The sequence below is a fragment of the Lepus europaeus genome, chromosome 8 (assembly GCF_033115175.1).
Source record: "Lepus europaeus isolate LE1 chromosome 8, mLepTim1.pri, whole genome shotgun sequence".
Lineage (NCBI taxonomy): Eukaryota > Metazoa > Chordata > Mammalia > Lagomorpha > Leporidae > Lepus > Lepus europaeus.
This window is the reverse complement of record NC_084834.1, coordinates 95,466,780-95,538,868: the sequence shown is the minus strand read 5'-3', so window position 1 is coordinate 95,538,868 and position 72,089 is coordinate 95,466,780. Positions and strand designations below refer to the sequence as shown.

Below are 72,089 nucleotides of genomic sequence, written 5' to 3'. Positions count from 1 at the left end.
AAGATGCAGAGTAAATCCAGGAGTACCTTCTAAATTGATCCAAGTCCTGATATCTGTTCCACTTCTCTTCCCTTTGGTTCCTCCTCATCTGGGAAGAGAAGTTCCTTTGGTTCCTCCTCATCTACTGCCTGCATTTTACCCATGGAGAACAGCACATCTCAAACCTCATACAGGAGATGTACAGTTTGGCACATCCTCATTCAGACTTGCCCCAAATGGTAGAGTCAGAAACATGCCTGGGGAATCCAATTCAATCCCATCAAGGTGGCATGTACCAATGACATCACACTAGTCAAAGTGATAAGTTTCAGTTCACAATTGATCATAATGATAGGATTAAGAGTCAAAGGGATCACATAAACAAGATTAGTGTCTGCTAATACTAACTGATAGAATTAAAAATGAGAGAACGATCCAACATTGGAAGTGGGATACACAGCAGACCCATAGAATGGCAGATGTCCTAAACAGCACTCTGGCCTCAGAATCAGCCCTTAAGGCATTCGGATACAGCTAAAAAGCCCATGAGAGTATTTTAGGCATGGAAAGCCAAGACACTCTGGAAAAAAAAAAAAGACCTAAATGAAAGATCTCTGTGAGTGAGATCCCAGCGGAAAGAACGGGCCATCAAAGAAGGAGGTACCTTTCTCTGAAGTGAGGAGAGAACTTCCACTTTGACTAGGGCCTTGTCTAAATAAGATCAGAATCAGCGAACTCAAAAGGCTTCCGTAGCCTTGGCAACTCATGACAAGAGCCTAGGGGGATTATTTACGCCATAAACAAGAGTGTCAATTGTTAAATCAACAACAGGAGTCACTGTGCACTTACTCCCCATGTAGGATCTCTGTCCTTAATGTGTTGTACTATGTGAATCAATGGTATAACTAGTAATCAAAGAGTACTTTATACTTTGTGTTTCTGTGTGAGTCAAACTGTTGAAATCTTTAATATATACTAAATTGATCTTCTATATATAAAGATAATTGAAAATGAATCCTGATGTGAATGGGATGAGAGAGGGAGCAAGAGATGGGAGGGTTGTGGGTGGGAGGGAAGTTATGGGTGGGGGGGGGGCCACTGTAATCCAAAAGTTGTACTTTGGAAATTTATATTTGTTAAATAAAAGTTAAAAAAAAAAAACCTCATACAAATCACCTGGGGAAATTCAATCCCATCAAGGTGGCATGTACCAATGCCATCTTACTTGTTAAAGTGATCAGTTTAAGTTCATAGTTGATCAAAAAAATAGGATTAACTGTCAAAGGGATTCCATAAATAAGACCAGTGTCTGCAAATAATAATTTACAGAATTAAAAAAGAAAGAATGATCCTACATGGGAAGCAGGATACACAGCACTCATAGAATGATAAATGCCATAAACAGCACTCTGGCCTCAGAATCAGCCCTTAAGGCATTAGATCCAGCTAAAAAGCCCATGAGAGTTTTGCAGGCATGGAAAGCCAAGATGCTGTGGCAAAAAAAGACATAAATGAAAGATCTCTGTGAGATCCCAGTGGAAAGAACGGGCCACCAAAGAAGGAAGTACTTTTCTCTGAAGGGAGGAGAGAACTTCCACTTTTGACTATGGCCTTGTCTAAATAAGATCAGAGTTGGTGAATTCAAGAGGCTTCCATAGCCTTGACAACTCATGACAAGAGCCTCGGGTGATTACTGACATCATAAATAAGAGTGTCAATTGTTAAACAACGAGAGTCACTGTGTACCTGCTCCCCATGTAGGATCTCTGTCCTTAATGTGTTGTACCATGCAATAAAGGTAAAAACTACTACTCAAACAGTTGAAATCTTTACTTAGTATATACTAAGTTGATATTCTGTATATAAAAATAATTGAAAATGAATCTTGATGAAGAACAGGATGGGAGAGGGAGTGGGAGATGGGATGGTTGTGGTGGGAGGGAGGTTATAGGGGGAAAAGCCACTATAATTCAAAAGTTGTACTTTGGAAATTTATATTTATTAAATAAAAGTTGGAAAAAAAAACAAATCACCTGGGTGTCATCCTTGGTACACTCTGGTCTGAGACTGCAGGTCTGGGGTGAGGGCCAAGGCTGTACATTCCTTTAACAAGCTCTCAAGGGATGCCTGTGTTGCTGAGTAGCCAACCGCACTGGAGCAGGAATGACTTAGACACCATTGTAAGAGAAACTTTATTTATATAAGGATTTTTCTAAATTATAAAGGGAAAATACAGATTAAACAGATTACCCAAATTAAGATGATCTCTATTTAAAAATTAAGATTTACTTATTTATTTGAAAGGAGAGAGAGAAATCTTCCATCTCCCAGTTCACTCCCCAAATGCTTCCAATAGCCAGGGCCGGGCCAAAGCGAGGAGCCCGGAACTCCATCCTGGTCTTCCACATGGGTGGTACAGACCCAAGTACCTGGGCCGTCTTCTGCTGTTTTCCCAGGCCCATTAGCAGGGAACTGGATGGGAAATGGAGCAGCTGGGATTTGAACCAGGGCTCACATGAGATGCTGGTGTCACAGGCGGCAGCTGAACCTGCTGTGCCACAACGCCAGTCCCTAAAATCCTTATTTCTGAGAGCTGAACTCTGACCAGTAGCTTCATCTGGTGTGTATGAAATGGAACTATCACTCTTCCTTAATAAGAACAACAAAATCATATAAACATCCCTATTCCACACCATTTAATCCTTCATCCTTAAGTAAGTAAGTAATGATGCTACTTAGGATGATGCCTATTTCAAATGCAGGCTGGGAAGTCCTGAGATCCTGTATCTCTTTGCCTTGGCTCATTACTCTTCACATTGCTTTCTAGAAACACTTGTACCACCAAGTGGATGACACAAAAATTAATTTCTAAGAAGTGCTCAGCTTTGTCAAATTTCACTCTTCAACTTTACAGGTTAGTGAGGGGCTATTCATTCCAGGCTACTTAATAGAACCACAGCAGGACTCTCTACTTGAAGACAGACCACCTTCAAAAGCACAGCCAAATTAAGGGACTGTTTTTCAGCACCATTGAAACTACAGCATCTGAACCAAAGTGATCCTACAGCACATGGAATGTGTGACAGCAGTTCAGCATTTTCTCCATGGACACCAACCACTAGAACACACAGCTCTCCAGCAATTGTCTGATGACATGGCGCCCCCATGCCAGGCCTTAATCCACAACCACAAAACTGAATAATAAAGTCAACATGGTTTTCACTGCTTTTCTCTTGGGTTTGTCTGGTTCTCTGCCTACTTCACAAACAGAGAAACAGAAAGGAGCATCACTACAGATACGCACAACAGTGCGAGCACCAGTGCCCTTGCACCATGAAGTACTGGCCCCACTTCTTGACTCGGGCTCCATCGTGCCATTTATTTTGCTCAGTGTTGGCAGACATGATACCCGCAGAAGCTCAGAAAGAGCTCGCTTGCTTGAGACTGCTCTTGCACCTCTGCTATCAGACAGAACGTGCCCTGCACAGCCTTCCAGAAGATGAGAGGCATGTGAAGCAATAGCTCAGCTGCCCCAGCCAACACCAACAGAACCCAAACATGTCGGCGAGCTCAGAGAAGATTAACTGAACAGCTTAACTCACCCTCCACTGAACAGAGGTACTTGAACAACAAACTCGTTTCTTATGCTTGTAAGGCTTTCTGATTGTTTTCACGCAGCAGCATCATGACAACAGACAGCTGAGAGGTTAGATAGAATCTTTCATTGGTGAAGCGAAGGGTATCCATGATGTGTGGTCACCTTAACAACCGTGTAGTCCCTTCTACCCTCCCACAAAAGGAATACAGAAGCAGGCAAGATTAGCAGCCTAACAAATTCAGAGCTGATGCTAGAAATAGAGATGCATTTGATCTTGTGATCTCTCTACCTACATCAAAACGAAAGATCTGACTGCCTCCTCCAATTAGAAGGCTAACTGATCCTGCCTTCATAGTATCGTGGCACTGGCCTTGGAGTGACTCTTTCATGAAACAGCTTGTTCAGACACCTGGAAGGACAGAGGATGAGGACGTCACTGAGTCCTGGTTCACTCCCCAGATGGCCACAATGGTCGAAGCTGCACCGATCCGAAGCCAGGAGCCAGGAGCTTCTTCCAGCTCTCTCACATGGGTGCAGGGGCCCAAGGACTTGAGCCATCTTCTATTGCTTTCCCAGGCCATAGCAGAGAACTGGATTGGAAGTAGAGCAGCCCGAACATGAACCAGCGCCCTTATGGGATGCCGGCACTGCAGGTGGCAGCTTTACCTGCTATGCTACTGCTGGTCCCTCTAATTGCTTTTTGTATTCAGTGGACAATAAATTACCTGAGGTAGAATTTGATCTTAACTTTGCTTTCATTGTAAAATATTTCCATGGTCCAAGGTTGTGGTAAAAGAGAGAGAGCCCACAGCACTGTGGTGTAGCCGGTAAAGCTACCGCCTGCAGTGCCAGCATCCTGTATGGATGTGGGTTTGAGACCCTGCTGCTCCACTTCTGATCCAGCTCTCTGCTATGGCCTGGGAAAGCAGCAGAAGATGGCCCAAGTTTTTGGGCCCCTACACCCACATGGGAAGACCCAGAGGAAGCTCCTGGCTTTGGATCTGCACAGCTCCGGCCGTTGCAGCCAATTGGGGAGTGAACCAGCAGATAGAAGACTTCTTGCTATCTCTCTCTCTGCCTCTCCTCTCTCATTGTAACTCTTTCAAATAAATAAATAAATGTTTAAAAAAAAAAAAAAGCCGGCGCCGCGGCTCACTAGGCTAATCCTCCACCTTGCGGCGCCGGCACACCAGGTTCTAGTCCCAGTCGGGGTGCCGGATTCTGTCCTGGTTGCCTCTCTTCCAGGCCAGCTCTCTGCTGTGGCCAGGGAGTGCAGTGGAGGATGGTCCAAGTGCTTGGGCCCTGCACCCCATGGGAGGCCAGGAGAAGCACCTGGCTCCTGCCATCGGATCAGCGCGGTGCGCCGGCCGCAGCGCGCCTACCGCGGCGGCCATTGGAGGGTGAACCAACGGCAAAAGGAAGACCTTTCTCTCTGTCTCTCTCTCTCTCACTGTCCACTCTGCCTGTCCAAAAAAAAAAAAAAAAAGAGAAAGAGATAGAGCCCGCACCCACCTCTAATTATCATAGTACCAATATTTACTAAAAGAATATGTCCACTGGAAATACCCAAATTAGGTCAATGTCCAACACAGAATAATTCAATCTTGTGCAATAAAAATATATTTTATTAATTCAAAGACTTTGTATATGGTATGTTTGTTGAAATACATTTTACTGAATCATGTCAATTCTTTCAACTACAAAGATAAAGAACTGAAACCTAGGAAAGTTAGGAAAATCCCTAAACCAACATCTCAAATTTAGTTGCAGATTTGAGCATCAAATCCATTTTCACCAATACATAAATAATTATTTGCTGTCTTGTCAGTTGACTTCTCACTCAATTTTGTTGGTCTTTTCAAAGAACCAATATCTAGTCTTGTTGATTCTCTCTGCTGTTTTCCTGTTGTTTTAATTATTTTCATCCTAATCATTATTTTTCTTTCGGCTTATATTAGGTTTTAGCTTGTTAGATGGGAGACTATAGATTTTAGTTCTTTTTTTTTTTTTTTTTTTTTGACAGGCAGAGTGGACAGTGAGAGAGTGAGACAGAGAGAAAGGTCTTCCTTTTGACGTTGGTTCACCCCCCAATGGCTGCCGCGGCTGGCATACCTTGCTGATCCGAAGCCAGGAGCCAGATGCTTCTCCTGGTCTCCCATGCGGGTGCAGGGCCCAAGGACTTGGGCCATTCTCCACTGCACTCCTGGGCCACAGCAGAGAGCTGGCCTGGAAGAGGGGCAATCAGGACAGAATCCAGTGCACCAACCGGGACTAGAACCCGGTGTGCCGGCACCGCAGGCGGAGGATTAGCCTATTGAGCCACGGTGCCGGCCAGATCTTCTTTTTTAAAAAAGCTTTATTGAAATGCAATTCACATACCATACAATTCACCCATTTAAAGTACATGGTGTTTCAGTGATGTTTACTACATTTACAAATATGGTCAACATATGTCAATCACCGCAGTCAATTCTAGAACATTTTTACCACCTAAAAAGGAATCCTGTATCCTCTAGTCACAACTCTCCTATTCTCCTGGTCCTACTGCAGCCCTAAGCAACCACTTTTCTGCTTTCTGGATCCATATATTTCTCTATCCTTGAATTTCACACGAATAGAGTCATATAATGTACAGACCTGATCAAGGTTCACCCAACATGTAGCATGATTCAATACTTCATTCCTTTTTAATGACTGAATAATATTCCATTGTCTGTGTATAGAACATTTTGCTTATCCACATGTCTGTTTATAGACATCTGTTTCCAAATGTTGGCTATTGTGAATGGCGCAATAACAATTCACACACAGGATGGGCAGTTCTCTAGCAGTTAAGATGCCACTTGGGATGCTCACATCCCATATAGGAGTCCCAGCCCTACCCCCAATTCTAGATTCCAGATAAGCACACCCTAGGAGACAGCAGGTGATGGCTGCTGAGATAGTGGGGTCCTTGCACCCATATGGAAAAACTAGATTAAGTTCCCAGCTCCAGTTTTGGCCCGGCCCAGACCTGGCTCAGGCATTTGTGTAGTGAACCAGTGAATGGAAGATCTTCTTTCTCTCTCTCTCTCCCTCTCTTCCTTTTTTTCTCAATCTCCCTCTCTTCTCCCCTTCTCCATTTCAAATAAATTGGAAAAAAATAAAAAATTTTAAATAAAAATTTGTGTACACTTTTTTTTAAGATTTTATTTATTTATTTGAGAGGTAGAGTTACAGACAGAGAGAGAGACAGAGAGAAAGGTCTTTCTTCCGTTGGTTCACCCCCCAAATGGCTGCATGGCCAGAGCTGTGCCAATCCGAAGCCGGAAGCCAGGTGCTTCTTCCTGGTCTCCCAAGTAGGTGCAAGGGGCCAAGCACTTGGGCCATCTTCTACTGCTTTCCCAGGCCATAGCAGAGAGCTGGACTGGAAGAGGAGCAACCGGGACTAGAACCAGCACCCATACAGGATGCTGGCACCGCAGGCAGAAGATTAACCAAGTGCACCATGGCACCGGCCCCCTGCATACAAGTTTTTATGTGGTCATATTTCTCTTGAGTGTGCACAAAGAAGTGGAACTGCCAGATTATATGGTAACTATGTTTAATCATTTGAGAAACTAGAAAACTGTTTTCTAAAGCAACTGAACCATATTACATTCCTATCATCAGTGTGTAAGAGTTCTGATTTTGGGACTGACGCTGTGGTGTAGCAGATAAAGCCACCACCTCCAGTGCCAGCATCCCATATAGGCGCTGGTTAGAGTTTCGACTGGTCTCCTTTCTATCCAGCTCCCTGCTAATGTGTCTGGGAAAACAGTAAAAGTTGGTGAAGTGCTTGGGCCCCTGCACCTGCATAGGAGACCTGGAAGAAGCTCCTGGCTCCTGCCTTCGAATTGGCCCAGCTCCAGCCTTTGCAGCCATTTGGGGAGTGAACCAGTGGATATAAGACCTCTCTTTGCCTCTGCCTCTGCCTCTCTGTAACTGTGCCTTTCAAACAAATAAATAAATCCTTTTTTAAAAAGGAGAGGGGGGAGATTCTAGGGGCTGGCGCTGTGGCATAGCGGGTAAAGCCACCGCCTGCAGTGCCAGAATCCCATATGGGCATTGGTTTGAGTCCCGGCTGCTCCACTTCCAATCCAGCTCTCCGCTATGGCCCAGGAAGGCAGTAGAAGATGGCCCAAGTCTTTGGGCCCCTGCACCCACGTGGAAAACCCGGAAGAAGCTCCTAGCAGCAGATTGGCACAGCTCCAGCCATTGTGGCCATCTGGGGAGTGAACCAGTGGATGAAAGACCTCTCTCTCTCCCTCTCTCTCTCTCTGCCTCTGCCTCTCTGCAACTCTGCCTTTCAAATAAATAAAGTCGCTTTTAAAAAAATGGATCCTGATTTCTCCCTCATCAACACTTGTCATTTTCTAACTTTATGATTCAACCACACTAGTGAAGTGGTATCTCACTGTGGTTTTGATTTGCATTGATCTGATGACGAATAATGTCAAGCAACTTATATGTTCATTTGCACTAAGGTGCTCCAAAAATTTTGTGAGAAAATGGAATCTAAAGATAAGTTTATTTGGGTGCAAAAAATTTTTTGAGATCCATGCATTGTTTTCATAATATGTATTTTACATGAACTTTTTCAAGACCCCTCATATATCTTCTTGGAGCAATGCCTATTCAGATATTTTGCCTAAGTTTTAATTGGGTAATTTGTCTTTTTATTGCTGAGTTGTAAGAGTGCTGCTATTTTTGGGTGGAGTGTTCTAGTTGTCTACTAGTCTTCATTGTTTTCTAAGTATTAATTGGCACTTTGTTTTTCCAGATGATAGTTTTTCTTCTGCTCTTAAAGACTTAGTTCCATGGGATTGTCCTGTAGGATCTAGGGAATTTGACGGCCTTCTATCATTTTGTCCTGCTTTCTCTGATCCCTTTAGTTCAAACAGGCCATGTGTCTGTAGGAGTAATCCCACCTCTATTCCTGGCCTCCACTGAGACGGCTTATTAAGTCCACGTTCACATACACATCTTCACAACTCTCCTACCAAAAGATCTGCCACACCCTTAGCACCCTCTTCTGAACACATTTTCTCATTTTTTTACAATGTGGACAGGCTGAGAATTCCCCAAATCCTTAACTTCTGGTTCCTTTTCACTTAACAATTCTGTCTTCAATTCACTTTTTTTGCCTCACATTTACCATAAGCAGGCAAGAAGAACCAGGCCACTACTCCAACATTTTTCCTAGAAATATTCAATCTCGTTGCTCAGTGTTCATTTTGCATAAGCAATATAACCAATGCCATTGCTTTTGAGTTCTACCCTCCACAAAACACAAGAACACAAACACAATTTAGCCAAGGTCTTTGCCACACTGTAGCAAGGACCACTTTTTCTCCGTGGTCCAATAACATGCTCCTTGTTCCCCCAGGAGACCTGAACAGAGTGACGTTTACCATCCACACTTCTACCAACATTCCATACATTATTTCCACATTCTCAAACAAGAGGCAGACTCTCTACAGCGCTCCTCTTTTATTTCTGCACCCTCACTAGAATTGCTTTTCAAAGACTCCTCGTGGCAATATTGTTCATTTTCTGCACACATGTCAAAAAACTCTTCCAGCCTCTGCCCATTACCCAGTATCAAAGCAGCCACTGCATTTTCAGGTATTTGTCAGGCTAGCACCCCATATCTCAGTGCCAATTGCTGCCTTAGTCATTTCTGCTATAACAGAAAACCACAGACAGGTGGTTTTAAAAACAAGCATTTCTCTCTCACAGTTCTGGCTGCTGGGAAGTCCAAGATTGAGGTGGCAGCATGGTTGAGCCCTCCCCATGGGTGGGTGAGAGCCCCCTTCCTGGTCTGAAGACCATGGTGTACTCATTGTGCCCTCACTTGGCAGGGAGGGAGAGAATGGAAGTGCTCTCTTGTGTCTAAGTATCTCCCAAAGGCCACTTCTCTAAATGCCGCCATATTGGAGATGAGAATGTCAACATAAGAGTTCTACTGGGTCACCTCACAAGTCCCTTCGATATTGCTTCTAGAGAAGATCCACCAGCCATGAACTCTCCGTCCTTGTTTATCTGGAAATGTGTTAATATCCCTCCCTTTCAAAGAATCACTTTCCCAGATATAGAATTCTTGGTTGACATTTTATTTTTCTTTCAGCACTTCCTGGCCACCATACCACCATAGCTTAGTTTTGGTTTGGTTAGGCGGGGTGTGTGTGTGTGTGTGTGTGTGTAATTTTTAAAATTTATTTCTTTGAGAGACAGACATAGAGAGAGCTCCCATCCACCAGTTCACTCCCCCAATACCTACAACAACTGGGTGGGGCTGCACCAACACCAATGCCTGCAGCCCAGGAATCAATCCCAGTTTCCCAGATGGGTGTATGAACCCAACCACTTGAGTCATCACCACTCCAGCTGGCATTAGGAACCAGAACTGGGCATGAGACCCAAGCACTCCAATATGAGATGCAGACATCCTAACCACAGGCTAAATGTTCATGCCTGGCCACCAGGGCTTTTGGTGAGAAATCAGCCATTGTGTTATTGAGGGGTCCCCATTTGTCATGAGTCGGTTTTGTCTTGCTATCTTCATAATTTGCTCTCTCTCTTTTGACAGTTCATGCTATGTCTAGGTATGGATCTCTTTGAGTTTATCCTACATGGAGGTTTTTAAACGTCTTGGATATATACTGTTTTTCATCAAATTTGTGACGTTTTCAACCATTATTTCTGCCCTATTCTCTCTCCTCTTCTCTAGGACTCCAATTACACTTAGGCTGAGACCTATTCTGGTGTCCACTGGACTCAGAGGTTCCTTTCATTGTCCTTCATTTTCTTCCTGTTCCCGAGTAAGTAATATAAATACACCATCTTCAAGTCCCTCGATTCTTTCTCTGCATGCTTCTCCAGTGATTTTTTAATTTGTTTTTATGCTGTAAACTACAGAACTTTTGTTTGTTTTTCATAATTTCTATTTCTTTATGATAATCTATTTGGTGAAACGTTATCTATCCTATGTTAGTTCTTTAGGCATGGTTTACTTTTGCTCTATGACATATCTTAAATAGCTGTTTTAAAGCCTTCGTCTAAGGGCCAGCACCACAATGCAGCAGGTTAAGCCTCCACCTGCGATGGTGACCTCCCATGTGAGTGCTGTTTTGAGTCCCAGATGCTCCATTTCTGATCTGGCTCCCTGATAATGCACTTGGGAAAGCAGCAGCAGATGGCCAAGTGCTTGGGCCCCTGCAACCCACATGGGAGACCTGGATGGAATTGCAGGCTCCTGGCTTTGGCCTGGCCCAGCCTTGGCCACTGAGGCCATTTTGGGTAGTGAATCAGTGGATGGAAGATCTCTATCTGTCTCTCCCTCTAACTCTGCTTTTCAAACAAACAAATAAACCCTTTTTTAAGAAAAGTTTTTTTTTTAAAGCCTTCATTTATAGGGCCAATGCTTGGGGTTTTGTATAAACAGTTTCTACTGATTTTTTTCTGTCCTTGAATGGCTCACATTTCCTATGTATGCCTCATATTGTTGGTTGAAAACTGGACATTTAAACCGCGTAACATGTCTTGCAATCAGATCCCTACCCTCACGAGCAGGGCTGGTGTGTTTGCTGACTTTGCTGAAGCAGTCCTGGAAAGTCTGTATTCTTTGTCACGTTCACATGTCTTCCTGGTTAGCCTACTGGCTAGAAGGTGCCTGGACAGATTTCCTTAAATGCCTAGAACTCATAAACCTCCCGGACTGTGATGAGTGGCTCTGGGTGGGTGTCCATGCATCCCTCAAACTCGGATCATCTGTGAGGCCAGGGCAGCCTTCACTTCCTGGGGGCACAGAATCTCAGGATAACCCAGAGGTGAGAGTTTAGGGCCTGCTCAGTTCCTTCCTGAGTTCGCTCGCGGCTCTTCTGTGTGCCCAGCCTCCTAGGTTATCAGGAATGTGCCGGAGCTTCTCAAAGCCTCTAGGGACACCTCATTCTTTAAAGCTTTCTGTTAATTCTGTAGTTTTCCCGAACTGTTAACCATCACCTCAGTCATCTACAAAGTTAAGTTAAAACACTTGCCTTTAATTGTTTTTGACAATGCCTCCCTGGAGAAGAGAAGACTGTGGCCTTGCCTGAGCTCTAACAGAACCTTGTGAGATCTGCAGGGAACCTCCACACACAACAGGTAAGGACAATTGTTTGAGAATGAAGTTTTCAAAGAGTTAGAGATGCATTCTGCTCCCTCTGATGCTACTGTGTTTTAAAACCATTGCATAGCCGGCAAGTGGGAAATGGGACTAGAGCAAGTCAAAATTCTACGCAGCTCACTGTTCATGTTGAGATTCACCCATTTTTCTTGAATAAACAATCCCTGGATTACTGCAGGCCTTTGGTTAGTTGGTTAGTTACTAGAGTTCTGCAGTACACAGAAAATATTTGTCAGGCTTTTTTTTTTTTATTCATTGCTCTTATGGAGGACAAAATTTAAAGCCAAAAATAATCTAAGTCAGAGTTACCTATAAAAACACTCGCAGCTAGACACCAGCATCTTGGAAATGGGGAGCTGGGAGCTATGACTTAGGAGGACATCACAAAGAGTCCCTGCCTTCTGGAAACCGCCCCTAAGACCCATTCTGAGTATACAATAGTTTCCAACACCTCTTCATCCTCTTTAATCAAACCTGCTCTTCCTTAAACACCAGCACCAGGATAAATGAGAATAAGCCAGTTCAGTCCTATTGATTCCCTGTTGTGTTTAATCACAAGAGCTACTGATTTGTTTAATTACTAGAGATTGTTTTCTACTATTTTGATTGCAAATGTATCTTGACTCAGCTACAATATTTCTGTGGAGAAATGTGTTCTACATTCTAAACAATCAACTTATAAACTTTGAAACCCAACAAATTTGCTAACAAAAACTTGACTGAATGCAATTTATGGCTGAACCCAACAATGTAAAAAAGTAGGTGGTACAGGTTGAATTACTGGAGACTTCTAAAGACTTAAGCTGGAAACTAAAGGACAAAAGAGGAATTAAAACATGGGAAACATTGTGTAACCAAAAGTTTCTGACCTGGAACTGGCATAATATGATCTCAGGTGAGTTAGAAGACTCAGTTGGTGATGGTGGTGGTTAACATGGAGAAGAGAGCTACAGTCAGGAGGCTGCTGGAGTTGGAGAAGACGGTGGAAAACCTGAAACAGGCAGAGAATGTTAGATTCAACTTGTAGGACTGTGGTTTATGACGGTTTTCTCTCCTCCAGTACACCTGAGTGATGCCATTATTCCCAAGTAACAGCAGTTGTTCACTATGTAGGAGATCCCCAAATAGTGGACAGAGGTAGTAAGAATGGCTTCAACATCGCCACGGAGGGAGGCAGGCAGTGAGAGACAGGAGATTTCAACAGCCTCACTGCAGATTCTCAGATGCCTGCCTTCAGCACCCACACTTCCCCCCACATCCCCCTCAGTTGGAAGCTACGGAAAGCGCTAAGAAACACAGCATTTTTGAAAGTGCTCCTGAATTATAGTTCATGGATTAAGGACCTAATTTCCTAAACATTGAACAAACCTATTTCACCACTTTCAGAAACATCATTCACAGAATATTTGACCTAGAAGCTGCCATCTATTAAAAAGGTGCAGTACACAAAACTGTAGGAAACCCTACATCCTATATCCCCTTCTATCAGATCCATAAATCACATTAATTCACCTGTTAGGGGATCTAAGAATTCTCACAGTTGAGAAACCTGCTCAATTTTTTTAAATTTTCCACACACTTATATGATCACACAGTTTTTTTAAAGATTTATTTATTTATTTGAGTGGTAGAGTTACAGTGAGAGGGAGAGACAGAGAGAGAGAGGTCTTCCATCTGCTGGTTCACTCCCCAGTCAGTCTCAATGGCTGGAGCTGAGCAGATCCAAAGCCAGGAACCAGGAGCTTCTTCCAGCTCTCCCACACGGGTGCAGGGGCCCAAGGACTTGGGACATCTTCTACTGCTTTCCCAGGCCATAGCAGAGAGCTGGATCAGAAGTGAAGCAGCCAGGATGTGAACCGGCGCCCATATGGGATGTCGGCGCCTCAGGCAGAGGATTAACCTACTGTGCCACAACACCAGCCCCCACATTTTTTATTTATTATTTTGAAAAAGACAAAGACAGAAACAAAACAGAAGCAGATCTCTCATCCACTGGTTCACTCCCCAGATGCCCCCAGGGCTCAGAAAAGCCAAAGCCAGGAACCTAGAACTCGATCTGGGTCTCCCAGATGAGTGCCAATGACCCAAACACCTGAGCCAGCACCTGCTGTCCCTCCCTGGATTCATAATAGCAGGAAACTGGAATCAGAAATGGAGCTGGGGCCAGAACCCAGGCACTCCGATACAGAATCCAGGCAGCCCAGGCGCCTTCTTAACTGCTGTGCCAAACACCACTCCCTTGATCGCAAGTCTTACTCTCACATAATGCTGATCTACATGCTAGAATTCCAAGAAAATGTTGGGAAACTCTGGCCTACACTGGCTTGTGTGTTTGGGGGCCTGTTGCCTGTGGTTCTGTGCCTGTTACAGATCTGCCTTGCAAGACAATGAAGCAGGAAATGGCACCCCCTCTCCTGTCTAGAAACGCTGCCCCGATAACGTAGCTGCCTCTTTAGTTCCTCCTGTAGAGAAGAACCAAACTCAGCTCCACACACACACCCCATCAGGCCCCCCAGCTGGCCTTATTCAGTGGAGATGGACTCCCCGGTAGTTCTCTGGGCTCCTTGCACTTGTGGATCTTGTTGTGTAATCAACCAACGGAGAGCTAAGGGCTTGGAAAGCTGCAGAGCCAGGGACAAAGGAAAAGAGAAGCCCGGATGGGTTACAGAAATGAGCAAGGCAGCAGAGAATGAAGAGGCCGAGCGGCCTTCGGCCCAGATGGTACTTCCATCCTCTGGGACAGCCCTGAGAGCCTACTGCCGGCTTCCCCAGCCCAGCCACGGCCGCCTTTCCCCTTCAAAGCTGTGCTGTGTGCGCCCTCTGCTGGCTCTGGCGCACAATCGGGTTTAAAACTATGCTACCACTCCTGCATCTGGGTGGCTTTGGCAATGTTTGCCACAATTAAACTAAAAATGAACCATAATGAAGAAGGATATGGGAGAGAGAGTAAGAGGTGGGATGGGAGTTGGGATGGGAGGGTGAGTATGGGGGAAAGAACTACTATATTCCTAAAGTTGTACCTATGAAAAATGCAAAAATAAAATAAAATAACAAAAGTTTAAAAAAATGTGGCTACACTTCCTAGCAAATATGAAAATACGAGAATTTACGCAGAGCAGTAGGAAGGGGTGATCAAATTATTCCATTTCATACTATGAGATGCAGTGACCGAAGCTGTGACGTGCTGGGAACAAGAAGATTGGAAAGACTTGATCTCTGTGCTCAGGAAAGTTGTAAGCTAGAGAGGAGAGACTGACAGAGAACACAGTTCTCAAAGGAGAAATTTTAGAAAATTTCTTTAACATGCTCCTTATACAATGACACAATTAAATTCAATGAATACACAGGCCAGGCCATGCTTTCATAAATGTGCACCTTATTGGGTAGATTTGGTTACAGGACAATATGAAACCATAATGATCATAACAGTCATCCACTATGGCACGCCTGTGTGGAGCTGACCACAAGACGTTTTATACACTTCAGCTCGTTTTATGAATTACGTTCAAGAATGAGCCTAAGGGAAACAGTGAAGAACAAGATATGCGAAAGCTGCAGAACTAGAAAGTGGCCAAGTCAGGACCCAAGTCCAGATCTGCCTGACCCCGAAGTCCCTGGAGTCAGCCCACTATGCTAGCCAGAGTCCCCATCTACTTCCCACATCACTGCTGCTCCCAGTTCCCCACCACGATTGCCGAGAGTGGTGGAGAAGCCTAACAACACTATCCCGGAGCAGCTGTTTCACCTGGCGGTCCAGCTCCTGGTTAGGACACTCCCATCCCACACCAGAGTGCCTGGATCGAGTTCTGGCTCTGCTCCCAATTCCGAGAGGCAGCAGGTGATGGCTCAGGCAGTTGGGTCCCGCCACTCATACGGGAGACCTAGATTGAGTTCCAAATCCCTGGTTTCATCCAACCCAGTCCCAGCTGTCGCAGGCATTTGGAGGAATGAACCAATGGGTAACAGCTCATTCGTTTTCTTTCTTCCTCTTTTCTCTGTTTCTGCCTTTCAAATAAATTAATTAAATTTAAAAAAAAAAAAAACTCACAATACCAGTACCCTAGGTCATGTTCACACACAGCAAAGCTCCATGGGCTGCTCTCCGGGAAGCCTGAGGGAAGGACACTCAACCGGAGCAGGGCTATTCCCACGATCCAATGTGCCAATCAGTTTCCTCCACGCCACAACTAGCCAGTCTGAAACATAACGGAGAGCAAACTGCATGGGCAAGAACAGCTGAACATCCCCCGGAATAAACCTAAGAAATGTTTGTCGAGCCTTCTTGAAAACATTTATAGAGCTTTCGAGGAAGACCATATAAAGAATAAAGAGGAAAACAACTCATGTTCTGAGGTGGGATGGCTCTCACTATTGTAAATATACTCATTCTCTCCAATTCACTACATTTAAAGCAATTTGAGCTACAAGTATTGCATTATTATGATGTTAGCCTAGAAATGGGCATATAAGTCAACTCTAAAGTCCAATTAACAATGAGGGAAATTAGACTATGGTAACAGTGGCATTTTAAATTACTGTAAAAGAACTAGACTATTTAATGAGTAGTATGAGATACCTGGCTGTCCATTTGGAAGACACAAATTCCGGGGCCGGCACTGTGGTGCAGCGGGGAAACACCCTAACCTGAAGCGCCAGCATCCCATATGAGAGCCGGTTTGAGTCCCAGCTGCTCCTCTTCTGATCCAGCTCTCTGCTATGGCCTGGGAAAGCAGTAGAAGATGGCCCAATTCCTTGGGCCCCTGCACCCACGTGGGGGACCCTGAAGAAGCTCCTGGCTCCTGGCTTCAAATCAGCGCAGCTCTGGCCATTGCGGGCGGTTGGGGAGTGAACCAGCAGATGGAAGATTCTCTCTCTCTCTCTGTCTCTCTCTCTCTCTCTCTCTCTCTCTGCCTCTCCTTTTTCTGTGTAACTCTGACTTTCAAATAAATGAATAAACCTTTAAAAAAAAAAAAAAGACACAAATTCCTACCTCACAAGAGACCCAAAAACAAATGTCTAAGTGGATTAAAGACTCAGGTGTTAAAATAAGCAAATAAAAGTTACAGAAGAAAAATAAAGCATGCATTTTTTAATTTTTACTTATTTATTTTATTGATTTGATAGGGAGAGGCAGGCAGAGAGGTTTCCTATCCGATGGTTCACTTGCAAAGCCCACACAAGCCAGAGCTGGCCAGGAGCTCGAAACTCAGTCCAGGGCTCTCCCATGGTGGGAGGGACCCGATATCTGAGCCATCTCCTGCTGCCTCCCAGGGTTCACACTAGCAGGAAGTTGGATCGGAAGCAGTGTAGCCACGACTTAAGCCAGCACTCTGAAATGAGATGCAAATTATCACAAGAGTGTTTTAAGCACATGCCAAATGCCCACGGCAAGGGAAGAATGTTTATGCAGGGATAGGGAACGAAGCCTTCCCCAATGTGACACTAAGGTCCAACATCATAAGGAAAAACACTGACATGTTTGACGGTCAGAAGCAAAATCGTCTGCAAAAGAGTAAACACCTGAAAGAAAAAGGGAACTCAAATGATAAATAAACTTCGGAGGAAATTACTTGAAATAAATATGACAGTCAAAGAAAACAGTACATTAACAATTTAAAAAAATTAAAGCAGACAAGAAAAATACGGATATATCCATTAATGTCAAATGTCATTAAATCCTGGGCTGGGGCTGTGGTAAAGAGGGTAAAGCTGCTGCCTGCAACACTGGCTCCCATATGGGCACCAGTTCGAGTCCTGGCTGCTCCACCTCTGATCCAGCTCCCTGCTAATGCACCTGGGAAAATAGCAGAACATGATCCAAGTGCTTAGGCCCCTGCACTGACATGGGAGACCCAGGCGAATCTCCTGGCTCCTGGCTCCTGGCTCTGGCCTGACCCAGCCCTGGCCATTGTAGCCATCTAGGGAGTGAGCAGGCAGATGGAAGACCTTTCTATCTCTCCCTCTCTCTGGAATTCTGCCTTTCAAGCAAAATAAAATAAATCTTTTTAAAAAAAAATGTAATTAAATCCATAAAAAAGAAAGAACAAATATAAATTAGGTTACTACAATGGTTATGTTTATGGAATGGTAAAAACAGGCTTTTGTCATTGCATTGTTTGAATTTAGACAGTGCTCACACACTATAAGGAAAAATCTATAAGAATATTTTCATTTTGAATAACTCCAATAAGTATAAAAGCAAGCATTTAGAGGAGAACTTCAACATTTAATAAGCAGCATGCTGGGGGCAGGAGTTGGGCTTAGCTGTTGAAAACACTTGTGTCGGGGCCAGTGCTGTGGCACAGTAAGTTAAACCTCTGCCTGTGGCGCCAGCATCCCATATGGCCGCCGGTTCTAGTCCCAGCTGCTCCACTTCCGATCCACCAGCTCTCTGCTAACGCAACTGGGAAAGCACTGCACCCGTGTGGGAGACCTGGAAGAAGCTCCTGGCTCCTGGCTTCAGATCAGCCCAGCTCCGGCCATTTGGGGAGTGAACCAGCAGATGAAAGACCTCCCCCCCCCCATCTGTAACTCTACCTCTCAAATAAATAAATTATTTAAATAAAAAACAAACACACATGTCCCCAGGAACAGTTGATGGCTCAAGTACTTGGGCTCCGGCCACCCAGGAGTTCCCAGCTCCTGGCCAGGCCTTGCCTGTTAAGGGCATTTGAAGAGTGAACCAGCAGATGGAATAGTGATCTCTGCATCTCTCTCTCTAAATAAGAATGAAAATAAATTTGTGATTTTTTTAAAGGCTTGGCAATGACTGCAGTGCCAATAGTTGAGCAGGGAAAAGAAAAAGGGCTCAGAAGAAAGCCAGACTCCTGGTAGAAGCTCTTGCACTGCTGTAGCCTGAAGATGTGGATTGTGCCAAGTGAACCCAACACACCTGCTGCCCAGACTCATTTACTATGGCGTGCCCCAGACAGGGAAGTCTCACACACACCTCTCCACGTAGTGGACGCTTGCGGTCATTGCTGCAGCCCACGCGCCCTTCACCTAGGCACCGCAATGTGGCCACGTTGGTTTGGCTTGCTTTTACTGTAAGCAAGGATACACCAAGCCTCACCTCCAAATTCCATACTATATTTTCCAACGTAGAAGTAAGGTGACCAGTGCTTTGTCTTCTGTCACCGTGCCTGTGACAAACACTAGCTCAGAACAGGTTAAGGCACACTGATTGGGGCTGGGGCTGGCGCGTAAAGCCAAAACCTGCAGTGCTGGCATCCCATATGGGCGCCGGTTCAAGTCCTGGCTGCTGCACTTCCTATCCAGCTCCCTGCTATGGCCTGGGAAAGCAGTGGAGGATGGCCCAAGTCCTTGGGCCCCTGCACCCACGTGGGAGACCCGGAAGAAGCTCCTGGCTCCTGGCTTTGAATGGGCCCAGCTCCAGCCATTGTGGCCACTTGGGGAGTGAACCAGCAGATGGAAGACCTCTCTCTCTCTGCCTCTGCCTCTCAAATAAATAAGTAAATCTTAAAAAATAAAAATAAAAAAAAAAAGACGCACTGATTCAAAAGCTCCTTTAGGAGGGACAACAAGGCCTTTCTCCCAGGAGATAGCCCAGCCCAGTCACGCTGCTGACTGGTGAAAGTAAACGGAACTGACCACCTGCCTGCACCTGCTGCTAGGCATCCGGGGACCTCAGTGAGCTGTCCTTTAAGGTCATCCCACTGGGAGAAAGAAAGACATACTCATGAACAACACTTCTCACAACAGAACTGCAGTTACACATCCACTCTGTACGCATCAATCAAACCCGACAATGACGAGCAAACGGAGCCTCGGAAAGTTTCAGTCACAGTGAAGGCCCAGTGTAAAAGGCGACGCCTACCCTTCCAGGTTTCTCCAGAGACCCCGCCCCGGCCCGCCCCCGGCGTCAATCAGCCAGAGACGGCCCCGCCTCCCCCCTTGCCAATCAACCGCGTCCCGCGCCTGCGCAGACACCGCCTCCCCGGAGCCCCGCCCCGAGGCCTGGGCGGGCGGTTAGGTCCGGTACGCTTCTCCCCTCCACTGGCCGTCCGCTATGACGATCACCTACAGCTGCATTGCTAATGGCCGAACGGTGCTAGCGGAGCTGGCCCTGACTGGCGGCTCCTATCAGGTACCTCCAGGCCGCGCCTCCGCCCCCGCAGGCTCCGCCCCTCGAGCCCGGCGCCCTCCGGGCCCAGTCCCCGAGACAGGGTGCTGTGAGGTGGCCCAGAACCGGAGGTGGGGACGCGAGGCCCCGCCCCGCGACAGGCCCCGCCCCCGCGACAGGCCGTGAGTCCCCGGCTGAAGCCGCACGAGCGCCACCCAGTGGTTAGGGTTGGTGCCGCACGTGTGCTGTTTGGGTGTGAATTATAAGCAGGTCCAACGTTTGAAGATTTTCCGCCTCCGCGCAGACGTGGCCTGTAGCTCAGTACACACCTGTTAAACATGTCTTAGTTGCAAAATCCCAGAGCATAGAATGTGAGGGATGCGGCAGTGAAGACGAGCCTGATGTTGTCTTTTTTGTCCTACAGTTGTCCTAGGGTGTAAAAGTATTTCAGTGGCGGAAGACTGGTAAGGAGCCTGGCTATAAATTTTATAAGAATTATTCCTCGCCTGGCCCGGGAAAGGAGAAATAGAACTTCTTACAAAGGCAACAGGATGGTGTGCTTGGAGATTCTTCAACAGGATGGTGTGCTTGGAGATTCCCTCAGGGAGGCCAGAGCACAGAGGAGGCCAAAAAAAGTGGGCAGGGAATAGTTGAAGCATCCACTGTACTGTTGTTTAACAGAGAAGCTAGGGACCGTTACAGATTCGTAAGTATGCAGAGGCTCGAGCTGAAGAAACGTCTGGAAAATTAGGCCCAGTTACAAAATGGAAGGTGGACTCGAATGAAGACAGAGATGGGGTGGCCGGTATAGTTTGTAGTAAAATCTCTAAGGGCCAGGCCTAAGGCAATGATGGTGCAGAAGCAAAGGAATGGGTCAGAGCCTGAAGAGTCTTTGTAAGAGGAGCCCTTAGGAGTTGGTCTCTGGCTGAAAATGTAGAATACTGGGCAAGGTCACGGGTAGGATGAGTCTCAAGATTTTCTGTAGGCAGCGTGAAGCAACACATAGGATACAGAAGGAGCAGGATTGGGGCAGGTTCTCGCGGTGCCGGTGAGAAGAGCAGTTTGGGACATTCTGAATTTCATTGCATGTTGGAAATGGCCAATCGATTTGTGTGTTTATTTCCTACCTTATTTCCAAAAGGTTTTAAATCAGAAGGACATGCGATAGGTAAGAAATATGTTGGTCTAACTTCACTTAGCGAGGTTCAGGATCATCTCTTCATAAGATCTGGAGGCATAAGGGTAGTGTCTGAGGCAGGGTTTAATTGGATATTTATAGGGGGCAGCGTCTGGGATGAGGTTGGAGTGCTGCCCATTTCCTAGTCCTGTTTTAGAAATCTCAGATATTCATGGCATCAGGTGCATGATGGGAGTTGGAGTGTCAGCCAGGGTAATTTTATTATAATGACATTATGCTGAGCTAACGGTCATTGCCAGGAAGCAGCGAGCAGCCATGTTGTTTCATTTTTGGCTGGGCTCAGGTCTAAGCAGTGTTTTGGGAAAGCTGCAGTTTTCCGCTGCACATAGAGTACTAACTACCTCCTTGCCTGTGCTGGAGTCAGAACTGATAATTGAGAATAGCAGAAAGGGGCTGGCGCTGTGGTACAGCAGGTTAACACCCTGGCCTGAAGCGCAGGCATCCCATATGGGCGCCGGTTCCGGTCCTGGCTGCTCCACTTCCGATCCAGCTCTATGCTATAGCCTGGGATAGCAGTAGAGGATGGCCCAAGTCCTTAGGCCCCTGCACTTCTGTAGAAGACCCAGAGGAAGCTCCTGGCTCCTGGCTTCGGATTGGCGCAGCTCCGGCTGTTGCGGCCATCTGGGGAGTGAACCAGCAGATGGAAGACCTCTGTCTCTCTGCCTCTGCCTCTGCCTCTCTGTAACTCTGCCTTTCAAATAAATAAATAGATCTTTAAAAAGAGAGAGAGAATAGCAGAAATGGGTAAGAGCACCTAGGAAACAGAGGGTGAAAAGCAGGACCAAAAGGCAGAGAGAGAGGTGGCTCACCACATGGGAGCAGTGGTGTCTTAAAAGCAGAGAGAAAAAGTTCCAAGAAGGTCTCAGGTCCCCGAGTAAGTTGGGCAAGAGCTGAAGAGTGTTCACCGGACTCAGCAATGGGAAAAAGATGGAGGTGGGAACGTGAGCAGTCTGGGAGAAGTGACAGAGGCAGAAGCCAGATGGCTTTCAGCCAGGGGAGTGGGAGATGAGGAAGTCTGGCAAGTGGGATGAGACAGTTCTTTCAAAATGTAGTAAGGGGCTGAGATAGGGGTGAAGCCAGAGGAACACGGTCCATTTTTTCACTGTAGGAAAATCATTCCCAGGTATGTTAGGCTAACGGGAAGAAGTTGGAGATGCAGGAGAGCAAGGGGCTATTAGTGGATCAAGACCTGAGGGAGCACCAAGGGCTGAGACGCAGTGAGGCAGCAGGGCGTGAGCCTGCCTGAAGAACGCCCACTCTCTCTCTGAGACAGGAGGCAGTGTGGCTGTGGAGGTAGCAGACTCGGGCTCCTGCGGGGGCCCCCTCCTTCCTTAGCCCCTCACACGCTGCCCTCCATGGAAGACCCAGACCAAGCTCTGAGCTCCTGGCTTCTGCCTGGCCCAGCCCTGACTATTGCAGGTGTCTGGGGAATGTACTGGCCGATGAAATCTGTCTTGCTGTCTCTTTGTCTCTCTCCCTGTCTGCCTTTCAAGTGAAAGATGAAAATAAATTTTAAAAATTTAAATTAAAAAAAATCAATAATGAAAAGTTTTTAAAGCATCATTTTGTGAGGAAGGAAAACTGAATTAGAAGTGGGGCTATTCAGGGCTTCTTAGAGAACTTTCAGATTCCTTTCATGCTTCTAGAGTAAATTAACAGGATTCCATACAGTTGACCATGCTTCAGGTAACTGTGGTGTCTTCCAAATTTTCCCCAAAGAATGAGCCGGATAAGAAACAGTAATGGGGCCAGTACTGTGACATAGCAGATGAAACCACCGCCTACAGTTTCAGCATCCCATATGGGCGCTGGTTCAAGTCCCAGCTGCTCCACTTCTGATCCAGCTGTCTGCTAATGCACCTGAGAAAGCAGCGGAAGATCACCCAAGTGCTTAGGCCTCTGCACCCACATGGGAGACTCAGGAAAAGACATCAGTGAACAATAGAGTATACAACATTTTCTCTTAAAGACGATTGCTCAGGGCATTTGGAGACTAAGAGCTGAGTATCTTTAATGCCTTAACTTTTTATTTATAGTTTCAGTGCTAATAGTCACTGAAAAGATGCTAGATTGGACAGCCTTGAAACCATTTAAAGGTGCCACTCTAAAAATGAGATTGTCCAGCAGAGCTTACATTTTTATACTCTGTTTATATATATAGTCTCTGTATGTTTATGTGGCCTTAATATTTTCTTCAGGGTCAGAGGAGTATTTCAGGATCACTTGCCTCTTACGATGTATGAGTCTCCCCCCATTTTTATCTCCGAGTAGTTTCTCCCTGATGAATTCATCAGAACGTTGGTAAACTCGGGAGGGGAACGGGAAGACACAACAACCTCCTACGAAGTAAACGCTGACCGTTTATTTTCAGGAAGCCACCGCAAAAGTGCTCAGGCTGGTGCTGCTTAGAGCTGAGCCAAGGACCATCATGCGGATGGGAAGGTAAGGTGTGTCCTGGCGCGAGCCTGTCTGAACAGCTATGGCTAGTGATTCCAGCGAGAGCGGGAGGGGGAGCGTCCTCGTTGTACCTATTCTTGATTGAGCCCTCAGAAAGGAGAACTTCCTTATGAAAAAGTAGAACATCATGAATAGCACTATGATTAACACTAAACAGAGCGAAACAAAGGAAGAACATGTCAGGAACATTAACTGTAACCTTTTAACTGGGTACTGGCTCTGAAAATGGTCTCTTATTCTCCATACTTTTTTGATATACACAAAACATTTCATGAATAAAAGGGGAAAAGGGAACCTCCTGCTTTAAAAGATGGCTGAACTAGTAGCCATCGCTCTTTAGCTTTCCTTGGAACATTACGTGCTCTGGACCAAACCACTCTGTAAAACTTCTGCTCATCAAGGAACAGATGGAGGAAGAGACAGCATCTGCTATTTTTAGGTTCTTCATTGTTTTAAGGAATCTGTTTTAATCTACAAGTAACCGCAGTTACAAAAAAAAAAACCCACACATCAAATGGGTGTCCAGCTTTGTCAAGTATTATCAGGAACATCCCCCAGCAGCAACCACCGTCTAGGCCAAAAACTGCCACCTGCCGGCCACTTCAGACCTTCCCCGCCATGTGCTCTGTGCCACTCACTGCCTCCTTCACCCTCCCCACGACAGGCACCATGTCAGCTTCCATAGCAGTCACTTCCCCGTTTCTTCGTTGGCTCAGCACCCAAAAAATGACGGCCCAGTCATGCTAAGTCTCTCTCTATATTTTCTCCTTCTATCCCTTCCCTTAGAATCTATTATGAAGAATCTGTAAGGTTTCCCACAGTCTACCTTTGTTGACTCACACTCAAAATGCAGTTTGCAGTATTGGATCCAGAGGCCCATTCCCTCTGGGAAAGTTATGGGGCATTTTCCATCAGCTGGTACATGTTATTACATCTCTTTTGGAGGTGGAATTACAAAATAGTGACTGTCAAGTTTTGTTTCCACTGAAACGATTTCACAAATAGACACTTTCTTCATTTGCTATTTGCTCACCCTAACTGTACGTTCCAGTGCGAGTCTCTGAAGATCTCTTGCCTGAAATGCTGACTCATAACTACCCAGTCCACATCTCTGCTCGGATGACTAATAAGTACCTCAAACTTATCTCCAAAGTCACCTACTTCCTACAGTCGCCCACACATCACCTGTCCAGTTCCTCAGGCCTAAAAACCTTTGTTTTGTGTCTGTTACATCCAAGTTCATTCCATCAGCAAATCTCACTGCCTTTCCCTTCCAAAAGCAACCAAGCCACCATCATCTTTTGCCTTGGTTTCTCATTACAAAGTCATTCTCCTCATTTTGTTTTTGATTGTTTTAACAGTTATTTGAAAAACAGAGTTTATAGAAAGAGACAGGGAGAGACAGAGACAGAGCTCTTCCATCCACCGGTTCACTCCCCAAATGGCCACAATGGCCAGAGCTGGGCAGATCCAAAGCTAGGAGCCACAAGCTTCATCTGGGTCTCCCACATGGGTGCAGGGTCCCAAAGACTTGGGCTATCCTCCACTGCCTTCCCAGGCACATTAGCAGAGATCTGGATCAGAAGTGGAGCAGCCAGGACTCGAACCAGAGCCCACATGGGATGCCAGTGCCACTAGAGGCAGCTTTACCTGCTAAGCCACAGCACTAGCTCCTGTTTTCTCTTTTTAAAAGCTTGACTTAATAACATTTTGCAATCATGCAAAAACATTTATATGGTTCCAAAGTCAAATCTACAAAATAAAAACCTTGAAAAGTCTAATTTAGATTCCTTTTCTCTCTACAATGCTCTATTTCTTCCCTTACAAGATAACTATTTTGAAAAAGGCTTTGATTTACAATTTTTTCCTTTTCTTAAGAAACACATTCTAGGGATGGGCATTTGGCACAGTAGTTAAGATGCCACTTGGAGATATTTTCTTTTTCTGAACCCAGGCGCTTCAGCAACTGCAGGTTACAATGCAGACATGGCCAAACCCAAGAACCACATCACACACAACCAGTCCCGAAAATGACACAGAAATTGCATTAAGAAACCCCAATCACAAAAATATGAATCTCTTAAAGGGCTGCACCCCAGTTTCCTGAGGAACGTGTTTTTCCAAGAAGCACAACAAAAAGAACCTGAAGAAGATACAGGCTAGTAACACCAGGGCTCTGGGTGCACCTGCTGAAGCCATCAAGGCCCTTGTCAAGCCTAAGGAAGTTAAGCCCAGAATCCCTAAGAGTGTCAGCAACAAATATAATCAACTCACCTACATCACCCATCCCAAGCATTGAAAGTGTGCTTGTACCCACATTGCCAAGGGTCTTAGACTGTCCTGGCCAAAAACCAAGGCAAAGGCCAAGAACAACCCTCAAATCAAGGGCAAGGCCAAGGCTCAAATAAAGGCCCAGGACCAGGGTCAAACTAAGCCCAAGGCCCAGGCCCAAACCAAGCCCCAGGCCAAGGCTCAGGCCTAAAGCTGCACCTGCACCTGCACCTGCAGCCACAGTTCCAGCTCAGGCTCCTCCCAATGGTACCCAGCCTCCCATGAAGGCTCCATAGTAACAGCATTCGCCTTCCAATACAAGGACAGGAGGACTGGTGTGACCCCTGGGCTGCTGTCTGCACGGGGCTAGAGTCCTCCAGTGCTGGGTGCTGTTTGGACAAATAAATCTGAGACAGGGTCTCTCAAAAAAAAAAAAAATGCCACATGGGACACGTCTCAGAGTGCATAGGTTTGAGTCCCAACTCCACTTCCAATTTCACCTTCCTGTTAATGCTCACCTGGGAGGCAGCAGGTGATAGTGCAAGTACTGGGCCACCACCCACATGGTAGACCCAGATGTGAGTTTCAGGTTCCTAGCTTTTGCCTGGTCCAGCCCTGGGTGCTTTGGACATTTGGGAAGTGAACCACCAGATGGAAGATAGCTATCTTCTTCTTTCTCTCCCCGACATGACTTTTAAATGAATTTTAAAATAAATAAATAAATTTACATTGCATTTCAAACACTTAAAAAAGAGAAACCAAGGCTGGCGCCGCAGCTCACTTGGCTAATCCTCCGCCTGAGGCGCCGGCACTCCAGGTTCTAGTCCTGGTTGGGGCGCCGGATTCTGTGCCAGTTGCTCCTCTTCCAGTCCAGCTCTCTGCTGTGGCCTGGAAGGGCAGTGGAGGATGGCCCAAGTACTTGGGTCCCTGCACCCACATGGGAGACCAGGAAAAAACACTTGGCTCCTGGCTTCGGATCAGCACAGTGCCAGCTGTAGCAGCCATTAGGGGAGTGAACCAACGGAAGGAAGACCTTTCTCTCTGTCTCTCTCTCTCTCTCTCTCACTGTCTTACTCTGCCTGTCCAAAAAAAAAAAAAGAGAGAGAGAGAGAGAGAAACCCACTATAGAAGAATACATACTAGAGTAGATCTATACATTCATACTTCCTTTTTGGTAGCATATGAGAATGACGACTAACTGATAGTATCTCATGGTTTTCTCTGCCTTGCTTTTGTCAGTTAACCATATACCTGGACACCAGGTATTCACACTTTTTTCAACATTAAGGGTGGTTTCTGAATGTTACTCTTATAAACATAAATTTAAAATCTCTCCTTTTCACATCCAGATTCAAGTTACTTCAAAGCATAATGTAACTTTCAGATGGATGGTAGAATTAGCAAGCTTTTTTTCAGTGAAGACTCCTCCAAATTTAGAAATAGAAATATTTGCCAGGTGGAGATTATGTGCATTAATCATTAAAAATATTTGTAGTGTAGTATATTCATATGATATGAAAGATTTATGTTAAATGTTCTGCCTCTGGGCTTATGTTTTTGTCAGTTGAGCATTTGACCAAATCTTTGCCTGGTAACCATTCGGAAACAGTGTGTTCATAAAGGCCAAAGTCTAGGCACCAAGTAACTATGTTTATTGCCCTGTTCTGACATTCTCTGGATTGTTGGACATCAAATGAGAGACACTTTCCAATGGTCTCCCAGCCTCCTAATGTGAGACTCTAAGAGGACAGAAGAGATCTAGACGTTAGAGTGGTCAGGATAACGTGCACTCGAGCTTAATCCCCGTCTCCCCAAGTCATCCTGTTCTCCAGAACATTTGGTATTGGCAGGTTACAACTTTTTAGTTCTAGTTTATCATAATAGAAAACCAAGAAGTGCCAAAATTAAATATGATGGTACTTTCAAGAGTTCATGAAAAAGATTAAAAGTTTATTTTGGTGCAAAACATTTTGAAATTCAGACATAGTTTTTTCATAGGCATTTTCCACAGTCTCTTTGAAGACCCCTTGTGTATCTATTCAAAAATATAAGGGTTAGGGGCCAGCACGTGGCTCAGTTGGTTAATCCTCCACCTGCGGCACCGGCATCCCGTATGGGAGCCGGGTTCTAGTCCCGGTTGCTCCTCTTCCAGTCCAGCTCTCTGCTGTGGCCGGGGAAGGCAGTGGAGGATGGCCCAAGTGCTTGGGCCCCTGCACTCACATGGGAGACCAGGAGGAAGCACCTGGCTCCTGGCTTCAGATCAGCACAGCACTGGCCGTAGAGGCCATTTGGGGAGTGAGCCAGTGGAAGAAAGACCTTTCTCTCTCTCTCTCTCACTGTCTGTAACTCTACCTGTCAAATAAAAATATATATATATATATATATATATATATATGTGTGTGTGTGTGTGTAAGAAAAATCAGTGAATGCAGTATGTTATATTTGCTCATACTCTCAGCTCAATCTTGGAATGTGACTTTTGTCAAAGTCACCTCAAAAATTGTACATGTGTATACATATTATTTTTATTGATGCTTTTTTTTTGACAGGCAGAGTGGACAGTGAGAGAGAGAGACAGAGAGAAAGGTCTTCCTTTTGCCGTTGGTTCACCCTCCAATGGCCGCCGCAGCTGGCGCGCTGCGGCCGGCGCACTGCGCTGATCCGAAGCCAGGAGCCAGGTGCTTCTCCTGGTCTCCCATGGGGTGCAGGGCCCAAGCACTTGGGCCATCCTCCACTGCACTCCCAGGCCACAGGAGAGAGCTGGCCTGGAAGAGGGGCAACCAGGACAGAATCCGGCGCCCCAACCGGGACTAGAACCCGGTGTGCCGGCGCCGCAAGGCAGAGGATTAGCCTGTTGAGCCACGGCGCCGGCCATGATGCAGTTTTAAATACACAAATTTTATAGACTTACTTTTTCAAATGTATTAAAGTTCTTCCAATTATTCTGATTACAAAAAATTATCTATATAGTTTTTTAATACGACTAATGACAGCTTGAAAACTGAAATTAAATTCTCTATGTGGGTATTTAATTTTTTCAATGTTATCATGTAAATAAATGTATTCTTTTCAAAGCTATATCTACCATACTCTCTTTATTGATGGAATCACTTACTTATGTGCTACAGATAATGCATTGGATACTGTGGCACCATCTGCATTTCTTAAAAATGTAAGTAATTGTTTACACTGTTGTAAAGACTTTTTCAGTTACTGAAATTATGAGCTCTCTGCTTTTTAATTTATTAGTAATAGTGTCACCAACCAAAAGCACATCACTCATCCCCTGTTTATAAAGCAGAGCCATTAATGCCCTTCAGAGATGTCTGACCCTCTTCCCTTATCTGTTTCCTGTTTCCATATTGCCTCCATTTCAAGGTCTGAAAAGACTCTGTATTTTGTTTTTAAAAGTAAGACAAAAATGAAGCTATACTAAAATTTAATATAATCTTTCAATAGCACATATATTTACTTTACAAATAATTACATACATGGGGAAGTAAGTGATTAAAAGTTTTGCAAGCCTAGCATTGTGGAGCAGTGGGTTGAGCCACCACCTGCAACACCACCATCCCAGATAGAAGCACCGGTTCAAGTCCCAGCTGCACCACTTCCTATCCAGCTTCCTGCTAATGCACCTGGGAAAGCAGTAGAGGATGGCCCAGGTTCTTAAGACTCCTTCCACCCACATGGGAGACCTGGATGGAGTTCCTAGTTCCTGGCTTTGGCCTGACCCAGCCCTGACTATTTCATCCATCTGGGCAGTGAATCAGCAGATGGAAAATTTTTCTCTGTCTCTACCTTTCTCTCTGATGCTTTGTTTTTCAAATAAATATATTTTTAAATAATTTGCAGCCACTATCCTAAAGGCATTTCCATTAGAGTTAAATAAAAAATATATTTTAAAAAAATCAAGTCATACTATCCCTGGGTTAACTTTGACCTAAGAATTGCCAGCAAATATAAGCCATGGTAAAGAGAGTGTGTCTGGTGTGCATGTGTATGTACTAAGGTAGCTACATGAGATTGTATACATTCTTTTTTTTTTTTTTTCCTTCCAGGCAGAGTGGATAGTGAGAGAGAGAGAGACAGAGAGAAAGGTCTTCCTTTTTGCCGTTGGTTCACCCTCCAATGGCCACTGCGGCCGGCACATCGTGCTGATCCGAAGCCAGGAGCCAGGTGCTTCTCCTGGTCTCCCATGCGGGTACAGGGCCCAAGGACTTGGCCATCCTCCACTGTACTCCCAGGCCATAGCAGAGAGCTGGCCTGGAAGAGGGGCAACCCCGGGATAGAATCCGGCGCCCCAACCGGGACTAGAACCCAGTGTGCCGGCGACACAGGCGGAGGATTAGCCTGTTAAGCCACGGCGCCGGCCAAAAAGGTAATTAACTTCAGTACCTACCTCATGTTGCTCAAATCACTGCAAGTTTGATCTCTGACTACAAGGAGACTTCCTGAAGAGAGTCTTAGAAGTAGACTAGGGCTAAACCATTGTTCTGGTAATTTTGTAATCCAGATAGTATGTTTGCTTCTTTAAAAAGAAAACAAGGCCGGCGCCGTGGCTCACTAGGCTAATCCTCCGCCTTGCGGCGCCAGCACACCAGGTTCTAGTCCCGGTCGGGGCACCGATCCTGTCCCGGTTGCCCCTCTTCCAGGCCAGCTCTCTGCTGTGGCCAGGGAGTGCAGTGGAGGATGGCCCAAGTGCTTGGGCCCTGCACCCCATGGGAGACCAGGAGAAGCCCCTGGCTCCTGCCATCGGAACAGCGCGGTGCGCCGGACGCAGCGCGCTACCGCGGCGGCCATTGGAGGGTGAACCAACGGCAAAAGGAAGACCTTTCTCTCTGTCTCTCTCTCACTGTCCACTCTGCCTGTCAAAAATAAAAAAAAAAAAAAAAGAAAGAAAGAAAGAAAAAAAAGAAAACAAGAAGTGACCATTTGGCCTGGTCTCACATGGGAAGACCTGAGTTCAGTTCCCCCCTCTGCTTCCTGACTCCAGCTTCCTGCTAATGCAGACCCTGAGAGGCCGCGGCCATGGCTACAGTCCTGGACTCCTGCTGCCCTCAACTGAGTTCCCTGGCTCCAGGCTTTAGACGGTCCCCCACAGTTACAAGCATTTAGGGAATGAACCAGCAGATGGAGCACAGCCTCCCTCCCTGCCTCTCAAAGAAAGTAAATGATATGGATCTTCAATTTTATTTACAGATATGTAATTAAAGTATTTTTAATAAAATATATTAATAGAAAAGTCAGTCAGCAATACTATCATCACTAATAGCTATTCTCTAGTCATGGTAGCAGGTGATGGCTCAGACACTTGGGCCCCTGCCACTCACTTGAGAGACCTGGATTACATTTCAGGCTGCTGGCTTCAGCCTGGCCCGCTCCTGGCTGTTGCAGGGAAGTGACCCAGCAGATGGAAGATCTCTCCCTCTCTTTCAGATAAAATGAAAATAAACAGTCAGCTTTAACACAGCTCAAACTGAACGCACATATAGAGATTATAAAACCCAAATATAATTTATTGTACAGTTATTCCTAGAACATTGCTCCAGTCCAGAGGCTAAACACTGTTAACTATTTAACTAAAAACACCTTCATGGCAAAACATCTCGAATTTACCACCTCCCCAAAACCAGGTGACCCCACATTTTTGGACACTTCATGTCACCACTGTTTTTGAGAACTAGAACATGAAATATAAACAGGTTTCAAAATGTCCTGCAACCTGGGTTTGGCATTTAGTTAGCATCATTTCGTTATTGGATTTTGAAAGTAGGGGCCAGAGGGGGAAATGAAAGTGCTGTTTAGAAAATATTACGGATTCTTATCTTTCCTTGCCTTCCAGACATAAACATCCACCCTTCCCCTCACATCCTCAGATGTAGTAAAGAACCAGGGTAGCCCTTGCAATTGGATGAGGCTCTAACTGGTTCAGCAGCAGTGGATAAAACTGGGGCAACTGTACTTTGCATCAATACTGCATCTAAAATAGCAAGAATGACCAGTTGCCAAAAACCCAACATGTTACGATTTCTTTTTATCTTCAGGTTTCTGCCAGACTTGCTTCAAATGAATATTTGCTCTGTCGTTCTCCAGTTGAAATAATCCATATAGGCTAAATATTTCCATTAATTTCCCCAGGTTAGTGACACTTTAACAAGAAATCCTTTGATGTCACAAGAACAGTTTTCTCCTTCAACTGCAATTACTGCAGATTTTCAACAAGTTTTAGGAAAGTATATGGTACGTACCTCAAATTGTCCTCTGAACTGTTAACGGTATTACAGCTGACAAATCAGTTAGGAATTATGAATGGAGAGCTGTGAATTCAGATAAATGAGAATTACCTATAGATAATGATAAGGAATGATATCCACAGTATGTTGATAAGTTAATAAAGTATTTGTGGTATGCTATTATTTGCCATTCTTATAAGCCACCATTTAAGAAAAAGGGAATAAGTACAAATATGTGTATTTGTTTATAGCTTTAAAAACAGGGGGACACAAAGGGACAAATACCATATGTTCTCCCTGATCAGTGACAACTGAGCACCTAAAAGGAAACCTGTTGAAGTGAAATGGATACTATGAGAAACAATGAGTTGATCAGCCCTTGTCCTGACTGTCCAGGAACAACTTACTACTTTATTCCTTTTAGTATTTTTTTGTTCTACTTAATACCATTAGTTGAATTCTTTAATTTACACACAATTATTCTTAGGTGTTTAAACTTAACTGAAAAGTGATCCCTGTTAAATATAAGAGTGGGAATAAGAGAGGGAGGAGATGTACAGTTTGGCACAGGCTCACTAGGACTTACCCCAAATGGTAGAGCTAGAAATGTGCCAGGGGATTCCAATTCAATCCCATCAAGGTGGCATGTACCAATGCCATCTCACTAGTCCAAGTGATCAGTTTCAGTTCATAATTGATCACACTGATAGGTCTAAGAGTCAAAGTGACCACATAAATAAGACTAGTGTCTGCTAATACTAATTGATAGAATTAAGAAAGAGAGAACGATCCAACATGGGAAGCGGGATACACAGCAGACTCATAGAATGGCAGAGGTCCTAAACAGCACTCTGGCCTCAGAATCAGCCCTTAAGGCATTTGGATCTGACTAAAAAGCCCATAAGAGTATTTCAGGCATGGAAAGCCAAGACACTGTGGCCAAAAAAAAAACAAAAAACTAAATGAAAGATCTCTGTGAGTGAGATCCCAGATCCCAGTGGAAAGAATGGGCCATAAAAGAAGGAGGTACCTTTCTCTGAAAGGAGGAGAGAACTTCCACTTTGACTATGACCTTGTCTAAATCAGATCAGAGTTGGTGAACTCAAGAGGCTTCCATAGCTTTGACAGCTCATGACAAGAGCCTCGGGTGATCACTGACGTCATAAATAAATAAGAGTGTCAATTGTTAAATCAACAACAGGAGTCACTGTGCACTTACTCCCCATGTGGGATCTCTGTCCTTAATGTGTTGTACTATGAATTAATGGTATAACTAGTACTCAAACAGTACTTTATACTTTGTGTTTCTATGTGGGTGCAAACTGTTGAAAGCTTTACTTAATATATGCTAAATTGATCTTCTGTATATAAGGATAATTGAAAATGAATCTTGATGTAAATGGGATGGGAGAGGGAGTGGGAGATGGGATGGATGTGGGTGGGAGGGAGGTTATGGGGGGAAAAGCCACTATAATTCAAAAGTTGAAAAAAAAAAAAAACAGGAGAACAGGGAAGGATCAACTAAAAATATGTAAATGGTTACCTCTGTGGGGTTAGGCGGAGAAGGAAAGGTTGAGGTGATGGGAATAGAAACCAGGCCTCCATGCATGAAACTTGTTTGGAAAATTTGACTTTGGAACCATGCAAATGTCTTGCGTAATTACACAATATTATTAAATCCAAAATTCAAGAAGTCCCTACTAAGTGAAATTCAGCAGTCACAAAAGCACAAATACTGTATGGTTCCACTTCTGTGAGGGCCATAATGTGGTCAAATTCATGGACAGCAAATAGAAGGTGAGAGCCCAGTGGGCAGGGGCTGGGGGGTTGTAGTCAATGTTTAAAGGACACAGAGTTTCTGTTTGGGACAATGGAAAACATTGTTGACATGGGTAGTGCTGACTCTTGATGACAGTGTAAATATACTAATGCTACTGAAAATGTTTCAAAGAGTGCATTTCATGATATTGCCATTATAATTATTTTCAAATTTCAGAGTGATATCTAAAATCCACAAACAAAACAGGGGAAAATAAAAATAAGAAGAACCTAACTGTATAGTGAATTAAATGTTTGAAAGTGAAAATTTACTTCAGGTGACTCCAGCACACATTCCCAGTGAGGTTATACTCTGAGAAAAAGAAAACTAAAAATAAGTTCTTAATTAAATTTTTGACAGGCAGAGTGGACAGTGAGAGAGAGAGACAGAGAGAAAGATCTTCCTTTTCCATTGGTTCAACCACAATGGCCGCTGTGACCGGTGCACCGTGCTGATCCGAAGGCAGGAGCCAGGTGCTTCTCCTGGTCTCCCATGGGGTGCAGGGCCCAAGCACTTGGGCCATCCTCCACTGCCTTCCCGGGCCACAGCAGAGAGCTGGACTGGAAGAGGAGCAACCGGGATAGAATCCGACACCCCAACCAGGACTAGAACCCGGTGTGCCGGCACCGCAGGATTAGCCTGGTGAGCCGAGGAACCAGCCAATTTTATTTTCAAGAGTCACACTGTTACTACGTATATTGGTATCCCTATACTGCTGTTCTAAAATCAGTTTATATAGATATATTACTTTGAATAATTACTGTTAAGAACCAAGATTTTCAGCAATAAGAGTTAAAAATATAAAATCAAAGTAACTGGGGCTGGGGCTGGGGCATAGCAGGTTAAAGCCCTGGCCTGCAGCACCAGCATCCCTTACAGGCACCGGTTCGAGTATCAACTTCCACTTCTGATCCAGCTCCCTGCTAATGAGCCTGAGAAAGCAGTGGAGGATGGCCCAAATCCTTGGGCCCCTGCACCCATGTGGGAGACCTGGAAGAAGCACCTGGCTCCTGGCTTTGGATCGGCTCAGCTCTGGCCATTGTAGCCATTTGGTGTGCAGATGGAAACCTCTCTCTGTAACTCTGTCTTTCAAATAAATAAAGTAAATCTTAAAAAAAAAAATTTAAATCAAAGTAACAAAGTAAAACCTTCAAATCCCAAGCTTTAACTGAAAATAAATACTAGATAATGTCATTAAAAATATATCACATGATGTATTTTCTTTTTTAAAAATTTCAAGAAAAAGTTTAAATAATTTCCTAGCCCATCCACTGAAAAACATCCACTGGAAACAATGACCAATGGCAGTGAGCCACCTTCATGTCTAGACCAGGGTCTCTACACACTGATTCCCACTAGAAGGAATCAGGCTTGATTCCAGACATGGGTCAGGAAACAGAAACCAGCAACATTTTGCCACACCAAGAACAAGGAAGGTGTCAAAGTCCACTATGCTCATGTCAAGTTTTAGGAGACAACTTGAAGAGGCTGCCACTGGGTAGTGATAGAATAATCTGAGCATCTAGAAAAATGCAACTGCAGTGGGCTGTTTCCTATCCACTACAAGCTTACTTCAAAACATTCATGAAAAATGGAATTAAACAGCACATTCATTTGTCACACAAAAAAATTTGAAATTCATACATAGTTTTTTCATAATACTTATTGTCCATGAACTTTGCAAAGACCTCTCATATTCAACACCACAAGTTCCTACAATGGGGACAAAATCCCACACCAGTGAACTCTGAAGCACAGTGTGGATCTACCTTGGCGCTCTGATAGTGGAAGGACAGGAAGGAGCGCTCACTCCGACTGCGCTTTCTGAACTGCACCTCACGAGAACCAAGCAGTGGATGAGGAAAGGCTGCTTGGCTGGTTTTTCTTTATGGAAGCATTCCAGCTCCTCAGTGATGGAGAGGTGATCAATATCACCAATTTGCCCTCCTGAAAGAATTAATAGACCTAGACAGTTCTCATCAATGATGGATAGAAATTCGGGTGAAAAGCTAACGAGGAACTTCATAATGGATGAAACAGGTTCAAAACAACCAAGTGCACTGGTGTTCCCTGATCACAGAATAAGAGACAGTCACGTGCTTCCTGCTGTCACACGGTGAGGAGCATGCAGCACACATCTGAAGTGTTCTTCCCCCAAAACATCAAACCTGAATCCCATCAAGTTCCCAGGAAGTAGAGAAGCAAACATCTCCATGAAATGATTCCGCAGCGATGGGATCAGCAGACTCTAGAATATGAGAAACTCTACAAGACAGGTGACCCAATTTCTTCACAAATAAATTATAAGGAGGAAAATAATCAAGGCAAATCCATAGATTAAAAGAAACTTAGATAAATATCCGTCAAATGCAATATGTACACACAGTGTCCTAGTTCAACAAAACAACCATAAAAAAACCTACTGTGTCTTTTTGATAAGTCATTCACAAACTGGATATTTGATGATGGTAAGGAATTTGTTTTGGATGTGATAACACTGTGGTTTAGTTTTTTAAAAAAATTAGACAAATTCTTATAGCTGCAAACAGAGGCATTTACAGATTGAAAAAGTAGAAAATCTGGGATTTACTTTAAAATATTATAGCAGGGAAAGGGTGAACAAGTTTAGCTGTGTGCAAATAACTGCTGAAACCAGGTGATGGGAAACATTATATTAGTCACTCTACCTTTGTATATGCTTGAACTTTTCCATGACAAACATTTTAAGTACATCAATTTTAACTTCCTATTTACATGGAACAAATTACTACAAAGTTAGCAGATCAAAACATTTATTATCTCACAGTCCCTGTGGTTCAGGAATGCAGGCATAGCTTAAACTGCGTTCTCTCACAAGGAGCTCACAAGGCCAGCCAGGCCCCGTTCTCCTCTGGAAGCTCTGGGGAAGAATCTGCTTCCAGGGCCATTCAGGATTCAGTACTTTGCAGGCTGGTGGCTGGAGGTCCTGGAGACTAACAGCAGCGCTTTGCCACATGCACTGCCTCCGTGTGACTGCTTCCTCCCGGCCAGCAGAGGGACTCACTCTCACTTCAGTGACACATTCTATCACCTTTGCTTCTGTTGCTTAGGAGCAAGTCATTCCAAAGAGTCAAGGATTGGGTGTCATCAGCATGTCCACCACAATGTCTGACAAAATACCCACGCTTTCATACTAAACACATACATTTTCTTATGAAAAATTCTCCATATTCCACAGAAACAAAGTATGTTAACATAGCTACTGAAAAGTAGTTACCATGTGAGAATAAGCATATTTTAAGTAATTAACATCACATCTACACCAAAGAAATTTCCATTTTACCTTATAAACTAACCTGCAAGTTTTCAATCTGCAGAAAAGTTTATGAAAGTTATTAAAGTCTTTGTATTGTTATTAACAACATGTACCTAGTAAGATAAAATTTTGAAACTTTTTACATATGTATGCCATTGAATGGACAACCAATATATTGTTTTAACCAAATTTTGATAATTCTCTTTAAAAAGATTAATGGGAGTGGCATGTAGTGCTGCAGCTAAGATGTGGTTGGGATTCCTGCCACCTCACCTATCAGCCTGGATTCAAGTCCTGGCTCCACTTCTGATTCCAGCTTCCTGCTAAAGGCACACCCTGAGAGAGGCAGCAGGGTATGGCTCAAAAACTTTGGACACCCACATGGGAGACATGGATGGAGTTCCAGACTACTGGGTTTGGCCTGGCACATGGCAGGTGGTTGTAGATATTTGGGGAGTGAGCCAGCAGATGGAATATCTGTCTCTCTGCCTTTGTCTCTCTTCCTTTCCACCTTTTAAATAAATGAACATAAATAAAATTTTGAATAGTTTTTTAAAAAATGACTTCTAAAAAGAAAAAGGAACAAAAAGAAAAAATCAAATATTAACTGTTGATCTTGATTATATCTGCAAAGGCGGTTTTCCCAGATAAAATCACAGATATCCAGAGTCTGATCCTTAGCACATGTTTTGGGGGACACAGCACTCCCTTCTCCACATCTAAGTGGTAAGCTCCTCACCAAACTCTGATCTTTGGTTGCATGGCCCAGTTACCAGCCAGAGCTGAGTTCTGTGTAAGGTGGATCAGATCACTTCCCAAAGTAATGTCCACCAAAAATGTTAATACAAAAGATAATAAAGGAAATATGAGTGTCTCTCTACAATCTGATCATACCCTCCCAGGTGAGCACAAGTGTATAACTGTGAGACCAAGGTGTCTGTAATATCTTGTGTGTGTGTGTGTGTGTATATTTAAAACAAATTTATACTTTTAATATATATTTATTTTTATTTGAAAGTTAGAGTTACAGAGAGATAGAGATAGATCTTCTATCTGCTGGTTTGCTCCCCAGACAGCTGCAGTGGCCTGAGTTGGACCAGGCTGAAGCCAGAAGCTTTTTCTGGGTCTCCCACGTGGGTCCAAGGGGCCCAAGGATCTGGGCCATCTTCCGCTGTTTTCCCAGGCACATTAGGGAGCTGGATAAGAGGTGGCAACCAGGAATCGAACTAGTGCCCATATGGGGATGCCAGCATTGCAGGTGGTGGCTTAAGCTGCTGTGCTACAGCTCCAGCCCCAGTTTATACATTTTAAATAAACAAAAACTGGGATCACTAATTCAATGGGTACAGGCTTAATCCTTGAATCTTCGTTCTAACTCTGAAATCTTAGACAAATTATCAACTTTTCTCATTTCACTTTTCATGTTTCGAAAATAAGAGATGATAAAAGTACTACTTTATACAGTGTTTGGAGAATTAAATGAGCTGGTACATATAAAGTGCTTAAGAAGGATGCATGGAATATACTAAGTATGCAATAAGTTGCAATGTCATTTTGCAGCTTATCTTTTTTAAAAGAATTATTTATTTGAAAGGCAGAGTTAGAGAGAGAGAGAGAAACGCTTCCATCTACTATTTCACTCCCCAAATGGCTGGGGCTAGACCAGGCTGAGCCAGAGCTAGGAACTCCATCTGGGTCTCCACATGGGTGGCAGGAACCCCAGCATTAGCTGGGAGCTGTATTGGAAGTGGAGCAGCTGGGATTTGAATTAGCACTCATATTGGATGCTGGGGTCACAGGAGACAGCTTAACCCGCTGTGCCACAAGCCCCAAGCACCTTGCCTAAATTTTAAGGTAACTTCGTATCATGGACGTCTTTTTTATTACTATGTGCTGTACCAATTTTGAACCACTGCACAGTGCCATAATTTATTTAGCCATTTCTTTGTGGATTGATGTTGAAATTATCCAATTTTTCAGTATTAAAATGGAGTACCTTTGTATATATACACATACACATACAACTTGGTCACTTCCAAAACTGTAAGATCAATTCCTAAAAGTGAAATTTCTGACATAAAAAATATGAGGGTATTTTTATTTTAATCAACACTAATAATTCTTTAATCTCTGTTTCTCTAGTTGGACATCTCAATTGTATAATCATTCATGCTGCTTTTGAGAGTTGCCTTTTTAGAGCCTTTCTTTTTTTGAACTCAAAGTATTTTCTTATAGATACACAAAGCTTTTTCTATATGGGATATCAACTTATTCTGCAAATATTTCCTCTCAGGTTTCATTTGTCTTTTATCTTTGACATTTTTCACAGTACAGAAATTTAAATTTTTTTTAACTAATCAAATCTTCACCTTTGCATTTTCTGGACATCGGGTCAGGCTTTAACAAATCTTTACTCTTTTAACAAAAATATGCTAACAAAAAATATGCTAACTTTTTACTAGTCAGCATTTTGTAATATTTTTCTCCCAGTTTACATCTGTAGTTTGACTTTTGTTGTTGTTGTTTTGAAAGACAAAGTTACAGAAAGAGGGAAGGAGAGAGAGAGAGAGAGAGAGAGAGAGAGAGAGAGAGAGAGAGAGAGAGATCCATCACCTGGTTCACTCCCCAAATGGCCACAATAGCTGGAGCTAGGCTGGTCTGAAGCCAGGAGCTTATTCTGGGTCTCACATGTGAGTGCAGGGGTCCAAGCACTTAGGCCATCCTACTCTGCTTCCCCAGATGCATTAGTAGGGAGCTGGATCAGAAATGGAGCATCTGGGTCTCAAACCTGTGGCCATATAGGATGCCTGTGTTGCAGGTGGAGGCTTTAACTTGCTACTGTGCTGACCCCAGCATTTTTTCTTATTCTTTTAAAACTATCTCTAATTTATTTGGCATTTTTTTCTGTATGGCATGATGTAGGCTCCAGCCCTTATTTTATCCCAAAAGGATATTTAATTGTCCTGATATTATTTACTAGTTTCCCTGATTTTTGTCATATATCAGGTGTTTCTAGTCTCTATTGTGTCCCACCAATCTATGTGTCTTTTCTTGTAACTACACTGTATCATCTTTTAAAAAGAAAGGTTTATTTATTTATTTGAAAGGTAGAGTTACAGAGAGCAAGAAGCAGAGAGGGAGAGAGAGGTCTTCCATCTGCTGGTTCACTCCCCAGATGGCCGCAAAGGCCAGAGCTGCACTGATCCGAAGCCAGGAGTCAGGAGCTTCCTCTGGGTCTTAGAAGTGCAGGGGCCCAAGGACTTGGGCCATCTTCTACTGCTTTCCTAGGCCACAACAGAGAGCTGGATCAGAAGTGGAGCAGCCGGGACTCAAACCGGCGCCCATATGGGATGCTGGCACACAGGCCGCAGCTTTACCCGCTATGCCACAGCACCAGCCCCAACTATATTATCTTAATTATGACAACCAACTTTTTGTATAGTTTGACATGAGAAAATAAATTAGTTTTAATTATTTTTAATCTTTTTTTGCTATTGTTGTATTTTACTATTGTTGTTTTACAGTGAACTCACTTTTCAGTTCCAAACAAAACACTATCATGTTTTGATATTGAGAAAATTTTAATGTTATACGTTACTCTATTCAGATTATATATTAATAAACGTTTCATAATTTCTTGGATATAGGTCTTATGCTTAAATATTTGTCAAGCTTTTCTTAGGTGTTATGAGAAATGTGTTCCATTTTGTCTTTTGCTATTGTGAACAGGATATTCTTTATTATATTTTATGTCTGCTTCTTATAAGGAAAGTGTTTTTAAAAATGTGTCTGAGCCGGCGCCGTGGCTCACTAGGCTAATCCTCCGCCTGTGGCGCTGGCACACCAGGTTCTAGTCCCAGTTGGGGCACGGGATTCTGTCCTGGTTGCCCCTCTTCCAGGCCAGCTCTCTGCTATGGCCGGGAAGGCAGTGGAGGATGGCCCAAGTGCTTGGGCCCTGCACCCGCATTGGAGACCAGGAGGAAGCACCTGGCTCCTGGCTTCGGATCGGTGCAGTGCACTGGCCGCAGCACGCCGGCTGTAGCGGCCATTGTGGGGTGAACCAACGGAAAAAGGGAGACCTTTCTCTCTGTCTCTCTAACTCTGCCTGTCAAAAAAAAAAAAAAAAATGCGTCCGGTCTAGCAATGTAAGTAACTTGGAAGTCATTGCTCCATCCGAATAACAGGTAAAAAGCTGAACAAACTGAGAAATCAACAATTCTTAGATCTGTCAGAGAAGTGAAGGCACAGAGCAAAGTGCTGCCATTCAGGGACACCAGGACTCTTCATGTGAACTAGTGCCAGGGTGGGAAAGATTAAACCATAACTGGCAAAGGCTGGCACCTCACTGTGGACAAGCCTCGGAACTGAAAAACTTTAAGGGGGTCGACACTGTGGTGCAGTAGGTTAATCCTCCTCCTGCGGCACAGGCATCCCATATGGGCACCAGTTCTAGTCCCAGCTCCTCCTCTTCCAATCCAGCTCTCTGCTGTGGCCTGGGAAAACAGTGGAAGATGGCCCAAGGGCTTGAGCCCAAGGCTCCTGGCTTTGGATCAGCTCAGCTACGGCCATTGTGGCCATGTGGGGAGGGAACCAGTAGATGGAAGACCTCTCTCACTCTGTCTCTCCCTCTCACTGTCTGTAACTCTACTTCTCAAATTAAAAAAAAAATTTTTTTTTGCTGGTAAGTCTTCACCTGTCAGGGTTCAGACATGTGAAGAATCCATGTTACTCTGTGAGATTTATTCTAATTTTATGTTTGTAAGCAGTTCAAGGAAATTACTATATTTTAAAAACATCAGACTTCATTATAGGCAGTATTTCAGACAATTCATAAAAATGTGATAGAGATCAACTTATTTTGGTGCAAATTTTTTTCATAATATGCATTTTCCATGAACTTTTTGAAAATCTTTTATACAAGGGAATCCCAATATGGCACTCAGTGAATTTTATCATTATTTAATTTCCCCCAGAAAAGAATCTTTTATTTAAGGAATACAAGTTTCATGCATTTCATAAGTACAACTTTAGGAATATAGTGATTCTTCCCACCACACCAGCCCTCCCACCCACTCTCCCACCCCTCCCTCCTCTTCCCTCTCCCATTCCCAGTCCCATTCTCCACTAAGATCCATTTTTGATTAACTTTATACACAGAAGACCAATTCTATACTAAGTAAACAGTTCAACAATTTGCACGAAAAAAAACTGTTCCTCAACAGTCGAGACAAGAGCTGTTCAAAGTCAATGTATCCTGAATTACACTTCACTCACACAAGTTAACCTGAAAGAAGCACCCGAGAATGATACTTTTGTGAGCACTTAGACATAATTATTTTTTGTAAAGTTTTGACTGTTTTTTTTTAAAGGTTTATTTATTTATTTATTTGAAAGTCAGAGTTAGAGAGAGAGGAGAGGCAGAGAGAGAGAGAGAGGTCTTCCATCTGCTGGTTCACTCCCCAACTGGCTGCAACAGCCAGAGTTGCACTGATCTGAAGCCAGGAGCCAGGAGCTTCTTCTGGGTCTCCCACATAGATGCAGGGGCCCAAGGACTTGGGCCATCTTCTACCGCCTTCCTGGGCCATAGCAGAGAGCTGGATTGGAAGTCGAGCAGCCGGGACTTGAATCAGCGCCCATATGGGATGCTGGCACTGCAGGCAACAGCTTCACCCACTTTGCCACAGCGCCGGCCCACTTAGACATAATTATCATACAAATCTTTGAGGACAGAGGTCCTGCATGGGGAGTTAATGCACAGTGACTCCTGATGTTAACTTAACAATTAACACTCATATATGACATCAGTGATCACCCAAGGCTCTTGACATGAGCTGCCTAGGCTATGGAAGCCTTTTGACTCCACAAACGCCGTCAGTATTTAGATAGGGCCATAAGCAAAGTGGAAGTTATCTCCTCCCTTCAGAGAAAACTGCCTCCTTCTTTGATGACCACTTCTTTCCACTGGGGTCTCAGCCACCGAGGTCCTTCATGTAGGACATTTTTTGCCACAGTGTCTTGGCTTTCCATGCCTGAAATACTCTCATGGGCTTTTCAGCCAGACCAGAATGTCTTAAAGGCTGATTCTGAGGTCACAGTGCTATATAAAGTGACTGTCATTCTATGAGTCTGCTCTGTGGACTACTTCCAATGTTGGAGTATGCATTCCTTTTTAATTCTATATATTATTATTACCAGACACTTAATCTTATCCATATGATCACTTTAACACTTAAGATGGTATTTTTACCACCCAGCTTAAGAGGATTTGGGTTCCATGGCAAGTTTTTAAACTGTACCCTTAGAAGTAAGTCTGTAGGAATGCATGCAGAACTATACAGCTTACAGTTACAAACTTTGTACACTTTGTAATTACAACTTTAGGAACATGGTGATTCTTCCCATCATGCCTGTCCTCCCACCCATGCTCCCACCCCTCTTCCTCCCCCCTCTCTTATTCCCACTCATATTTTACTGAGATCTATTTTCAACTGGCTTTATACACATGTGTTTAACTCTATGTTAAGAGTTCAACAAATACTATTTTAAAAAAACTGTTCCACAATAGTCAAGACAGGGCTGTTCAAGTCATTGCTTCTCAAAGTGTCAACTTCACTTCTACAGATTGCCTTTTAGGTGCTCTAGTAGTTATCACAGGTCAGGGAGAACATGTGGTATTTATCCCTTTGGGACTTGCTTATTTCACTAAGTATATGTTTTCCAGATTCACCCATTTTGTTGTAAATGACTGGATTTCATTTGTTTTTACCAGTGTGCAGTATTCCATAGTGTACATATTCCATAATTTCTTTATCCAGTCTTCAGTTGATGGGCATTTGGGTTGATTCCCTATCTTATCTTTTAAAAAGAAAACTTTAGGAAGACATAGCCATGAGGTAGCAGGGGCCTGCGGTGGGGGGAGGGAGACACACTTTTGTGAGTTTTTCCTTCAGGGACTCTGCCAGGTCCCCACAGTGAAGAACAGACAAAAACCCCCTTGGACCCTAGTGGGAGGGGAGGAACCATTTTGAAATACCCTGAGCATTCTGTTCTTAGTAAGGTCAGCCCTCCAGAGAAACTCTTTTCTACCAGAATCTAACCTACTGGAGCTTTGTCAGAACCTGACCAACCTGGGGGAAGGAAAGTCAGTCATCCCTCGGTATTCATGGATACAAAAGGGCAACTGCACTCAACCCTAGCCACCTCTACACTTCCACATGGGTGAAGGGAAATACCCAATTCCTGCTTCCTCCAGCCATCCGGTTCCACTTGGGTGAGGGGGACTGAGAATCACTTGTGAAGTTCACAGCTCAGGGGTGTGAGCCCACTAAAAGACTGAAACCCAATCAGAGGGACACAAAATGCTTCTCCTCACCCCACACCTTACGCCAACTGTTTATATTTGTGTTTATGGTATTTCATGTCTAGCTATAAAGGAAATAATACACAGTTAGGTGACTGGCTCAGCAGTTAATACACCTGTGTCCCATAGGACCATCAGAGTACCTACATTCAAATCCCTGCTCTGCTTCCCATCCAACTTCCTGCTAATGTACTCTGTGGGAGGCAGCAGGTGATGGTTCAAGTACCTGGGACCCTGCACCTGCATGGGAGATAAAATTGGAGTTCCAGGCATTGGCTTCAGCCTGGCACAGTCCTGGCCTTGTGAGCATTTGGGAAGCAAAACAGTGGGTAGAAGATACCTGCCCCCTTCGTGTGTGTGTGTGTGTGTGATTCTGCCTTTCAAATAAAAATAATTTTTAAAAAATTACAAGGCATATTAAAAGACAGAACAGTTTAAAGAGACAAAGCAAGCTTCAGAACTAGACTCAGATATGGCAGGGATGTTGGAATTACCAGAATGAGAATTTAAAACAACTATGGTTATTAGGCTAATGGCTCTAATAGAAAAAGTAGACAATATTCAAGAACATATGGATAACATAAGCAAAAAGATGGAAATTCTAAGAAAAATGCTAAAGATCAAAAAGGCAAAGAGGAAAAGTGCCTTTGAAGCCCTTGGTAACAGACTGGATACTACTGAGTAAAGTTATGTCTGAGCTTAAGGACACACTGATAGAAATCTCAAAAACTGGGCCGGCGCTGTGGCGTAGTGGGTAAATCCACAACCCGCAGTGCCGGCATCCCATAGGGCGCCGGTTTGAGTCCTGGCTGCTCTACTTCCGATCCAGCTCTCTACTATGGCCTAGGAAAGCAGAAGAAGATGGCCCAAGTCCTTGGGCCCTTGCACTTGTGTAGGAGACCTGGAGGAGGCTCCTGGCTGCTGGCTCCTGGCTTTGGATCAGCACAGCTCTGGCCTTTGTAGTCATTTGGGGAGTGAACCAACGGATGGAAGACCTCTCTCTCTCATTCTGCGCCTCTCCTTCTGTGTAACTTTGACTTTCAAATAAAAATAATAAATAAATCTTTAAAAAAAAATCTCAAAAACTGAAAAGCAAAGTAAACAGAGACTGAAGAAAAAAAACAAACTGGAGAATATCCAAGGTCTCTGAACAGCTACAAAAAGTATAATAAACTTGTAATGAAAATTCCAGGAGAAGAAATAGCGAAAGGAAGAGAAGCAACATTTGAAGCAATAATGACTGAGAATTTCCCCCCAAATTAATGTCATCCACAAAATCACTGATCCAGATGCTCAGAGAACACCAAGCAGGATAAATGCCCAAAAAAGTATACCTCTTCATATCATACACAAATTTCAGAAGAAGTTGGGGCCAGCACTGTGGCACAGATTAAGCTGCCACCTACAATGCTAGCATCCCATATGGGTGCCAGTTCAAGCTCAAGTCCTGGTTGCTCCACTTCCTATCCAGCTCCCTACTGTGCCTGGGAAAGCAGCAGAAGATGGCCCAAGTCCTTGGGCCCCTGCCACCCATGTCAGAGAGCCAGATGAAGCTCCTGCCTCCTGGCTTTGGCCTGGCCCAGTCCCAGCTATTGTGCTCATTTAGGGAGTGAACCAGCAGAAGGAAGATTCTCTCTCTCTCTTTTTCTAACTTTGCCTTTCAAATAAATAAAATAAATCTTAAAAAAAAAAATAAAGTACCTAAATTCCTGACAGCAGGCTTTAGAATGAGGAAAATTATCAGGGGTATTACATAATGATGAAAGATTCAATTTTCCAACATGACATAACAATCCTTACTGTGTGTACACCTAACAAGAATGTCCAATAGGGGTCAGCTCTGTGGCATAATAGAGCCTCCGCCTGTGGCGCTAGCATCCCATTGGGTGCCACTTCCTTTCCCTGCTGCTCCTCTTCCAATCCAGCTATCTGCTATGGCCTGGGAAAGCAATGGGCCTCTGTACTCACATGGGAGACCCAGAAGCAGCTCCTTGCTCGTGGCTTTGGATCAGCCCAGCTCCAGCCATTGCAACCATTTGGGGAGTGAACCAGCAGATGGAAGACTTTTTTCTCTGGCTCTCCTTCTGTATCTGTAACTCTGTTTGTCAAATAAGTAAATAAATAATCCTTTAAAAAAAGTGCCCAAAAACATGAGGCAAAAATTAATAAAACTGCAAGGAGAAATAGGTAAATCTACTACTATAGTTGGAGGCATCAACACCTTTCTCTCATAAATGTACAGATCTAGCAGTTAGAAATTCAGTAAGGACATAATTGAACATTACCACCAATTATGTGGAAACAGGTAAATCTATAGAATACACATTTATGAAGCACATAGGTAACATTTACTAAAACATACCAGATTCTGAGTCATATAACACACCTTTGTGTAAAATGTAAAAATGTAATAAATATATGCTTTCAAATCACAATGGAACTAAACTAGAAAACTAGAAATCGATAACAGAAAGATAGCATGAAAATACTCAATACTTCCAGGTTAAACAACATACTTCTAAATTATACATTGAAGATAAGCATTTAGCACAGCAGTTAAGATCCTGCTTGGGCTGCCCATATCCCATATGGGTGTGCCTGGTTTGTGTCCTGGATCCTCCTCTCCTGACTCAGCTTCCTGCCTTCCTGGTGGGAGACAACCGGTAATGGCTCAAGTACTTGAGACCCCCTTACCAACCAGTGGGAGACAGAGATGGAGTTTTGGGCTCCTGGCTTCAGACTGGTCCAGCCTGACTGGTACAGGCATTTTGGGGAGTGAACCAGCACACAGAAGATCTCTGTCTCTCTGCCTTTAAAATAAAATACTTTAAAAAATCTGAATAATACATGGGTCAAAGAAAAAAATCTCAAGAAATTTAAAAATTATTTTGAACTAAATAAAAATTATAACAATCAAAATTGGTGCAATGTAGTAAAAGCAGTACTCAAAGGGGAATTTGTAGCATTAAATGTATATGACAGGAAAAGAAAAGATCTAAAATCAACAATCTAAGATTCTGCCTTAGGGAACTAGAAAAAGAAGGACAAATTAAATCCAAAGCAACAGAGGAAAAGAAATAATAAAATTAGGGCAAAAGTCAATGAAGCTGCAAACAGGAAATCAATAAATAAAATCAACAAACCTTGGGCCAGAATGTGGCGTAGCAAGTAAAGCCACTGCCTGCAGTGCCGGCATCCCATATGGGTGCCGGTTCAAGTCCCAGCTGCTCCTCTTCTGATCCAGTTCTCTGCTGTGGCCTGGGAAAGCACAGAAGATGGCCCAATCTCTGGGCCTCTGTACCCACGTGGGAGACCCAGAAGAAGCTCCTGGCTCCTGGCTTCAGATCGGCACAGCTCCGCCGTTGCAGCCAATTGGGGAGTGAACCAGCAGATGGAAGACCTCTCTCTCTCTCTCTCTCTCTCTCTGCCTCTCCTCTCTCTGTGTAACTTTGACTTTCAAATGAATAAATAAATCTTAAAAAAAAAAAAAAAAAGAGGGCCAGCGCCGCGGCTCAATAGGCTAATCCTCCGCCTAGCGGCGCCGGCACACCGGATTCTAGTCCCGGTCGGGGTGCCGGATTCTGTCCCGGTTGCCCCTCTTCCAGGCCAGCTCTCTGCTGTGGCCTGGGAGTGCAGTGGAGGATGGGCCAAGTGCTTGGGTCCTGCACCCCATGGGAGACCAGGATAAGCACCTGGCTCCTGTCTTGGGATCAGTGCGGTGCACCGGCCGCAGCGTGCCAGCCGCAGCAGCCATTGGAGGGTGAACCAATGGCAAAGGAAGACCTTTCTCTCTGTCTCTCTCTCTCTCTCACTGTCCACTCTGCCTGTCAAAAATAAAAAAATAAAATAAAATAAAAAATGAATGTCAACAAACCCAAAAGCTGATTACTTGAAAATACTGATAAAATTAATAAGCTTCCAGACAAGATAGCTCAGAAAAAAAGAGACAGGAAACAAATTACTGGTATCAGGAATGAAAAAGGAAACATACCAATCCCAAAGACATTTTAAAAATAATGAAGGATCTTATAAATAATTCTATACTCACAAATTTGGTAACCTACATTAAATGAGCAATTTCTTTAAAGACAATTTCTAGAACTGACAAGACAATGTATCAGGAAGACAATCTAAATAGGATTATATCTATTGAAGAAGTGGAATCAATAATTAATAACCCTCTAAAACAGAAAACATTAAGCCCAGATGGCTTCACTGGTGAATTCTATCAATGTTTAAGGAAGAAACTATACTAATTCTGTAAAATCTCTTTCAGAAGACATAAGCAGGAAGAATGCTTCCTAATTCATTCTCTGAATCCAACATTAATACCAACTAGACACCCATATTAAAAAAAATTAGACACAGACCTTACATCCCTCACAAAACTTAAAATGGATCATAGACATAAATGTAAAACTATAAACTATGAGATTACATAGGAGAAACTATAAATGCATTTGGCATGACATAGGAGACATAGGAGAAACTATAGATGCATTTGGTATGATGACGACTTTTTAAATACATTGCCAAAGGCACAATTGATAAAAAAAAATTGATAAACTGGACTTTCAATGAAAAAGTTTAAAAATTATCTGTGGGAGCAGGCATTTGTCCTAGTAGTTAAGACACCAGTTAACAGATCCACATCCCACATCAGAGTACCTGGACTGAATACCTGACTTAAACTTCTGACTCAAGTTTCCTACTAATGTAGACCCTGGGAGGCAGCAGTGATGGCTTCTGTCACCTGTGTCCGAGACCTGCATTGAGTTCCTGGCACTGTGATTCAGCTTGTCTCAGTCCTGGATGTTGTGGGTACTTGGGTAGTGAACCAGCAGATGGGGGTGCTGTTTCTTACTCTCTCCCTCCTTCTCAAATACATAAGTTTTTAAAAAAATTTTAATGATCGGTGATATATACTCTTGAAAAATTGGGAAGTGAGACTGGGAGAAAATATTTGCAAAAAACAAATCTGATGTTATTGTTATTAAAAATAAAGAACTCTTAAAACTCAACAATAAGAAAACAAACAACCTGATTTCAAAATGGGCAAAAAACTTCTACAGACACCACACCAAAAAAGATAGGTTGCAAATTAACCTAAGACATCCATAGCATGTGTTATTGGGGGATTACAATTTAAAACAATGAGGGGCCTGCATTGTGGCAGGCAGGTTAAGGTGCTGCCTGCAACACTGGAATCCCATATTGGAGCACCAGTTTGAGCCCCGGATACTCTGCTTCTGATTCAGCTGTTTTTTATTTTTTTTTTTAATTTATTTTTATTTATTTGAAAGAGAGAGAGGTAGAGCCAGAGAGAGCGAGTGAGCGAGCGAGCGAGCAATCTTCCATCCACTGGTTCACTGCCTAAATGACTGCAACAGCCAGAGCTGAGCTGACCGAAGCCAGGAGCCAGGAATTTCTCCCGGAACTCCCATGCGGCTTGGGCCATCTTCTACTGACCTCCCAGGCCATAGCAGAGAGCTGGATCACAAGTGGAGCAGCTGGGACTCAATTTGGTGCCCATATGGGATGCCGGCACTGCAGGCTGGGGCTTTAATCCGCTGCTCCACAGCACCAGCCCCTCAGCTCCCTGTTAATGCACCTGGGAAAGCAGCAGCAGATGATCCAAGTGCTTGGATGGAGGTCCTGGCTCCTGGTTTCATTCTGGCCCAGACCTGGCTGTTGTGTCCATTTGGGGAGTAAACCAGCAGATAGAAGATTTTCTTTCTCTCTTTGCTTCTTTCTGTCATTCTGCCTTTCAAGCAAGTAAAATAAATCTCTATAAATAAATAAATAAATAAATAAATAAATAAATAAATAAAAAACAATGAGGGGCCGTTGTTGTGGCATAGCACGTTAAAGCCCTGGCCTGCAGTGCTAGCCTCCCATAATGAGGGCCAGTTCAAGTCCCAGCTGCTCCACTTTTGATACAGCTCCCTGCTAATCTGCCTGGGAAAGCAGCAGAGGATGATCCAAATCCTTGAACTCCTGCACCCATGTGGGAGACCCGTAGAATTTCCTGGGTTTGGACTGGCTCAGTTCCATCCATTGTAGCCATTTAGGGAGTAAACCAGTGGATGGAAGACCCCCCCACCCTCTACCTTTCCAATAAGTAAAAATAAATGTTTTATAAAAAATTTTTAAAAAATGAAATATAATTACACAACTATTAGAAATGAACAAACTCAAAAAGATTGGCAACATCAAATACTGACAAGGATGTGGAGCAACAGAATTCCCATTCTTTGCTGTTGGGAATGCAAAATGGTATGGTCAGTGTGGAAGACAATTTAGCAGTTTCTTTAAAAACTAAACATACTCTTACCATATGATCCAGCAACTATGCTCCCTGATATTTGCCTAAATGAGTTGAAAACATCTCCACACAAAAACCTGTGCATGGATGCTATAGAGGCTTTATTTGCAATCTCCAAACTTTGAAGCAACCAAGCTAACCTTTAGGAGATGAATGGATAAATTACGGTATTCCAAACAATGGAATGTTACCCAGTACTAAAACAAATGAGCCATCAAGCCCTAAGAGGACCTGGGGCGGGGGGCGGGGGGGGCGATTAAGTGTGTATTACTAAGTGAAAGAAGCCCATCTGAAAGGCCGCGTACTGGATGGCCCAACTACATGCCATTCTGGAGACAGAAAAAGATCAGTGATTGCTAGGGCTTAGATGGTAGAAAACAGAGCATTTAAATGGCAGTGAACTGTTCTATATGACACTGTAATGAAGGAGGCAAACCCGCACTAAGACTGAACCTACAGTAGACCGGGGACTCCGGGTGACAATATGTCAATATAGGGTTATCACTTGTCACAGGTGCACCGCAGTGGTGCAGGACACCAGCAGTGAGGATGTGCACTGTGGTGGCAAGAGAGCAGCTGGGAAACCTCAGCTCAGTTTTTCTGTGAACCTAAAACTGCTCTAAAAAAAGTCTTTTTTTAATTTTTTGCCAGACAGAGTTAGACAATGAGAGAGAGAGAGAGACAGAGAGAAAGGTCTTCCTTCCGTTGGTTCACTCCCCTAATGGCTGCTACAGCCGGCGAGCCACGTCAATCCTAAGCCAGGAGCCGGGTACTTCCTGCCAGTCTCCCATGTGGGTGCAGGACCCAAGCACCCGGGCCATCCTCCACTGCCTTCCAGGGCCACAGCAGAGAGCTGGACTGGAAGAGGAGCAACTGGGATAGAACCCAGTGCCCCAACCGGGAACAGAACCTGGGGTGCCGGCGCTGCAGGTGGAGGATTAGCCAAGTGAGCCACAGTGCCGGCCTAAAAAAGTCTTTTTAACAATAAATTATCAGGGGGACCGGCGCTGTGGCGTAGTGGGTAAAGCCTCCATTTTCAGTGCCGGCATCCCATTTGGGTGTCGGTTCAACTCCTGGCTGCTCCACTTCCAATCCAGCTCTCTGCTATGGCCTGGGAGGTCAGTAGAAGATGGCCCAAGCCCTTGGGCCCCTACACCCACAAGGGAGACCCAGAGGAAGCTCCTGACTCCTGGCTTTGGATTGGCAACAGCTCTGGCCATTGCAACCAATTGGGGAGTGAAGCAGCAGATGGAAGACCTCTCTCTGCCTCTGCCTCTCTGTAACTCTGCCTCTCAAATAATGAAATCTTTAAAAAACAAATAAGCCATCAGGCCCAGTGCTGTGGTGCAGTGGGCTAAGCCTCTGCCTGTGGTGCCGGCACCCCATATGGGCGCCAGATCTAGTCCTGGCTCCTCCACTTCCAATCCAGCTCTCTGCTGTGGCCTGGGAAAGCAGAAGATGGCCCAAGTGCTTGGGCCCCTGCACCCACATGGAAGACCCAGAAGAAGCTTCTGGCTCCTGGCTTCAGATCAGCCCAACTCCAGCTATTGCAGCTATGTGGAGAGTGAACTAGAGGATGGAAGACCTTTCTCTCCATCTCTCCCTCTGTAACTCCACCTCTCAAATAAATAAATAAAACCTTTAAAAAAAAAAAAGAAGACCTTCTACCCACAAATTCTGGTAATTCTAAGGTTGTAATATTTTTTAGCCATTTTGTGTTAATTTTCATACATGTTTAAGATTTATTTATTATTTATTTGAAAGAATTACAGAGGTAGAGACAGAGAGAGAGGTCTTCCATCCACTCTTTCACTCCTCAGATGTCCGCAAAGGCCGGAGCTGCGCCAATCCGAAGGCAGGAGCCAGGAGCTTCTTCCCGGGTCTCCCACGTGGGTGCATGGGCCGAAGGACTTGGGCCATCTTCTACTGCTTTCCCAGGCCATAGCAGAGAGCTGGATCAGAAGTGGAGCAGCTGGGACTCGAACCGGCACACATATGGGATGCCAGCACTTCAGGTCAGGGCTTTAACCTGCTGCGCCACAGCGCCAGCCCCAGGTTATAATATTTTTTAAAAAAAGATTTAATTATTTATTTGAAAGGCAGAGTTACAGAGAGGCAGAGGCAGAGAGAGCAAGAGAGAGAGAGAGAAGTCTTCCATCTGCTGGTTCACTCCCCAGATGGCCACAACGGTCAGAGATGTGCCAATCTGAAGCCATGAGCCTGGAGCTTCTTCCAGGTCTCCCATGTGTGTGCAGGGGCCCAAGGACTTGGGCTATCCTCTGCTGCTTCCCCAGGCCATAGCAAAGCTGGACTGGAAGTCGAGCTGCCGAGACTTGAACTGGTGCCCACATGGGATACTGGCACTGCAGGCGGTGGCTTGAACCACTATGCCACAATGCCACCCTGGTTATAATACTTTTAAAAATAAACTATTAAAATTAGGAAAAAACTTCCATTCCTAGATGAATACACTGATGTATCTCTCCCACCTTAACCATTTTTATGAGATTAAGATGTAACAATCTGAGCTTCAGCTGATTCCTTATACTGAAATCCAAGTGCGATATAACACTTTTGCACCAGTTTGTACAATAATTTATAATGAAATTTCTTTATTTCACTTCTATATAGATGAAGTATAATAAAAATCAAAGTGACTGCATGATTTCCACAATGAGGAGTCAAGTGACTGATGTAAAAAATGTTTTGACACAAAATATTGAAACAATTTTGGAAAAAGAAGAAAAACCGAATATCTACCTTGATAGTACAGATGATCTCCAAACACCTGTAAGTGATTCTCACCTGGCCTGATGTCCAAACAGTGCTCTAAGTCAGCATTGATGACCTTAAGATAAATTGCCCAAGCAAAAATATGCTAAGCGTGCTCTAAGACAATCTTATGTCACCAACCTATGACTTTATCCAAAGATTCTTCAAATGCAACTCAAGTATCAAAAGATTATAAAACAATCCAAATTTAAAAACCCACAAATTAAGAGGTGATCAATTGAATAGAAGGATTCCTTACATTCAGAAACATACAGATTAATCAATAAATTACAAAGGAAAGAAGAGAGGGAATTTAAAAAAATATAAGATTAATCACTTGCAATGTGTGGTCCTTATTTGAATTTATAACTGTGTAAAATAGTTAGATATTTGAACTCTGCCTGGTTATTACTTGGCATTTAGGAATAATTAATTTGTAGGTGTGACATTGGATTGTGGTCATGCATTTAAGAGTCATTATTTATTATTTATTAGAGATTTATACTAAAATTTTTATGACAAATTATGTAACATGGCATTTGCTTCAGAATTAATGAGTAAAGGGAAAATATAATGGGATATAAATGAAACAAAAATTGGCTAGGAATTGATAATTATTGAAACTGGATATTGAGTATATAGGAATCATTATATCATTTTGTCAACTTAATATGTGTTTGGAATTCTCCACTAGAAAATAGTTTGGGCCTGCGCCGTGGCTCACTAGGCTAATCCTCCGCCTAGCAGCGCCAGCACCCCAGGTTCTAGTCCCGGTTGGGGTGCCGGATTCTGTCCCGGTTGCTCCTCTTCCAGTCCAGCTCTCTGCTGTGGCCTGGGAGTGCAGTGGAGGATGGCCCAAGTGCTTGGGCCCTGCACCCGCATGGGAGACCAGGAGAAGCACCTGGCTCCTGGCTTCAGATCGGCGTGGTGCACCGGCCACAGTGGCCATTGGAGGGTGAACCAACGGTAAAGGAAGACCTTTCTCTCTGTCTCTCTCACTGTCCACTCTGCCTGTCAAAAAAAAAAAAAAAGTTTGAAAACTATTAAATTGTTCCCTTGGAGCATCTTCAATTTTGTCTTTATATATCTTTTCTAGAAATAGCACCACTATGTAAAAGCAATTACGCACATACCAAGTTCCACTGATTCTACTTCCTAAATGCTTTTATCAAGGTACTACTGACATGTAATAGTCACTCACGTTAGCATTTGATGAATTTACATACTGTGTGTAACCACAATCAATAAATGAAATGGTTGCTTCATCCTAGTGTTTCCCTCATGCCCTCTGAGGTTGGCTCAGCCCCAACAGCCCTAGCCAATGCTGACCTGCTGTTTCTACAGTTTTGTCCTTTCTAGAATTCCATATAAATAGAATCATACAGTATTTAGTCTTTTGTGTTTGACTTCCTCATTTAGCATTGTTTCTTATAATCATGCATGCCAGCTGTTAACGTTTCATTGCTGAATAGTATTCCACCGAATGGCTGAGTCTTCTTTAAGTTCCTCTTTTGCCCATACCCAGGCTGCCCTCTGCCTCACTCCAAGCTCTCTCTCCTCAGACTCTGGGAACTCCCAATTTCCTTGTCTCTAATTCCCCACACCAGTCATCCATCACACTCAGTGAGCTTTGTAGGAAGAACAATCATCCTCTGTAGCCTCCGACAAAGCTTCAGTGGTGCCCTCTGTCTACTTGGTGTAGAGTCCAACCTCCCTAACATAACGAGCTTTCTTCCGACTATGTTGCCAGTCACATCACCCAGCTCAGAGACCAGTCTCACTGCTTAAAAAATCTTACACTATCGGCCGGCGCCGTGGCTCAACAGGCTAATCCTCCGCCTTGCGGCGCCGGCACACCGGGTTCTAGTCCAGGTCAGGGCACCGATCCTGTCCCGGTTGCCCCTCTTCCAGGCCAGCTCTCTGCTGTGGCCAGGGAGTGCAGTGGAGGATGGCCCAAGTGCTTGGGCCCTGCACCCCACGGGAGACCAGGAGAAGCACCTGGCTCCTGCCATCGGAACAGCGCGGTGCGCCGGCCGCAGCGCGCCTACCGCGGCGGCCATTGGAGGGTGAACCAACGGCAAAAGGAAGACCTTTCTCTCTGTCTCTCTCTCACTGTCCACTCTGCCTGTCAAAAAAAAAAAAAAAATCTTACACTATCCCAAATTATTTGCAACTCTGAACTACGTTCACGTTAACACCTTGACACAGGCTGTTGTTCCCTCTCACTGTCCTTGCCCTGGAAAAATCTATGTATCCTCAAAACCCCACTCGAAGGACATCTCCTAACTATCCATGCTTTTTGCCACTCTTCGCTCCTGTTATTTACTGATTCATTTAGTGAGTATTTTTGGAGACAACTGTTTTCCAGGCACTGTAATAGGCACTAAGAATACACTGACAAATGTAACAGCCACAACCTCAGCACTTAATTAGGATTTAATTTTCATTAAATACTATTTATTTGAACCAACAAAGAAATCTCTGCATTATTTTTATAGCAAGAAAAAGATAAGGTCACATTAGTTTATATAATCTACAAATTATAAAATCAGTTTATATAATCTACAATTAATAAAGTAAATTACCTAGGGTTGCAATTGTACGTAACAAGATTTATGACATCAGAGTGAAGATAATACTGTCCAAACATTTAGATTTATTCTACATGCATTAACAAACATTCTTTGGGGACCTATTACGTATGATATTATGCTGGTTATCTTCAGAAATAATAGAATAAGATACCTGACACAATTTAAGATACTGCAAGAAACATTTGTATAAGTCTTCCATTTAAAGTGTGTATGAAATGTCATTCAGATAAAGTGCAACAAACAATGGCGAACAAAGTATTCTCACAGAGCATTTTGAAATTGCAGTTATAAAATTCTACAATATTACTTCATTTTGTTAAGTTAGAAAGCATGTATGATATTTAAATACTGTATGTCTCAGAGGGAACAGGTAGGAATACTGAGAAAATTGAACTATCTTATTATGAAAGATTTATTTCAAGCATATGGAAAAGTTTTGATAATATATAATATACCCTTGAAATCATCACCCTGTTTTACATACCCTGTATGTAAAACATATGATGTTCACATACCCTGACAGTCTGGTATGTGCCCTTCTCAAATCCATCTCATTCTCTCAACATAACTATTATGAATTTGATATTAATCATTTGTATGCATGTTTGATTCTTCTTCCATGTATGTGTGTGTTGACAAGTGATATGTAATATAGGTCTGCATTTTTTAAATTTTGGTTTATGTTATAATATACATATCCTGCCACAACCTGAGTTTTTAGTTCAACATTGTTGTTGAAATGTATTCACTTTGATACACTTAATATATCAACTTAAATTCTTATGGCATACCCTTAATAGTTAAGAAATACAATGGGAATAGCCATTATAAACATATAATTTATAAAACATAAATTAAAATAGGTAAAGATTAAATGGGACCCCAGTGTCCTCTATCGCGGTGCCTAGGTCCAATACCTGGATCCAGCTCCTGATTCTAGCTTCTTGTAGACCTTGGGAGGCAGCAGTTGGGTCCCTGCCAGCAATCCAGGTGGGCAACCTGGACTGTGTTGCTGAAGCTGAGATTGGATGCTGCAGACATCTGGGGAATGACCCAGCAGATGGGGAAATGTGCTCCCCCCCCTCCAACTCCATGTCATGTCTGATCTTTGCCTCCCAAATTTTAAAAATATTTTTTTCTTTTACTAAACATTACATTTCAAAGAGAACTGCATTGACCATCCTTTTCCATGTGTTATTGTGCACTTCGCAAAAATGTTTCTAGGACAGTGATCCAAAGATTTTTTGATCACATATACTGTTTCTGGACTGGTGTTGTGGTGTAGCAGGTAAAGCCACTGCCTGTGATGCCAGCATCCCCTGTGGGCACCAGTTTGTGTCCTGGCTGCTCCACTTCTGATCCAGTTCCCTGCTAATGCCCTGAGAAAAGCAGCAGAGGATGGCCCAAATGTCTGGGCCCCCGACACCCACATGGTAGACCAGATGAAGCTCCGGGCTTCGGCCTGGCCCAGCCCTAGCCATTGTGAGTTGGCAGATGGAAGATCTCTGTCTTCCCTATAACTCTTTGAAATAAAAAATAAATCCTTAAAAAATGATGGCAACTATACTTATGTATAAATTATATTCTATAAGAATGTTACATATAATAAAACAAATTAAAATAGGTAAAGATTAAATAGAATGTTAAATCCAATACAGTGCATGAAATGCTCTACGTGAAACCCAAATGAAACAAGGAGTGTTCAGTATTCACCCCTTCCCCCCAAACCCTCTAGCTCTCATGAAATGCCAACTTACAAACCAACCAAGGGAGGTGTCAGTGAGATTGTTAAATATTAATACGTTTTCATTTCTTTGCTTTGTAAAGTAAGCAAGTTTGATATTAATTTTTATGCTCTCTGATAGATCATTATATACAACCCATAGAGGCGGGGTGCTTGTACTCTTTTAAAATTTTTTTTATGATTTATTTATTTGAAAAGCAGAGTTACAGAGAGAGGAGAGACAGAGAGATCCTCCATCTACTGGTTCACTCCTCAAATGGCTGCAATGACAAGAGCTGGGATGATACAAAGCCAGGAGCATCTTCTGGGTCTCCCAAGCAAGCGCAGAGGCCCAAGCACTTGGGCCATCTGCTTTCCCAGGCACATTAGCAGGGAGCTGGATTGGAAGTGGAGCAGCCAGGACTTAAGCCAGTGCCCATATGGGATGCTTGCTCTGCAAGCAGCGGCTTTGCTCACCACAATCACAGCACCAGCTCCTGTGCTGTTTTAGTGACCTTCACTCTATAGTCTATCCATAGAAATAGAATTGTTGAAGCTTAAAATATGTGTGTATTTTGTTTCACCAAACATTTCAAAATTTTTCTCCAAATTTGTACTTTCACCAATATGTATAAAATTTCCATTCTCCACATTCTCTCCAGTACTTGAGATTATCAGATTTTTTTTTTTGGACAGGCAGAGTAGACAGTGAGAGAGAGAGAGACAGAGAGAAAGGTCTTCCGTTTTGCCATTGGTTCACCCTCCAATGGCCGCCGCGGCTAGCACGCTGCGGCCGGCACACGGCGCTGATCCGATGGCAGGAGCCAGGTGCTTCTCCTGGTCTCCCATGGGGTACAGGGCCCAAGCACTTGGGCCATCCTCCACTGCACTCCCTGGCCACAGCAGAGAGCTGGCCTGGAAGAGGGGCAACCGGGACAGAATCCGGCGCCCCGACCGGGACTAGAACCCTGCGTGCCAACGCCGCAAGGCAGAGGATTAGCCTAGTGAGCCGCAGCGCCGGCCCTTGAGATTATCATATTTTTAACAATCTAGTGGGAGAAAAATTGCTTTTTGTCTTAACTTTTTATTTCCCTAACATTAAATAACAAGGAAATTTTGTTTATCAACTGTTAATGTTTCTGCTGTGAATTGCCTGTCCATATCTTTTGCCCATTTTGCTAAAGGATTCTATTAGATATCTTCAAAAAGCTCATGGAAAATAAATACTATAAAAATTCTGCATTATTTCAAAAAATTTTACACCAAGATAAACCTATCTTTTAAATTCACTTTTCCATGAATTTTTTTTAAAATTTTATTTCTTTTCATTCAATGTGAAAGACAGAGAGATAGAAAGAGACAAAGATATTCAATCAGCTGGTTCACTCTCCAAACGCCTGCAATAACCAGGGCTGAGCCAGGAACCCAGAACTCAATTTATGTCTCCCTTGCAGGCAGAAGGGACCCAAAGACTTGAGCCATCATCTGCTGCCTCCCAAGGGCATAGGCATCAGCAGGAGGCTGGATCAGAAGTGGAGAAACTGGAACTGGAACCAGGCACTCAAAATAGGATGAATTCCCAATTAGCATCCCAACTGCTGTACCAAACACCCACTCTTCCATAAACTTTTTGAAGTACTCTCATATAAAAAGTCTTAGTACCTTGCATGACAAGTTCACCTACTTTATACTTTGTAAAATTTTGGTTGGCAGTTAGTTCTTTCTTTGAATTAGAAGCTGCATCTCAAGTTGTACACACACACACACTCACAAATATTAATGTTAATTCAAATTACATTAATATGAGAATTGACATTTCTTTCAATTGTACTTATTTTTTGAAAGGCAGGGTGGGGGGAAGTGAGACAGAGAGGGAGAAAGACAGAGGATCTTATATCTGCTGTTTCACTCCCTAGATGCCCACAACAGCTGGGGCTGGGCCAGGCAATGGAGGTTGGTTAGTTAGTTGTACAACATTATAAAGCAAGTTTTCAGCAAGCAGACTTCCACTTCTTGATTTGCCATTGCTTTCAGCCTCAGTTTTAGTTTCAGATAGCATTTGCTCAAACAGGAACAGAGAAAGTATACTTGCATATTAGCCACTTCAGCCCCAAAGCGATACCCACTACTTCTATTCATGTTGTATAGGTGCAACAGTAAGGAAGAGTGTGGCCAGCATAGGGTGGAAGGGACTGAGAACTGTAGACTGGTTGGAAGTCACTTGCCAGCAACAACTCTACATGATGGAGGGGAACTTGTGTCATTGGTGGAGAGATAGCTGTCTAGCACATCTGCACCAAGGGGAATTCGAAAGGAAGCATTTAAGGTAGATGGAAAATGGTCTCAGATGAAGTCGGAGTTTCAGGAAAAAGAAAAAAAAGCTAAAATGGAAACAGTGTAAGTAATTCTCAATGAACACTGACTGAAGTATGGTGGTGAGAAGTGGCTGGATTCTGGATATATTGTGAAAGTGGAGTGAACTAGAACTGCTGATAGGCGGGACGTGGAATAAGAAGTCAAGGAAGAACCCTAGGGCTCTGAGCCTGGTAAACAGGAAGGATGGAGTTCAGGGTAGTTCCATGGCACTCCTGTGCAAGCCCAGGACTTAACTTCCTGCCCCTATGAGCACCCAAATCCCAGGCTGTGGATGACAGGGAGCAACAGCGCCATCACTCCCCCAAGTGTAAAGGAGTTGCAGTGTGGCAGTGTGAAGTTTCACTGCACCAGGCCTTTTCTTATTTTCTTCCAAATTCACCATGCATTTAAGTTTGCTTTAAAAAAAATCTTTTAAATTATTTATTTGAGAGAGAGAGTTACAGAAAAAGAGAGGGAGAGACAGAGAGAGAAGTCTTCCATCCACTGGTTCACTCTCCAAATGGCCACAATGGCCAAAGCTGGGCCAATCCGAAGGCAGGAGTTAGGAGTTTCCCACGCGGGCGCAGGGGCCCAAGCGCCTGGCTATCTTCTACTGCTTTCTCAAGCCATAGCAGAGAGCTGGATCTTAACAGGAGCAGCCTGGATATGAACTGGCCTGTGCAGCAGGCAGAGGCCTAGCCCACTACACCACAGCTCCGGCCCCTTTAGTTTGCTTCTTACGTTTTATCTAGCATTTCTGGTCATCAGTGATGGCAGGGTTATAGAGACATTATAACCCACCATGTGAATGGCTCTATTAGTTTTTTTATTAGGTATATTTTTTGTCTTTCTCATAGAAAAAAGAGGCAACATATGAATCCCTGAAAAATAAATGACTTTATTTCACCTTACAGCCTTACCTGCCAATCCTAATTTTATGTATATGCTTTCATAAAGAAAAAATGACTTCCTCTTTGAAACTAGCTGAGAAGCAGTTCAATAGGAGATGGTATTTGACTACTGTTTATAGTTTTTCTAATGTAATTTTCACACAACACATAATCATTCTCTATACTATTTTTGCTTATCAAATTAGTTTATATTTCTTATTTTGTAAAATATTCTGCTAAACACTCTTAAAAAGCAGATTCAATCTTTTAACAGAAAGTAGTCCGCCTACAGATAAATATCTCATGAGTTCTAGGTTAAACTAGGCAGTTTAAATGTGTACATTTATCTTGATCTCCTCTCAAAACTCCAATAAAATGATAGAGCAATAATGAAAAATTTATATGAAAGCCACAAGATTAAGAAAACAAAGGCCGGCGCCGTGGCTTAACAGGCTAATCCTTCGCCTTGCGGCACCGGCACACCAGGTTCTAGTCCCGGTTGGGGTGCCGGATTCTATCCCGGTTGCCCCTCTTCCAGGCCAGCTCTCTGCTATGGCCGGGGAAGGCAGTGGAGGATGGCCCAAGTGCTTGGGCCCTACACCCTCATGGGAGACCAAGAGAAGCACCTGGCTTCTGGCTTCGGATCAGCGAGATGCGCTGGCCGCAGTGGCCATTGGAGGGTGAACCAACGGCAAAAAGGAAGACCTTTCTCTCTCTCACTATCCACTCTGCCTGTCAAAAAAAAAAAAAGAAAGAAAGAAAAAGAAAACAAAACAAAGACACCAGGCAGGAAAGGCCAATAGTTTTGAACCTAGGAGCTGGATTAGTAATTATGCGCCTCACTAGAGCTGAAAAAGGCAAGACATAAGCTTCTGCAGAAGACAATGAGACACACACTGATCCCGGCCACAGAACCTTGAAAAGGATGAGATTGGAGAGACACAGTATTTCTAAAAGCAGAAATAAGAAAGTGGGTGCTAAGTTTTTCAGAGAACATGTTGGCCACAGAGCTCTTTCCCTATTGTTTATAGCCACAGTGTTTCCTCACCCTAGCCCTGACAAGAAGAAATTTTGTTCTCCAGGGGCAACAGATCCTGAACTGAGACATCAAATCCAGTGGAGGCCAGTGTGACCAGCATGCAAACATCAGATGGGGCGCAGGGGCCTGACATTTGGCATGACAGGCAAGAAACCAGCTGAAATGCTGACTCCAAAATCAGGGTGCCTGGATTCAAGTCCCAGATTCTGCTGAGTTGCATACTGGGAGGACACAGGTGATGGCTCAAGTACTTGGGTCACTGCCACGCACATGGGAGTCCTAGATTGAGTTCCAGCAACTCTTGTGGGCATTTGGAGAGTGAAACAGCAGATGGAAGCTGTCTCTGCCTTTCAAATAAATAAAATCAAACTGAGTAAATGAATGTCTGTACCCTGAATAATGTGTCCACTCCCCATCTCTGTCTCACTCAGTTCCGCCCCAACAGATTAGGGGATTCATCTCTTGGAAAACTGAGCAGGCCAAGGGAAAACCTACAGCTACATTTCAGCTACAAACCTGGATGAGATGGCGAAGTTCACACCGGGCAAGAATTATAGTGAAGCCCACCAAATGACAGATCTCCCTCTTTCATACTGAATTTCCAGTCATCATTTTAGTGCATCAACAAAATAAATCCTAAGATATTTGAGCAAAGTTCCTGTAATTAAAAAAGACCAAAAGGAACTCAGGACAGGTAATGCAGGAGAAAGCTTGATTTGAAAAACAAAAATTTCTCTCATGTCGTGAGAGAAAAGTCAAATTTTCAAGAACAGAAAGCTATTCAAAAGTCATCCATAAAGCTTTTTGAAAAGATCTTTTGGAGGCCAGTGTTGTGGCACACAAGTTAAGTTGCTGCCTACAGACATCAGCACCCCATATTAGCTAGACGTGTCCTATATTTGTGTTTGTGTCCTAGATGCTCCACTTCCAACCCAGCGCCCAGCTAATGTGATTGGGAAACTAGTGGAAGATGGAGCGAGTGCTTGGGCCCCAGCCAATCATGTGGGAGACCCAGATAGAGTTCCTGGCTTCTGGCTTCAGCCTGGCACAGCCTGGCTGTTGTAGCTATCTGGGGAGTGAACAAGCAGATGGAAGATCCGTCTCTCCTTCTAACTCTGTCAAATAAATAAGTCAATCTTAAAAAATAAATTTTTTGGAAATAACAATTTTAAATCCAATATAGAAATATTGTGATATAAGGTTGAGATATTCTCAGAAGAGCTGCAGGAGAAGGAGAAAGATGAGAAGATAGAAAATTGATTGAGAAGATCAAACATTTAACAGTAGTTTCTGGAAAAGAAAATGTCAAAATCACAGGACATAAAAAATTCTTAGAACTAAATGAGTGCCTAAATTCAATGTCAGTGGTGGGTATCTGGCCAACAGTTAAGATGCTCAAAGCCCACACTGGAGTACCTGGTTTCAATCCCTGACACTGTCTCCCAGTTCCAGCTTCCTGGGGAGCAGTGGTGATGGCTCAAGTACTTGGGTCCCTACCATTCATGTTGAAAACCTCAAATGAGTTCCTAGTTCCTGATTCTGGCTCAGTCCAGCCATTGCAGGCATTTGGCAAATGAATCAGCAGACAGGAGTTTCTCTCTGTGTTGGTCTCCTGAAAAGTAAATAAATAAATGCCAAAGTTTTTTTTGGTAAACATTTTATTTGAAAGAATTACAGAGGGAGAAACTGAAAAAAGAAATCTTGGGGCCAGTGCTATGGCGTGGTGGGTTAAAGCCCTGGCCTGAAGCACGGGCACCCCATATGGGTGCCAGTTCAAGTCCCTGCTGCTCCTCTTCTGATCCAGCTCTGCTATGGCCTGGGAAAGAGGAGATGGCCCAAGTCCTTGGGACCCTGCACCCACATGGGAGACCAGGAAGAAACTCCTGGCTTTGGATCAGCTCAGCTGATCCAATTCCAATCCAGATCCAAACTACTGCACCTGGGAAGGCAACAAAAATGGCCCAATTAGTTAGGCCCCTGCCACCCCTATAGGAGACGCTGATGGAGTTCCTGGCTCTTGGCTTTGTCCTGGCCCAGATCTGTCTGTTGTGGCCACTGGGGAGTAAACCAGCAGATGGAATATCTCTATCTCCCTCTCGTTGCCTTCCAAAATATAAAGAATTATGAGGCCTTTCTGAGTGGCATCCCAGAAGCCATGTCACTTACTGCATTGTACATAAAGTCACCTTAAACTGAGGGTAAAGCTGATGGGATACATGAATAAAGTTCACAGAAATGTTTTACTTCTTATCCATGTATCAGAGAGCAGAAAGCAGAAAGTCCATATAAGCAGCAATTTATTTGTATCATGACCATATAAGAAGCAGTTATACAAATATATCCACATACATTTTAAAGAATTCATAATTTGAGTCACTTTGTTTCCTTACTTCTCCCAATGCTCACTGAATAATTTTAATATTTTTTACACATCAATGAAAGTGAGATCTTTTAGGTTTAAGTAGCTGATATGAAACTTTTTTCTCATGATGCAATTAAAATTCATAGCTTATCAAAATATTAATAGGAGTAAAGGCATAATTTTTGTATGGTAGCCTAGATGGACCACATTCACTGTCCCAGTTAATCCTCACTCTGGAGATGTACTTAATTCATTAATCACTGAACACCTGCAGGATGCCATGCACTACTGCATGCTGGGATTATGGCAGTGACTGAAACACAGAAACCCCTGCTTCCATGGTACCTATTTTTTTCCATAACACTTATTTCTTACCTAACATTTTACTTAAGTGTGGTTTATCTAGAATGTAAAGTACTAAAGGGGAATAGGGCCACTGGACTGTAGATTTTAAACAGGATTATAATGGGATGATGGCATAAGTAAAGCAAAAAAATCACTTGTTCAAGATCACCATGTCATCAAAACTAATAAAATTAGAGCTGAACACAAGGCAGGAACCTGGAACCCTAGAACATCATTTTAGAAAAGCTCCAAGTCCAGTGAAAACTTTGTGGGACTGATCAAAACCAAGCTGAATCTGTACTTTCAGATAGTTCCGGTAAGTATTAGAATGTGCCCATCAGTCCAGAAGTAAAAAGAAAACATTAACTTTGTGTTGATTTTAACTTCAGGTTGAAGAATTCCCAAAAACAAGGAAGATTCCTAGAGGGATATCATGGAAACACTTCAAAAAGATCCTAATTATCACTGTGGCAATTCTCCTTTCGATCCTTATCATTCTTTTAAGTACAAATGTAATACCAACTTGACCCCCCTTATCCCCATCCTCAACAGGTGTCAATAAATGGTTATGTGTAATTATCAAGTTCTGCAACTGACAATTATGCAATCATTCTGTAGTGATAGGAGAATTAAAGGGAGGCTGGAAATCTCTTTTATGTCCCTTTACTCTCGTCTCTGCAACTCTTCCATTCCCAGTATATTACCTGTCCTTTTCCACTATTTCCCCCCACCCTCTTCCTTTTTTTAAAATAAAGAGCACAGGGGCTGGTGCTGTGGCGTAGTGAGTAAAACCACCACCTGCAGCGCCAGCATCCTACACGGGTGCCGGTTTGAGTCCCCGCTGCTCCACTTCCGATTCAGCTCCCTGCTATGGCCTGGGAAAGCAGAAGATGGCCCATCTTCTTGGGCCTCTCTTCTCTTGAGGGAGACCTGGAAGATGGTCCTGGCTCCTGGCTTTGGACTGGCATAGCTCTGGCCATTGCAGTAAATTGAGGAGTTAACCAGTGGATGGAAGACCTCTCTGTCTCTCTCTCTCTGCCTCTCTTTCTCTAACTCTTTCAAATAAATAAATAAAGAGCACAAACCATGGAATCACAATGCCAGTGTTTACCTCTCAGCTCTAACATATACAAACTATATGATTTTTGACAAATACTTATCCTATGCCCCTGTTTCCTCATCTACTGGGTTATTTCTACTTACGGAATAGAACTACTGGCATGTCTCCAACGTTGCAAACGCTACTTACGTGTTAGCTATTAATAGGAAGAGATTCTAGCATTTATGACATTAAGTAATCTTCAATCAGAAATGATCCAGACCTTAAAATACTTTTAGATGGTGCAGGTACTTGTCATTGCTTGGGGCGCCCACATCTCCTAACAGATCGTCTAGAGACCTGGCTACTCCGTTTCACATCCAGCTTTGTCTTGACTTAGTCCTAGCTGTTGCAGGCATTTGGGGAGTGAACCAGCAGATGGAAGATCTTTGTCATTCGCTGTCGTCTCTGCCTTTCAAATAAAATGAAAACAAAAAATTTTAAAAGAACAAAATAGGGGCCGAGTTCATGCCCTGGCGGCTCCTCTTCTGATCCAGCTCTCTGCTATGGCCTGGGAAAGCAGAGGATAGCCCAAGAGCTTGGGCCCCTGCACCCACGCGGGAGACCCAGAAGAAGCTCCTGGCTCCCAGCTTTGGATCAGCCCACTGGGGCCATTTGGGGAGTGAACCAGCAGATGGAAGACCTCTCTGTCTCTCCCTCTGTAACTCTACCTCTCACGTAAATAATTTAATTTTTTTTAAGATTTTTTTTTTAAAAAGAGTTACACAGAGAGAGAACAGAGGCAGAGAGAAAGAGGTCTTCCACCTGCTGGTTCACTCCCCAATTGGCTGCAACGGCCAGAGCTGGGCCAATCCAAAGCCAGGAGCCAGGAGCTTCCTCTGGGTATCCCATGCAGGTGCAGGGGCCCAAGGGCTTGGGCCATCTTCTGCTGACCTCCCAGGCCAAAGCAGAGAGCTGGATCGGAAGTGGAGCAGCCAAGACTCAAACTGGCACCCATATGGAATGTTGGCACTGCAGGTGGTGGCTTTACCCACTATGCCACAGCACCGGCCTCGTAAATAATTTTTTAAAAAAGAACAAAAATATCCTTAGAAATATAGATTTTAACACAGTCCAGAAGTACTCATTTATCTCTTCTAGATGTTGTTTCTTTGAAATGAATACTCAAAGCATCATGTTATATATAAAGCATTTGCTTGTGGAAGGATTCAAACATTAGCAAGCTGTATCATTTCTCACAATTCTCAGGTCCCAGGGTCAGGCATCTGGCTAAGTGGTTATTAAGACACCATGGACTCATCCCATCCCATAGCACGTTACCTGTGTCCATGTCCTGGCTCCAGTCCAGTTGCCAGCTTCCTGCTCCTGAACCCTGGGAGGCAGCAGGTGATGGCTCAAGTAGTTGAGACCCTGCTACTACATAGCAGGAGTTCCCAGCTCCTAGTTTAGGTTGGGCACAGCCTTAGCTGTTGCTGTCATTTGAGGTGTAGAACCAGATGAAAGCTCTCCCTCTGCCTCTCAAATACATAAAAATCCAAATAACTAAACCACAAGTCCTCTCCTCCTTACAACTGTAACAGTCACTTTTGAAAAACGACACTTCAAACCAGTAACCTCAAATTCATTAAGATTTCTAGTAATTCCAGCATCCAACTGTACTTTGCAGTTAGTAACAAGGTGTCATGAGTTCCATTTCCCAAGTAGGAACCTGAGGTCTATTCATTTTAAAATCATTTAGTGATTCATTTAGTGATTCATGGAACAGGGGTTCCTGACCCCTAGACAGCTCATTTTAACTGTGAAGATGATGAAATACTAACATTTTAAATACAAAGTATCACCTCTCCATTCACAAAATATTTTTTAAAGGATTCCTAATGTTGTGGAGTTTCTGTAGTTTACACTAAAGGAAAAACTAACTGGCTGAATGCTCAGTGTGCCAAGTGCCTTCCGTAAGAGGGATCTCATTTGACAACACCAGGTTAAGATCTATGGAGGTGGTACAGTGCAAAACACACAGAAGGTGTCTGGCATGTAAGTGCTAATATAAGTTATATCTCTACTTTGCAGATGAGAAAATAGCAAAGGGACATACTCAAGGTGACACAGCTAGAGAGCTGAGATCTTACTGACAAGAACTGACCCTTAGTTTAACTCCAACAATACTGTCAGACCCCTTATTTTTGGGTCAGACAAAACATATTAGTACTCTTCTATCTGTTGCCACTTTGGAGGAGCAGAGACAGAAATTTATAGTGTGGGAGGAGAAAGTGTCATGTATTTTGCTGACATTATTTTCAAAGCCCTATCAAAGCTGTCTCTTCATATCTCTAATTTATAATTATGTATAGTATATATTTGCATCCTGAATGCCAGTGTATACTAATGTAATGATTTTATCACAAAATCCTGAATATAAAAACCACCTAATGTAACTCCCTCATTTTACATATTAGGCTGTCAAGAATCAGAGTTTAAATGGATACTATGCCATTCCCAAGTTCTCCAGCAGCATGCTTACAGCATAGGCTATCTCCCCTGGCTCCAGGCAGGAAGTCCCATTCAGGACTTGTTTTCCTAGACAGTCATAATCTGCACTTATGAGCTGTTGAAAGCTGCCTGAAGGAAGTAGTTTAGTATTACTTGTATAATCTGTACCAGAGCTATAAGAATACAATTGAAAAGAAAGGAACAAATACTAAGGCAATTTAGATTGTTAATTCATTTATATTCAAATATTGTTAAGATCTTACTATTGTTACTCAAGAGTTTTTAAACATTAAGATTTACTCTAAGTTATCACAAAGACAACTTTGAAAAACAGAGTGACATTTTTAATATAAAAATGTTAGACATGGTCCTAAGCCTAAGCAAAATTTATATTCCAATTAAGGAAGCAAGTCCAACAAAAATCCTAAACATGTTAATACAACAGCATCTACTTTAAATGGCATATGGCAGGGCAGAGAATAAATTCAATGAAAATGATGATCAATACATTACTGTGAAATACTTTATGGGTTTTAAGTAGAATGGGACTTGGATATTAGAAACTGAATTTACATCAATAAGTAAAGGCATTCCAGTTAACAGTAACAAGTAACTTGAGTATTTAATTCTGTCCCAGGAATTGTCCTAAGTATAGATTCTTATTTAATCCTCACAACCCTGAGACAGGTACTTTGATTATTTACACATGAGAAAACTGAAGAACAAGTTGTCACTTGCCTGAGGTCACTGGGCACTAGGAAAGGGGATATACAAATGAAGACACTGCTTGCTGTGGAGACAGGCCAGGTGGCCTAGGCCTTAGAGTTCAATCATGCAATTCATTCAAATGATGTGCAATGGAGATCAGCCTGTTCTCTTGGTTTCTCTCTCCAGTTCCAACCTCTTCTGAATTCCAAGCTATTTTTCAACTCTCTGTAGGATATACCCACTTAGAGATCATACAAATACATTAGATTTTAGATCCCCAAACTCAACTATATAGTCTTCTTTTTCTCACAAAATCTTATTTGACCTTATTTCTAATTCACAGCTATCCTGTCTAGAACCATGTTAGCTTACCTTGACTCCTCCCTTATCATCCTTTCCCAAATTTACAGGACTTCTGTCCAATCTGACGGTTCTTCAGTGAAGCTCAGAAAAGCAACAGAGGCAAAGCAGGGAAGCCCCTGAGGGCACCCAGGCAAACTTGGAGAAAGGGTACTCATCCATCCTGTCACGGGTAATGGTTGTATAGATCTACTCCCCCCACGTCTGGCTACAGCATACTTCTCTGTTATCTACCTAGCACCTATAGGCATTAATATTTGGTACTTACCATATGCATGGCTTCCACCCGAAGCCATGGTTAACAGCAGCAAACATTAAAAATCTGGCTTCCACCACCTGGTAATCTTAGAGGTGCCTGGCCTCCACTGCAAGATTTGCTTTGGTCTTCAAAGTGTGTGCTTAACCTCACAATGAAGCTGAGAACTACTAACCTTAAAGCAGTTTCCTGTGTCTATCATTTCAAACTGTACCTGATGAAGACATTATTTTAGATGGGAAAACCAAGGCTGGAAGTAATCAAATTTACCTTAAATGACAGAGGTGGGCCTCAGCACCATTCACTCAAAATAATTATTCCACTGAACATGCTAAGCTTGAAACTTTAAAAAAATTCGGCTAGATATCCCATTTTAATAAATCTGAAAAAAAATTAATTTAACATGTATTGAAAGTTCTTATTAGGCCGGCGCCGTGGCTCAACAGGCTAATCCTCCGCCTTGCAGCGCTGGCACACTGGGTTCGAGTCCCGGTCGGGGCACTGGATTCTGTCCCAGTTGCCCCTCTTCCAGGACAGCTCTCTGCTATGGCCCGGGAAGGCAGTGGAGGATGGCCCAAGTCCTTGGGCCCTGCACCCACATGGGAGACCAGGAGAAGCACCTGGCTTCTGGCTTCGGATCAGCGCAATGCGCCAGCCGCAGCGGCCATTGTAGGGTGAACCAACAGCAAAAAGGAAGACCTTTCTCTCTGTCTCTCTCACTATCCACTCTGCCTGTCAAATTAAAAAAAAAAAAAAAAAGAAGGAAGTTTGTATTAGCCCATCATGGAATCAGTCAGTGCCTCTCATAGAATCTCATTATAGAATCATGGCAGAATCTAAAATAACAACCCATTACCTAAGTGTGGCATCTGATGTTTTTGGCAGACAAACTACAAGCTGTCACAAAAAGGTTATTTCTTGGGGCAATCTGCTCAGCACCACACCATGACCAAACATAACAGTGACCTCTCGTCAGGCCAGCACTGAATGACCCACATTCCTTCAAAAGTTCTCAAGACACACAAAAACAGAAAATGGGATATTTTGAAACAATACTGTTAAGACTTCCTGTATATCTGAGTACCCTGGTTAACACTGCTATTAAGGTATCTCATTCAACCATTTTCCAAGAAAATGTTATATATGTAAATAGGCATTAAATGGCAAATAACCATCACTTTTAGTAGCCTTAATACACATGACAGTAACAAAATTTCCTAACCTCAATAACCTTCACATGAACATTCTGGAAAAACCGAAAATTGACTTTTCTCCCATTTAATTCAGTGACTCTTCAACTTATAATACAATTTGAACGTAATTGTAAGAAATACTTAATTGTGCTTTCAAAAGAATCAAATCACTTAAAATTCTTATGTTTTGTTTACATGACAGTAGTTGCCTTACCTTTTCAACCAAAAATAACACCTGTATTTCAAAGTATTCATCCAAGGAGAGAAAGCTAAAATTAAAAAAAAAAAAAAAAAAAAAAGACAGTGCAAAAAATGCATAAGTGCTAAAAGAGTTTAATTGTAAGACAAAAAGTACTACATTATAATTTAAACATAAGTCATCTTTCAGGAAAGAAAATTTAGTGCAAATTAAAGCCCCAAGAAACCTCACTATAAACTTTAGAGGAAGATACTAGAACTAGGATTCTAGGAACTAAAAACACTTGGTTCCAACAAAATTTGCTTGGGAAGGTCTTTAAAATGTTAAATGGTACAGAGAACATGTTAGTTTAAAATCAAGTCAAGCAGGTACTTAAGAAAAAAAAAAAAAAAAGACATGCTGACAGGCCCTAATAATAAATCTAATTAATAGCATGCTTTATATATCAATGATTGTTGCAACAATTTATAACAATTTCTCATTCTGAAGTTTTACATATTGCCTTAGTCCATCTCTTACCTACACTGTCACCCAAAAGGGATCTCCCAATTTTTATTCTATAAACAGTTCTACTTCACTGGATTCACAGTGTTTTATGAGAATGTGTAACCCAAGTCCATTCATCCATGACATGTGAAATGTCACATTTAGATACTGGCATTAACAGACCTCTTAGTTTCCAATACTTTTCCCTAGCAGAAATTAAAAAGCTATAAAAGCTTGCTTTCAATTTCTAGACTACAAACAGAATACATCCTAATTACAAAATGTATAAAAGTTAACTTTGAATACTCTTCAACACTAACTTATCTTTCCCAAAATAGTCCCAATAACTATCATTATATTTAATGAAACTGTCTATTTGTATCTTTGAAGACTTAAAGAATTCCTCCCATAACAAAGTAACAGACTTGGACAAAAACACCATGCTCTTAGG

At 43.3% G+C, this 72,089-nt stretch overlaps 1 protein-coding gene and 1 pseudogene across 1 annotated transcript; both read left to right on the top strand.

Moving 5' to 3' along the window:
- Positions 1-19,791: 19,791 nt before the first annotated feature.
- On the top strand, positions 19,792-65,453 carry LOC133765648 (uncharacterized). The gene is made up of 6 exons (XM_062199192.1): positions 19,792-19,869; positions 23,415-23,485; positions 28,847-28,943; positions 31,913-32,014; positions 53,438-53,596; positions 65,276-65,453. The coding sequence occupies exons 1-6, from the start codon at positions 19,792-19,794 to the stop codon at positions 65,411-65,413; spliced, it is 645 nt and encodes a 214-aa protein (XP_062055176.1). The 3' UTR covers positions 65,414-65,453.
- LOC133765791 (large ribosomal subunit protein eL29-like) lies at positions 25,487-26,067 on the top strand (annotated as a pseudogene).
- Positions 65,454-72,089: the final 6,636 nt, after the last annotated feature.

What these genes read in the sequence shown, in the direction of transcription:
- LOC133765648 (XM_062199192.1), top strand. Translation starts at nt 19,792, where the DNA reads ATGACGATCACCTACAGCTGCATTGCTAATGGCCGAACGGTGCTAGCG. An exon ending in ACCATCATGCGGATGGGAAG is followed by an intron (nt 23,486 to 28,846) that starts GTAAGGTGTGTC and finishes TTCTTTTCAAAG; the next exon opens with CTATATCTACCATACTCTCT. An exon ending in CATCTGCATTTCTTAAAAAT is followed by an intron (nt 28,944 to 31,912) that starts GTAAGTAATTGT and finishes TAATTTCCCCAG; the next exon opens with GTTAGTGACACTTTAACAAG.